At 39.2% G+C, this 72,089-nt stretch overlaps 2 protein-coding genes, 1 long non-coding RNA gene and 1 pseudogene across 10 annotated transcripts; 1 reads left to right on the top strand and 3 right to left on the bottom strand.

Annotated features, from left to right (window-relative positions):
* Nucleotides 1-30,002: 30,002 nt before the first annotated feature.
* On the bottom strand, nt 30,003-32,735 carry LOC149164558 (protein KINESIN LIGHT CHAIN-RELATED 2 pseudogene; annotated as a pseudogene). Its single transcript, XR_016260072.1, has 2 exons — nt 32,393-32,735; nt 30,003-30,372 (listed from the first exon to the last, which is right to left on the bottom strand). The product of XR_016260072.1 is annotated as a protein KINESIN LIGHT CHAIN-RELATED 2 pseudogene (transcript).
* Nucleotides 32,736-33,287: 552 nt separating this feature from the next.
* On the bottom strand, nt 33,288-48,365 carry LOC149164556 (uncharacterized). 6 transcript variants are annotated; one of them, XM_089432100.1, is made up of 6 exons: nt 48,191-48,365; nt 47,265-47,476; nt 46,601-46,830; nt 46,415-46,496; nt 46,158-46,249; nt 45,344-46,012 (listed from the first exon to the last, which is right to left on the bottom strand). In XM_089432100.1, the coding sequence occupies exons 2-6, from the start codon at nt 47,468-47,470 to the stop codon at nt 45,849-45,851; spliced, it is 774 nt and encodes a 257-aa protein (XP_089288226.1). In that variant the 5' UTR covers nt 47,471-47,476; nt 48,191-48,365; the 3' UTR covers nt 45,344-45,848. The 6 variants fall into 6 exon arrangements, 4 of the variants coding, with proteins under 4 accessions (XP_089288224.1, XP_089288225.1, XP_089288226.1 ...); XM_089432101.1 differs by having other exon boundaries at nt 46,158-46,234; XR_016260708.1 differs by lacking the exon at nt 45,344-46,012 and having other exon boundaries at nt 46,415-46,500; nt 46,600-46,830.
* LOC149164557 (SURP and G-patch domain-containing protein 1-like protein) lies at nt 39,958-42,528 on the bottom strand. The gene is made up of 2 exons (XM_089432102.1): nt 42,135-42,528; nt 39,958-40,125 (listed from the first exon to the last, which is right to left on the bottom strand). Exons 1-2 carry the CDS (start codon nt 42,526-42,528, stop codon nt 40,088-40,090), a joined length of 432 nt encoding a protein of 143 aa, XP_089288228.1. The 3' UTR covers nt 39,958-40,087.
* A 1,760-nt stretch (nt 48,366-50,125) lies between the features above and the next one.
* LOC149164555 (uncharacterized) lies at nt 50,126-51,289 on the top strand. Of its 2 annotated transcripts, none has more exons than XR_016260268.1 (3): nt 50,126-50,446; nt 50,577-50,706; nt 51,007-51,289. It is a non-coding gene; the product is annotated as an uncharacterized LOC149164555 (long non-coding RNA). The 2 variants fall into 2 exon arrangements; XR_016260267.1 differs by having other exon boundaries at nt 50,126-50,484.
* Nucleotides 51,290-72,089: the final 20,800 nt, after the last annotated feature.

The following is a 72,089-nucleotide window of genomic DNA, read 5'->3' as shown; positions in this document are numbered from 1 at the left end:
GTACCATAGGGCCACACCTGTGCCAAAATGCCAACATTTTGCGCTGGCCAAACTTGGGGACTGAATGTAATTCTACCCTTATTAGGCATCCCCTCATGCTATTTTGTTTAATGAATTTTTTTATATAAGTATGCAATTTCCAAATCAATCAGAAAATATATAAATATACTCTAGGAACCTTGAAAACCAGTAATGTCCAGTTAGATTAGTCTGTTACTAGACTCTTCATGGTCCTACAACAATCTGTCACAAAAGAACAATGCAGATATATCTTCTAATTTAATCAATTTCCATACAATAGATGATCTTATGGATTATCATCATATCCTTTGGTGTCTTACTTTTTCTTATTCTGGGAACTTGGTACGCTTTGAAGGGATTTTGCCTTCCAACTTTTAGCTTTGCCAGCGTCTTTCAAGAGCTTTCTCAGCGTCTGTTTCTCAACATCTACATCCACATCTGCGTTTTTTGTGTCAAGTTTCTTTTCTCTAATTCCTACCACATGCTCCATTACACCAATTGCATCATCCAAAATTTTGTATATAATGAAGTATGTAATTTCCAAATCAATCAGAAAATCTATAGATAGAATTTAGGAATCTTGAAAACCAACAGTGTCGAGTTAGATCAGTCATTTATTAGACTCTTCAAGGTCCTACAACAATCTGTCACAAAAGAACAATGCAAAGATATCTGATTTAATCAATTTCCATATAGTAGATGATCTTATGGATTATCATCATAGGTTTTATCCTCTGGTGTCTTACTTTTTCTTATTTTGGGAACTTGGTATGCTTTGAAGGGATTATGGCTTCTAACTTTTAGCTTTGCCATCTTCTTTGAAGAGCTCTATCAGCCTCTGTTTCTCAACATCCACATCTGCATTTTCCGTGTCAAGTTTCTTTTCTCTAATTCCTACAACATGCTCCAATATACCAATTGCTTCATCTAACCTGTACATGAGATAAAGTTATTCATTTTAGAAATAAATTTATAGAGGAATGAAATACCAAAGTATTATTTACTACAAAAATCTTATGAATTTTTTAAATGACAAATATATATAGCGAAACAACATAAATGTAAAATAGAATGGTGAATGTTCCACTGAAATTTTGTTAATTAGTACATGGACGAGTTTGTGAGTGTGAAGAACTGATTTCAAGTAAAGTGAAGACGGCCAGACTAGTTGAAAAGAAAGAGCACAGGGAAAATGCCTCAGTATAATGGATTCATTGAAAACTTGTCACCAACACAAGGAAATGCCAATATAAAGAGAAAAAATTGTAGTTTGCTTAACTTGCAGCTTCTGCACTTATATTTGGCAATGCACTTTTTTCTATTTATAATAGAGTAAATTTTCTATAGGTTAGCTATATTTCTTCTCAAGACTGCTTTCTGGTTGAAGATCTCAGAGGGTTTATTCCTTTTATGCAATGAGCCAAAGACAAAATTTCAGTTGTTGAGAACAAACAAGTGAAACTATATTGGTATGGTTTAATATATAATAACTAATAAACACCATGACAACAATGCACTTTAAAGCCAACGCCCAGATCACAGTGAAAATGGATTGCAATTGTACAATTTTTATAAAATTGTTACAATAATGACAACGTTTAGACAACGAAGAATCTAAACAAACCCAATCCTTGTTCAAAGAAATGTTGTTTAAAACCACATCATCAAAAATGATAGAATGGTAGCAACACTTGGCCTATCCTGAGGCCATTAGACACGGGTTCAAACTTCAAATAGACCACTTTTTCTAAGCACATTTTTTTAGGTTTCTCTCTATTTTACGCTGGCCAAACTTGGGGACTGAATGTAACTCTGTCCTTATTAGGCATCCTCATGCTATTTTGTTTAATGAAATTTTTTATATAATGAAGTATGCGATTTCCAGATCAATCAGAGAATCTATAAATATACTCTAGTAACCTTGAAAACCAACAATGTCCAGTTAGATTGGTCCTTTATTAGTTCATGGTCCTACTACAATCTGTCACAAAAGAGCAATGCAGATATATCTTCTAGTTTAATCAATTTCCATACAGTAGATGATCTTATGGATTATCATCATATGTTTTATCCTCTGGTGTCTTACTTTTTCTTATTCTGGGAACTTGGTACGCTTTGAAGGGATTTTCCCTTCCAACTTTTAGCTTTGCCAGCTTCTTTCAAGAGCTTTGTCAGCCTCTATTTCTCAACATCCACATCTGCGTTTTCTGTGTCAAGTTTCTTTTCTCTAATTCCTACCACATGCTCCATTACACCAATTGCATCATCCAACCTGTACATGAGATGAAGTTATTCATTTCAGAAAGAAATTTATAGAGGAATGCAATACCAAAGTATAATTTACTACAAAAATCTTATGAATTTGTTGAATGACAAATATATAGAGAGAAACAACATAAATGTAAAATATAATGGTGAATGTTCCACTGAAATTTTGCTAATTAGTACATGGAACAGTGTTCGAGTGTAAAGAACTGATTTGAGGTAAAGTGAAGATGGCTAGACTAGTTGAAAAGAAAAAGCACAGGGAAAATGCCTCAGTATAATGGATTCATTGAAAACTTGGAGGACTTCAGGCTATGCAAAGACAAACTAATGGACCTGTTATGTTGACCCACGAAAACATTTCTTGCACTTCAGCATAATGGGTTGACTAAGAATCTCGAGGGATGAAAAATAAATGCAGATACTAAAACAACCATCAACAAGTGTCTATGAGTGAAATCATCGAAAATGATTTAAAATTCCTAAAAAACTTGTGCAGACCTCCCAAGCCACCATGAGAATGTGAATGCCTAAAAATCTTGGATTTATGTTGAATAAATGAACTTAGAATTAAAATCAAACTACAATTACCACCATGGAGGCAATTCAATAAAAAGTTTAAATTCATTCACCTACCCATTATATCATACGTTCCAACTAGATTGCTATAGACCACAAGCGTATCACAATGATAGGGACAAGAAATCTCTTCCAAAATCAACCTTGATTCTTCAAAAAAAATCTACAGCTTCATTTATAGCATAGCACTGCACACAAGCCCTCAATTTTGAAATGGCATTCCTTAACAAATCTCGTGCCTCAGCATGCTTCCCCAAGGCAGATTATACAACACCTATCTGTGCTTCAATGCCTGCAACCACACTCTGTTGACCAAGAGCATCACGCAAGGCTTCCAACGCCTTATGAAGAAAACCTAAATCATATTCAGGCTCCGTTTAACCATGCCTTATAATATATCTAAAACAAGCCTTTTAGATATGATCACCAACAACAATGTAAACTTTGAAACGGTAACCCATACTATTACCCGTTTTGTAGAGATAGCAAAAAAGTGACCCGGTTTTGAAAAGGGTTGATGCAGAACACACGTGTTTTTTAGAGCTTAGTTTTTGGCACTATAAATTTTTTTATGTACATTGCATTTTATAACAGTAGTGTTTTTTACAATGATCCACCAAGGTTCCGGCACGAGGGGGCGAGGGAGCGAGGGGGCGCGGGAGCGGCCTATGCAAAATATCCCTACCATTTTTTAGGAAACGTGGGGGAGCGTCAGGGTCCTAAAAATTTATAAATATAAAATATAATTTATTAATTGAGTCCACTATGACAATTTGGTTTGAATTGAAAAGCTGCAAAGCACGATCATTGATATGAATTCCTGGAGCAAGAAAGTAATGAATTTGAAAATTTACACAATCATTCTTAGAAGAAAACTTAAACAAAGAGAGAATTGTCCTTCTTAGAAGAAAACTTAGACATAGAGAGAACTCATAACTATAGTGGATTATGTATAATGATTTTGAGAAACTGGACTTCTAAGTTCTTTACATATTAGTTAGGTAGGCCGTAGATTTTCAACTGATAATATTAATATATGAATAGCCTATTTGGCAATGCTTCCATAGGACTAGCCCATAGGTCTGATATACCTTCACAATTCTGTTTTAGATACTGCTAACCTAGAGAAAAAGTCTAAAAGAAATCATTTTTGGAACTTGGACTAAACGGAACCTGGATGCTTTTTCCACAGGTAAAGACCATAGGCCTAATATAGTAATAGGCTGATTGTCTATTGTTTATTCAGTTCCCAGGTAACCATTGCGACAGCCATAACCTTGTGCCATAGATTTTTCCATCGGCAATCTCATGCAAAAAATGATAGACACGTAAGTGGAAGTTACTTTCTTCTTTTTATGTTGTTAGACTGCTTAGTTAGTTTCCATTTTACAAATCCTGTTGGTTTCTTTCTTTGAGCGAATGTATATTTTGAACCCTTAAAGTTCTCATGGGATCAAAATTAGATGTCAGGGCAGAATTTTGAGAAATCATATAGGAAAGTAGTTGTGTGGCTGGTGGAATATTAACACTCTGTATTTTAATCAGGTCTTATTATATCAACAATATTATATTTCAGTCAGGTCTCATCAACACAACGCATGGTAGTCAAGGAGGCAGTCTTTTAAGTTTTTACAAGTCGGATTTTTCACCCATACTTGTGGTTAATTGGTTCCTGGAAACAAAATACTAAAATAGTCAGATCCACTTTTCAGAACATGTGACAGTAGGCTCTTTTCCTAAACCTACTATCACCATGAACGGGGAGAGCCCATATTGAACCGATTCAAGGTCTTGGTTTTCCTAGCTTGCACTTTCAACAAATTGTATTAATTCACTGAATTTTTTTAGGTAATTTACCTTTTGTATACAATTCCTAATACAATCAATAATGATATAGGCACTGTTTATTAAAATCCGAACAATGAAATCCAACGCTGTGAGTGGAGCGCTCAGCGAACTTGCAAAGGTTGTGAGTGTGTTGTTCATGGTTCAGGGTGCTGTTTTTATAACATGAAACAATGATTTTCCAAAACCCTAAACGTTAATTAACTCTTAATTAAATATTAAGTTCATCGTTTAGTTAATTAAAATGGTTTTTAATGCATTAAAGGTGTGCCACGTCCCCCCTCGTCCCCCCACGCCCCCCCACGTCCCCCTTTTCGGAAACGCCCCCTCAGGGAAGGGAAACGTTTCCCTGGCACGTCCCCCTGAGATTTCTCCATTTTGGGAGCATGGGGAAACGTCCCCTACTCATCCCCAAGTCCCCGGAGCGCGGGGGAGCGAGGAAACTAGACCCCTAGGGGGGAGGGGGCGAGTTCTCGTGGAACACTAGTTTTTTATGCTGATTTAAAAACGTGGTAATTCTACACCAGGCCCTTTTTTTAAAAGGTTTTTTTTTAATTTTGCTTATTTTCTAATGTATGAAATGTAAATAATTATTTTGTAAATTTAATCATTTTTGAAATGGTCTTTTTCTTCATATTTTCTTGTTTTTATTTTATTTTTATTTTTTTTGTAGTGAGGGTTTTATTATTTCGCATATTTAAAGAAGAATGTCGATATTTTGAATTTTCGATATTCTACATATTTATACATCATTCATTAATTTTTCAATCCACCAGAAATAATTGTTTCTAAAAAAACAATATTTTTTAACAATGGACATAAAAATAGCCATTTTTAACATAAATATAATTAAAAAACTACACGTTTGGATAATTTTTTGCTACAATTGACATGCGAAAATCACAATTTTTATACAAAAATTTTAACTAAAAATAGTTAAATAATAGTTTTTTTTTATGAATTTCATGTCAAAAAAATAATAATAATAACTTTTTTTCAAAAAATAATGATTAACTTAAAAATTAATGCGAAAATCACCTATTACAAATATTGAATGCATAACAACCTTAATTGAGTGTATATTCTTCTAATAAAATGTCAAAGTCAAAACATTGCAAGTATAATTACTTAATAGTTACAAAAAATGAGTTTGATTTCCAAGAATAACTTAAATTTAATCAACAATGTCACGTAATCCAAACTCTTCTAGAATTTCATCTTCTTCCACAATATTTTCTACTTCCTTTTGCTCATTTTCGTCTTCTAATGGATCTTTGATGTTTGCGAATCTCCCAATGTATGTCTTTCCAAACATCCCATGTAATGGTGGTTGAGGTTCCTTTGCCTTTTTTGCCACACGTGATTCAAGTCCCATTTTTTCAACCCAATTTCTTGCATTGCATCTCGAAGAAATTGAAGAGCATTAATTTTTTGCTAAATGAAATTGCACTATAATGGATCTTTTTCATTTGCAATGCAATTTCTTCCTTTTTGAAGGCAGCGTGCTAGTGTTGTACCTAATTATCAAGCGCAAAATAAATAATGAAGTAAATTAGTAAAATGACATATTAATTAAAAAAATAACATATTGAAATTCAATTCTATATAATAAAACTTACCTGAGCCAGAAAATAAATCCAGAACCCAGTCTCCTTCATTTGAACATATGTCTATGAGATAATTGTGGTTTTTGACAAATGTTACATATCTCTCATTTTGCTTCTTTGTCTTCATATGTTAGTTTTCTCACAACAACATCGTAAGTCAGTATTTGGCTATGACTCTTTCCGTCTACCCGATTAAAAATCATATACATATAGCTATCATCTTTTGTCCAACTATCAATATGAATGAACTCACAATCATTTATAAATACTTGATTGTCACAGTTAAGAATATTTGACTTTTTCCTGTAACATGAAATAGTAAAAGTTCAATCAACTTATACATAAATGAATTTTTCAACATTAATCAAATATACATTTTAAACCTCTTACCATGTAAGCAGAGTCCTTGAATTTGTTTTCCCTTTGAAGTTTGACAATATCATTGCCAATTATGTGTCTGAATGAAATGTCACAAATCTCCATAATAGTGATGACGTGATTTCTACAAATCCCACAAGCACTTTACTAAGAACTTAATAAGTATAAGAGTCACTATCATAGTCAATGTTTGGAATATTGAAACCATGGGGAATATCTACAATAACTAAGGCATACTCCCTTTTAGGTCTGAGTTTAGCAATGTCTTCACAGTCACCTTGTATTACTTGATATTGAACAATGTCTAGCCCGTTCCAAATGAAATGAGTAAGAGTTGGATCAAGTTCAACATTCTTAACACCTTGCTTCCTCAGTCTTTCAATCTTTATTTTTTCAATAAAAGTTCTGAAGCTAGTTGGCGCTCCATTATCATCTTTCTTCATCTTTTATAAAATAAACAAATATATGTGTAAGCTATAAATTAAAAATAGTACACAGATGAATAAAAATGAATGTGTAAATCAAGATACATTTTTAAATGCAAGATAAAAAGCTTTTAATGTTGATGTAGAACTTGAATCTATATAGTTGCGTACAACATCATCCCAACTATCTTCATTCAATAATCTAACCATTTGTTCTTGAATTTTCATGTAAACTTTGTGACTGCATAGATAAAGTAACAAAAAGTCAATATAATGATATGTATAACAAATACTACCAAGAACATGTTTTATTTAAAAGAAAATTATAATCTAGAAATAAATAAAAATAATTCAACAAACTTACTTTTGAAATTCCTCATACATTTCCTCCAATGATAATTCCCTTGACTTCACACGAGATAATATTGTTTTGATAATTTTTTCATCTTTCACTCATTGCATTGCTCTCCACGGTGTGATAGTCATATCTTCTGGACGTTGCTTCAATGCAGGACCTGATTTACTGCCGCCACATATCAATGGCTTAGACTTTTTGGTTTTTAATGCCAATGTTTTCCCACATGCTAAAAATCTCATCAATCAACTTCCAAACATCTCCAGTTCTAAATGCCAATTGGAAAATGTTATCAACACCTCTGAATATATCACTAGGAAGGTTGTGTTTTCCACCTTTTGAATTAGGTTTCTCTTCAATTTGATAGCCTATTTCCATACAACATTCCCTTCATAAATCTGCAGTAACATTTATCCTATCCCCACCACTTTTTTTTTGAAATTCACTATGAATAAATCTAACCCTTTTGATGAAAGTCATAGACATCCTATATTCATTATCTAAATTATGATCCCATGCCACTAACTTTGCTTTTGTATCCGATAAACTAGCATAAATGATACATTTCATTGTTTCAAAACATGGGTTATTAGGATATTCCTCCATCAATTGTCTTTGAGCTTCTACAGAATGGTTCCTCCCAAGCACATAATAATTGTATTCAAAACATTTTGCCTTATCAAATGCTTCTTTGTTTGGGAACTTGAACTGGATCAACAAGAAGCACATAATTAACTACATGAGCATATGGATTGTACCTCATCAGTGTTTTTAAGTTGTGAACATGCAGATAGTATGGTTTTTTGACTTGATATTGACATTGTCCTTCACTTGCCTTATAGATTTGTCTGACATTAAGCTAAAATGTACAACCACCATCAATTAAGTTTTTCTTTGCTCAAATTATGTCGAATGGAATTTTGTTTTGTTTTGATAATGCCATCCTCTAAATCAGCTCTTGGTGTAACGATTTCTCTGCTTTCTTTTGAAGTTTCACTAGATTTTTTACTGTTGGTAATGACTACTTCAAAATCTTCAACTTTATTTTTCTTCGTCATAACATTCTCAACAAATTTATTCTTGAGCATTGTCACTTTTGATCTTTTACAGCTCTTCTCATTTCCAATGTCATCTTCAGTGATGGCAACATATGCTTCACTGTCAGTTTCAACTTCATTACCCTCAAAAGTAAATTTTCTACCTTTGCTAGATTTATCCACTAGAGGCCTTTTTTTCTAATCTTTTGGATGTAGTTTTGTAGCATCATCAATTACTACATTTTGCTTGTTTCCCATATCTTCTTCTGACACTGAGTAAAAACTGTTGACAACTTTAATTATATCATGCTCTATGAAATGAATGCCTCCCAACCTAATTGAACAACTTTCAACAAAATTATGCCAAACAAAATATCATATGTCAATAAAAACAAAATTAAAAAAAAATAGCGAGACACTTTCAAAAAAGAAAAATACAAGTATAAATAACAATACTTACGGTGTTTTATTTCATCTCATTTACGATTTGTTTACACAACTTTGTAGATACCTCTCTCGTGTCATACAATGAATATGTTAGTCGATATTTAATCATTTCATGTGACTTGGGAGCTTTTGTAAGTATGCAAACAACTTCAGTGTCTAGTACCGAACACATATCTATGACTCTTCCCATCAGCTCAAAAATTCCATTTTCATTCGATATATCAATATATAGATATGTATTCACATACCAGATTCTTGATGGGAATCACCTCTTTTGAATTCTTCCAGTCTAAAATCATCTTCTTACCATTTGAGGCACTTGAAAGATTTGTAGCCATGAGCTCAGATGGAATTCGTTCACCAATGTTTTTTGAAGATGCATATTTAAGAATCTTTGGTCCAGACATATTCACAAAAATCTTCTTTGATGCCATTTTCCTGAAAAATAGAAACACATAAATCAGTGAATAACAAAAACATATTAACTTAAATCCACAACGAAAATATATCATAAATTTTTAATTTGTATAATAAGATAATTAAAATTAAAAAAATATTAACACTAAGAAATGGCAGAAGCCCACCAACACCACCCCGTCCATCCGCGGAGTGGCGGGCGATTTCCCGACCCCCTATCCCCCACGCCCCGCTACCCCTCTTCCCCCCAACCGACCCACGCCACGCCATGCCACCCCACCCCGCAATCAGACGACCATCCAACCCTACCCTTGCCACCCTTCCACCCCTCCCGCCTACCCCCACGCCACTCCACCCCCCAACCACTTCCCCCCCACGCCCCAACCCTCTAGAGCCTACCCCCCCATGCCCCCTTCACCCCCCTTCCCCCGCATGCCATACCCCCTCTATCCGCCTCCCTCCAACCCCCACGCCACTCCACCCCCTTCCCACCCCCCCAACCGAGCCACGCCATGCCACCCCACAATCGGACGGCCACCCCAGGGCACCCTTACCCCCTTCCACCCATTCCCCTCGCCTCTCACACTCACCCAACCAACCCAACCCTCCCCGCAATCGGACGACCACCGCACCCCACCCCACACTTACCCCCTTCCACCCCTTCCCTCTACCCCCAACCGCCCCTCAGCGCTCTCTCTTACCCGCCTCCCACACCCCCCTCCTCTTCCAACCCCACTATCCCTCCCCCTGTCCCCCCTCAACCCCCCTGCGTGTACCCCCTCTCCCTCGGCCTTCCGTCACACCCCCTTGGCTCACCCCCCTCTCCCTCGGCCCTCCCTCCTACCTCTCTTCTCTAACCCCCCCTCACTCCTCTATCCCCCCCAAACCCCCTACCCCTCGGCACCCCCACTCCACCCCGTTACCCAACCCCAACCCGCACCTCCTCCCTTCCCCACTACCCGTCCCACCCACCCCCCTCGGCACCTCATCGCACACCACCCCCACTACCCAACCCCCGTACCCTACCCGGGCCCCTAACCCCACTCCACCTCACCCCCTTACCCCCCTCAGCCCTCTCTCCCTACCCCGCTTCCGCCCTCCCCCTACCACCCCACCACACCCCCTTACCCCCCTCGGCACCCCCGCCACACCCCCTTCTCGGCCCTCACTCACCTCCCCTCTCTTCCCCCTCCCCCCTCCGCCCCCACCGCCTACCCCCCTACCCGGCCCCCACCTGCGCCCCCTCCCTTCCCCCGGCGCCCACTCCCCCCCCGGCTCCTCCGCCCTATCCCCTACCCGGCCCCCTTCCCTTCCCCCTCTCCCACACGACCCTACTCCCCCCTCGGCCCCCCCGCGCTACCCTCCTACCTGGCCCCTACGCACCCCCCTTCCCTTCCCGCTACCCCGTCCATCCTACCCCCCTACCCAGCCCTCACCCGCTCCGCCTCCCTTCCCCCTCCCCGCTCGGCCCCTCCGCACTACCCCCTTACTTGGCCCTTACTCGCACCCCCTCCCTTTGCCCTCACTCAGCCCCCAACCGCCCCACCTCCCTTCCCCTCAGCCCCCACGCCCTACCCCCCTACCCGGCCCCAACCTGCCAGTCGCCCCCCTCGGTCCCCCTGCCCTACCCCTTACCCAGCCTCCACCCGTCCATCCTCCCTTCCCCCTCCCCCATTAGCTCCTCCCATGCTACCCCTTTAGCCTCCCCCACGCACCCCACCCACCCTCCGCCCCCTCGAGCGGGCCGTCCGAGTGGCGCGAGGTGGGGCGACCCCACCCCGTGCCACCCCGGCAGCCTGCCCGCCCGCATAGGGTGGCCAGCCAATTCCCAGTGGCGTGGGGTGGGCGGCGGCACCCCACCCCGCGCCACCTCGACGGCCCACCGACCCACCCAAGGTGGTCGTCCGATTCCCGGAATTGGGCAGCCACACCGGGCCTGCCGGCAGGTCGCCGAGGTGGCGCGAGGTAACCGCAATCGGACGGCCACCCCGTGCGGGCCGGCGGGCCGCCGGGGTGGGGCGCCGCCGCCCACTCCGATGGCCTGCCGGCCCGCCCGGGTGGCCAAATCTTACGACCACCCTGGGCGGGGCGGCGCGCCGCCGGGGTGGGCGGTGGCGCCCAACCCCGTGCCACCCCGGCGGCCCACCTGCCAGCCCGCCCAGGTGGCCAACAGAGGGGGCAGAGGGCGGGAGGCGGGGTGCGGAGGGCATGTGGGGTGGCTGGCCGAGGCGGAAGGGAAGGGGGGCGGGTGGGGGAGCAGGAAGGGAGGAGGGTCAGGTTGCGGCCGAGTAGCGAGGTGGGGGGGGGTTGTGGGCGTGCGTCGAGGGGGGAGGAGGAAGGGAGAGGGGACGGGTGCGGGCCGAGTGTGGGGGTGCCAGGGGGGAGGAGCGGCGAAGTAGAAGTGGGGAGGGCGCGTCGAGGGGGGAGGGGGCGGCTGGGTAGTGGCATGGGGTGTGGGGGCCAGGTGGCAGGGCTGAGGGGGGGAGGGGAAGGGACGGGGGGCAAGTGGGGGCCGAGTAGGGGGGGTGGCGTGGGGAGGAGCGGGTACGGAGGGGGAAGGGAAGGGGGGCGAGAGGGGGAGGTGGAAGGGGGGCGGGCTGGATGTGGGCCAAGTAGGGGGTAGGGTGAGGGGGGCCAGGTAGGGGTGATGGGGCGAGGGGTAGGAGGTGGGGTGGTAGGGGCGGCAAGTGAGGGTGAGATAGGGGTTGAGGGGCGGCAGGGGAGGAGGGAGAGGAGGGTTAGGGGGGTGGAGTGGGATAGGGGTTGAGGGGCGGCACGTGAGGTGGGAGGAGGCCGTGGGTGGTAGGGGGGTAGTGGGGGCGGGCCGTGGGGGGTAAGGGGGTAGGAAGGTGGGGTGGCATGGGGGTTGAGGGGCATGAAGTGAGGGGTGGGAGGAGCGTAGAGGGGAAAAGGGTGAGGAAGGGGGGTAGGCGTGGGGTTGGGGGGCGGTTTTGGGGGGCAAGGGGAGTACAGGGAGGACGTGGGGGGCAGGGGGTACGGGGGAAACGATGGGGCAAGAAGGTGGAGGTGCGGTGGTCGAGATGACAGGGTGGATGAGTTTGGGGAGAGGGCTGATAGGGTGTGCAGAGAGAGTGGGTGGTCAGCCAATTGCAGGATGGGGTTGCCCCGGGCCCACCATGCTCACAGCGGAAATATTGGTTAATTTGACTGACAAAAAATCTGAAGTTTAAAAAAAAAAAATCTACTTCATTAAACTAATTTAATATGAGAATTTTCAAGGGAAAAAATTTAACTGACCTTTCAATTGCAAGAATTCTTCGTTGAATATGTTGTTAATACCAATGTAGTTGCTCCACATATTCGCTCCAAGTTTTTCAACAAACCTCAGAAAACCTTGATGTAATGTGAGTAATAGTGATAATGGAATATATAGATGAAATTACGGAGATGTTTTACCATACGATGAATGCAGAATTAATCAGTTTTAATAAATTTTAACATGTTAATTTTTTTATGGCGATGAAAGAAAATATGATAAAGCGAATATTATGGAATTGTTTTATAGCGGGGTGAATGTGTGATTAATTTGTTTCAGAATATATTATAAAAATTAAAAAAATCATTCAATTGTTCAGTAAATATTATATACTTTGACTATTAAAATAATTTAAATAGAGGTTGTAGTTTACATTTTTAACTTCAATGATTTATTTCATAAAAAAAATTAGTTTACATTTTTCATTAAATTATAGAATAAAATAATGAAGAGAAATAAATCTCACAAACTTTTAGGAAGGAAATATTTTCACAAAATTTTTTGGAAGGAAAATTTTTGGAGGGAAATATTTTTTCGAAATTTTCTTGTATCATTCAGCATCTTCTATTTGAAAAGGATTGATTGTCTTGATAGTGAAGTTTCGATTTATACAGCATCAACATCTTCATTGCGTAACAACTCTATTAATATGGATGAATATAGCGGGAATTCTTCCACTATGAATAAAAAATCAATTCTTCCACTTAGTCTTGATCCTAAGGACTATGAGAGCAACACTGATGAAAGAGGGGATGGAGAATTTCAATTAATAAAGAGTCAGATTCCACTTAGTCCGAATTCGAAGGACTATGAAAGCAGTAGTGATGATGAGTTTGATGACAAATTTCAAAAAAATGGAGTCTCACGATGTCCACTTAGTCCTAATTCTAAGGACTATGAAAGCAGCAGTGATGAAGAGCATGATGGTGAAGTTCAAAAGAATGGAGTGTCGCGATGCCCACTTAGTCCTAATTCTAAGGACTATGAAAGCAGTAGTGATGATGAGCTTGATGACAAATTTCAAAAAAATGGATTGTCACGGTGTCCACTTAGTCCTAATTCTAAGGACTCTGAGAGCAACAGTGATGAAGAGCGTGATAACGAATTTGAAAAGAATGGAGTGTCAAAGTGTCCACTTAGTCCTAATTCTAAAGACTATGAGAGCAGCAGTGATGAAGTGCATGATGATGAATTTCAAAAGTATGGAGTGTCACGGTGTCCAGTTAATCCTGATTTTATGGACTAAGAGAGCAGCTTTGATGAAGAGCGGGATGATGAATTTCAAAAGTATGGAGTGTCACAGTGTCCACTTAGTCCTAATTCTAAAGACTATGACAGCAACAGTGATGAAGAGCGTGGTGATGAATTTCAAAAGAATGGAGTGTCACAATGTCCTCTTAGTCCTAATTCTAAGGATTGTGAAAGCAACAGTGATGAAGGACGGGATGATACACGTAGTCCTAATTCTAATGAGTATAAAGGTAGCAGTGACAAAGGACAGGATGATGCACTTATTCCTAATTCTATGGACTGTGAGCGCAGCACTGAAAATGCACATGAGGAAGAATATCCAATAAACATCGAGTCAAATTTTCCATTGAGTCCGAATTCTAAGGACTATGACAGTAGCACTGAAAAAGGAGAAGATGAAGAATATCCTCAAAGTCAGTGTTTGAAAAGCACAGTTGATCATAGTGTGGATAACATTCCTCTTAATGATGATGAAAATCCTTATACAAATGATGATCCAATGATGGAGATGTTGCCAAGAAATATTGTATCAAGGAGTAGGAGCAGACCTTTTCGTATCAATGCAAGATGTTCTAGTTATACAAGGGGTAGAGCAAAATATCTGACGAGAAGAAGTTCTATCAGCACACTCATTTCAAGTGAATGTTGCCAAAAAGATTGCTTGAAACATATGGATTTCAAATTTGCATTAGAGAGCAGGAAGAGATATTTGTCAATGAATAAAAGCATGCAAAATTCATATTTAGTTGGGTGCATGCAATCTACATTGTCAGGTTATGATTATCATATTAGGACTTTATTAATATGTAGATAAGTTTTCAAAATGTTTCATTCGATTGGGAATTTTCGTCTCTCGAGAATTCAAAAAAATTTGGAAAATGATCTCACATTTTATTCTAAAGTACGTCATAAAAAACAGTGTTGGCCATTATCAAACACTGTAATGTCATGGATGAAAGATTTCTTTTCAAAGCATGGAGAGTGTATGCCAAAGAGAGAGACAATACATATTCCAGATAATTTCTCGAGACGATAAATCTACAACTTATACAAAGAATATGCAGAAGGTGCTGAGGGACATGGCCGATTTATTACATATCAATATTTTGTGAAGGTATGGAAGAAATAATTCAACAATGTCCGTATTCCTAAGAAGACAAAGATGGGGATTTGCAGTACATGTGCTTCTCTTAAATCAAAAAGAGACAAATGTGAATGGTCAGAAAGAGGTAGGCATTCATAACTTTAACTTTTAAAATTGTATATTCATCAAGTATGAAAACATATTTCTTAATGGCTTTCGTTTATGTTGTGTAGATTCAATTGTCAAAGAACTTCAGGAGCATCGCGAACAACAAACAAATGAAAGGAAAAAGTTGTACAAGCATCGAAAGAAGTGTTATAATAATCCGAATAAATATTTGACTTTCATAATTGATGGTATGGACCAGAAAAAAACACTTTTACCACATTTTGTTCGCACACCCAAAAATTTACAGGAGGAAAATTTTATTCAGTATCACTTGTTCGGTTGTATGGTCTTCAATGGGAAAATGTTGCCAAAGGTGTACTTCACAGCTCCAAATATTCATAATGATGCAAATCTGACCATAACCATAATTCATGATGTGCTTTCTCATTGGTCTAGTAATCTTCCTGAGGTTTTGTATCTACAATTGGACAACATTTGTCGTGAAAACAAAAATCAGGTTGTTTTTGGATATCTAAACATGCTTGTTGAATTAAGAATTTTTTAGATGGTGAAGGTTGGTTTCCTTCTTGTTGGGCACACTCATGACCATATTGATCAGATGTTCAGTGGTTTTTCAGTCACATTGAGGAGGAAGGAAGTTGGAAGTTTGTCATCATTAATTGAATGTATTAAGAAATTATACATGCCAGAGCCTACTTTTGATGTGTTGGAAAACTGTTGACATGCGAAGATTTATTATGGGATCATATGGTGAGGGGAAATGCATTGAACAACTTAATGACATTAGCTTCCAACACCAATTTTGTATTAAAAAAATTGATGGGAAAACACTAATATGGGGCAAGAAGTATTCAACTACTGCAGAACAGGCACCGTCATCAAATTTGCAATTTTTGAAGTTCATTCCAGATCATCCAATATTTGCATCAAAAATATTGTTATTACAATCAGTTGATGAAGTTCATAATGCACGCAAACAAAATAGAGATATAAATTACTCTGATTGCCTAGAGGAAATTAAAAAATGTATTAGATATACATGAATACTTTGACATCGCTGATTTAGTTCCGTGGGAGTCATTTTTCAATAATCAAAGTGATATCATTTCAACAACAACAAATGAAGATATACCTTTGAAAAATCCATTTATTTGGCCACAAAATGTAAATAAACATTGTTGAACAGCAACAATCTCAATGTATTATTAATTCTTCACAGGCAGAGGAAAGAGAGATGTATATTGGTTCCAGAAGATCTCGTGCACAACGTGAAGCCATGGAAGACCTTTACAGGGGTTCAGTACATGATATTAAGGAGGGTTGCATGATCGCAGTGCTAGCAGATGGGTTGCTAAAGTTATAGAAGTCTTTACAGAAAATGAAGATGTTACAAGTGTTGAAGTACATTGGTATGCCACAAATACACACCCATTCAATGGTGTGTATAAGCCAGAGATGGTAGTTGACAAAAAAAAATGGCGGAAAGAGAAAAAGAAAGAGTACGAATATAAATCGTCGCCGCACAAACATATTGAAATTGGAAGATGTTGACATACTTGTTTATGACTTCAATTTAACAAAGAGAGAAACTCTTCGCTTCAAGACGATAGAGATTCTGAAAAGGTTGTTACCAGAAGAAACAGTGTTGAGATGGAAGTCTGTTGAAACCAGTCGTAGATCTAGAAAATTTTTGAAACCTGAAATGATGGGCATGCATGTGGACTCAGATGGGGCACTAGTTGATGAAAGAGAAGAATATGGAACATCTTCATCAGCATCCAGTCACTCATCTGAAGATGTGAATTCTGATGGTGTGTAAGAAAATATGAGTGATTTTGAATACTTGTTTAACACAGTTTATCTAACTAATGTATGCATCGTATCATGAAATAAAATTTTTTATTTCCATATACTGTTAAATGAGAAGTTACGAGTCATTTTTATGCTGTTGGATCATTTTACTAGTATTTTTTTTAATTTTGAAGATTGACCCTAAAAAAAAATCATCATTCCAATATAATCACTTTTTCGTTTACAAGTTGTATTTTGCACGAAAATTTTGTTTTCACTGCCATTTTTAAAACATGTTCAAAATTGTTCCTAAAAAAAAACCATCGTTCCAGTATACACACTTTTCGTTTTTAGCACTGTTTTTAATGTTTTTTTGGCGTTTTTTTGCCAGAGTTCCCATTTTGAATTTATAGTTCCCGTTTCAAAGTTTACATTGTTCAACACAAAGCAATGCCAATATAAAGAGAAAAAATTGTACTTTGCTTAACTTGCAGCGTCTGCACTTAGATTTGGCAGTGCACTTTTTTCTATTTATAATAGTGTAAATTTTCTATAGGTTAGCTCTGTTTCTTCTTAACACTGCTTTCTGGTTGAAGATCTCAGAGGGTTTTTTCTTTTTATTCAATGAGCCAAAGACACAATTTCAGTTATTGAGAACAGATAAGTGAAACTATATTAGTATGCTTTAATATGACAACAGTACACTTTAAAGCCAACAGACCAAATCACAATGAAAATGGGTTGCAATTGTACAATTTTTGTAAAATCGTTACGATAATGACAATGTTTAGACAATGAAGAATCTCAACAAATCCAATCCTTGTTCAAAGAAATGTTGTTTAAAACCACATCATCAAAAGATAGAATAGTAGGAACACTTGGCCCATCCTGAGGCCATTAGATACAAGTTCAAACTTCAAATAGACCACTTTTTCTAAGAACATTTTTTTAGGTTTCTCTCTATTTTACGCTAGCCAAACTTGGGCACTGAATGTAACTCTGTCCTTATTAGGTATCCCCTCATGCTATTTTGTTTAATGAAATATTTTATATAATGAAGTATGCAATTTCCAAATCAATCAAAAAATTTATAAATATACTCTAGGAACCTTGAAAACCCGCAGTTTCCAGTTAGATTAGTCCTTTATTAGACTCTTCATGGTCCAACAACAATCTGTCACAAAAGAACAATGCAGATATATCTTCTAATTTAATCAATTTCCATACAGTAGATGATCTTATGGATTATCATCATACCCTTTAGTGTCTTACTTTTTCTTATTTTGGGAACTTGGTACGCTTTGAAGGGATTTTGTCTTCCAACTTTTAGCTTTGCCAGCTTCTTTCAAGAGCTTTCTCAGCCTCTGTTTCTCAACATCGACATCCACATCTGTGTTTTCTATGTCAAGTTTATTTTCTCTAATTCCTACCACATGCTCCATTACACCAATTGCATCATCCAACATGTCCATGAGATAAAGTTATTCATTTCAAAAAGAAATCTATAGAGGAATGCAATACCAAAGTATAATTTACTAAAAAAGTCTTGTGAATTTGTATAATGACAAATATATATAGAGAAACAACATAAATGTAAAATATAATGGTGAATTTTCCACTGAAATTTTGCTAATTAGTACCTGGAACATTTTGTGAGTGTGAAGAACTGATTTGAGGTAAAGTGAAGAGGAATCTAGGAATCTAGGAAAAATGTTAGCTGCCATAAATGAGGTGACCCACATGGAGTTTGGCCTTATTTGCCATTTTTAACACTCCCTCTCAACTAGGGAGAACTCCATCTGCAATTTGTTTGACCGTTGCTACTATCCCAGCCATAAAATGCATTGCCCTGCACAGCTTGGCCCTACTCTGCTCTACTCGAACTATGAAGAAAAAGAAATGATCGAGGATGTATCATACCATCCTCCACTGACCCGAAGTCGGTCTCAGAGTGTCTCATACCACTCTCACTGATCCCAGATCAATGGAGGCCATCCTAGCATAGGGAGTATGGTAGATACAACAATGTGTCCATCGATAGTACTACTAATGGTCCCTAACCCCATTTCCCTACTCATTGATCAGATGAGAGGTACTTCCCATGAGTCCCAAACTGCATGGGTAGGATGCCTCGACAGGAGAACTAATCATCCTGTCCACAGAAGAACGAATCATCTTGTACAATAGTCGCCACAAGAAAAATAATCATCCTGACCCACAGGAGAACTAATCATTTTGTCCTACAGTCGCCACGGAGAACTAATCATCCTAGCCCACAGGAAAACTAATCATCATGTCCTACAATCGCCACGGGGTGTCACAAGGGAAGGTTGAACCTTTCACCCTGTACATAGTGCACCACTAGGGGATGGTGAGTCACCCTATGGTCGCATGTCACTCCAAGAAGTACCCCACACCCCCCTAGAACTCCAAGAGCTCAATACATCATACTCGACCCTCATAAGAGGGTCTCTGAACGACAAGAAGTCGTTCTCAGAAAGTCAAGAATTTGACCTTTCCCAGGGGCTTCGTCAAAATGTTGGCGATATGTTCATCTGTACCGATATATTGGAGCCCTATTGCTCCCCGCTGCACCATATCCTGAATATAGTGGTACCTGATATCAATATGCTTGGAGCAATCATGAAATACGGGATTCTCTGAAAGATGAATCCCATTGTGGTTGTCACACAAGATCACGGTGGTATCCAATGTAAATCCAAACAGCTCACTAAAGAGATTTTGCAACCAGACCGCCTCACAAGAGGCCATGCTAGCAGCGATGTACTCTGCCTTGGCGATGCTCAAAGCCACTGACTTCTGCTTCCTGGTCATCCAGGATATTGAGGAAGATCCCAAAGAGAAACAACACTCGTAAGTGCTCTTTCGGTCCACCACACTGCCTACCCAATCAGCGTCCGATATATCCAAGTAGTCTCACATCTCCGGTAGTGTATCTCAACCCATGAGTGATTATGCCACAAAGATATCTCAACAAATTCTTGGCACCAATCCAATGCGTGTGGTGAGGCTCAACCATATGTTGACTGCAAAGCATATATCCAGACAGGAGTTCACCAAGAACATCAATGCTCCGACGAGTTGACGATACTTGGTAGCATTTCATAAAACAGGTTCGGCAGCACTACCACTTAACTTATTGAAGTCAAACTCCATCGAGGTAGTTACGGGCTTGCAATCCACCATACTGAATCTCTCCAAAATCTTCACCACATATTTTCCTTGAGATAGGAAAATCTCCCCTGGCTTTTGCCAAACTTCTAGTCCTAAGAAATAGTGCAGTAGTCCTAGGTCCTTCATCTCAAACTCAGAAGCCAACTCCCTCTTACATTTGTGAATGAGAGGGTCTGCCCCTGTTAGAAAGAGGTCGTCAACATATAGCACCAGTATGAGAGGATTGTCATCTTCAACCTTAAAGTAAAGATTAGGGTTGGCTTCACTCCCAGTGAATCCCAGCTTCATCAAGTAGCTATCAATCTTCTCATACCACGCTCGAGGTGCTTGCTTCAGCCCGTAAAGGGCCTTCTTCAACCTGCACACACATGAGATTCTCAATCATGAATCTCAAATTCTTCGGGTTGCTCCACATAGACCTCTTCTTTGATCGAACCATGCAAGAACACAATCTTGACATCCATCTGATGTAGGTTCCATCATTGCGAAGCAACAAGGGCTATGATCGAGTGGATGGTGGTATATCGGGCAACAGGTGCAAATATCTTGTCATAGTCTCTACCTTCTTTTGAAAGAAGCCACAAGCGACAAAACGAACCTTATACTTTTCTGCACTTCCATCAACTGCATACTTTATCTTGTAAAGCCATTTCGAAGTGACAACTACTTTGTCCTAGGGTCTGGGGACCACATCCCAGACATCGTTTTTCATGATGGACTCATATTCCTCAATCATAGCATCCTTCCATACTTGATGCTTGACAACTTCTGTGAATGACGAAGGCTCATTTTGGATGATCGTGCTCATGATGGTCAAGTATCCCTTAACCTGGTCAGCTTCTTACCTTCCCGGAACATTCCCCTGGGTGCAACGTGCCCTTCAGCGTCATCAAGTGTCCCCCTAAGCCATGAAGGCCTCTTCCTAGAAGAGGAGGGCTCTTACGAAGGGGGATTAATAAGACCATAGGTTCTTCCACATCGAGCATCATCTCATATTCCTTTTCCTTCGGTTCCCAGGTGTCAGCGTCTTTAGATTCCCTTAAAGTAGCAAGATTGTCAACTTTGCTAAGAGCCATATCTTCGTCAAAGGTGACATCATGGCTAATCTCGACTTCCCTTTGACCAGCCACATAGATTCTATAGCCCTTAATATTTTCGCTATAGCCCATGAAGATTCCTTTTTTTTCCAGATGCACCCAATTTATTCATTTTCTCCTTTGGCACATGAAAATATACAAGACTTCCAAAAATTCTAAAATGAGATACATCAAGTTTCTTACCAGTGAACATTTTTTCGGGAGTCTTGGAACACAATGCTTGATGGGGGCATCAATTTTGTACATATACGGCAATATTTGCAGCTCCAGCCCATAGAAACTTCGTAAGTCTTTGATCATGGAGAATAGCACGGACAGCTTCCACAATCGTACGATTCTTCCTTTCCGCCACACCATTTTACTCAGAAGTATATGGTGTAGTAGTCTCCCTCTTAATGCCAGCCTCTTTGCAAAAGTCATGAAACTCATTGGATCCATACTTAATCCCATTATCAGTCCTTAAGATCTTAATCTTTTTTTCGGTTTGATTCTCAATCAAGGCTTTGAAGTGACGAAACTAGGAGAACACTTCATCCTTCTTTTCAAGAAGTATATCCAAGTCTTGCGAGAATAATCATCTGTAAAAGTGAGGTAATATAAATATCCTCCCAAGGAGTTCACAGGCATCATACCAAATATGTCTGAGTGAACCAACTGCAATATATCGGAGGTCTTGCTTTGGCTTGAGGGGAATGGTCCCCTTTTGAGCTTTCCTTCAGCACATCCCAGACATACACCTTCTTGCTCTAATCTAAACTCCGGCATTTCGGTCACCATTTTTCTCACATCGGGTAGAGCTTTATAATGAAGGTGAGCAGACCTCCAATGCCATATTTCACACTGAAGAGATGTGTCACAAGACATGATACCCAGAGGACTTCCTCCGACCTGATATAATGAATCAACTCGAAATCTAAGAGTGAAAGCATCTTTAAAGTTCATTTTCCATACACGTACCTTGGCATCGATGAAGGCCACCTTGTAGCGTTTGTCTTCCATTGCCGAAATGGACACCAGGTTCTTTTTGAAATCAGGTACGTATTATACTTCTTGTAAATGAATTGTATTTCCCTTATTCAATTGAAGAGTGACATTCCCTATGCCTTTCATGGGATATTTTGAGTTGTCCCCAAGAACAATTTTCAGGTTGGTCTCCTTCTCTATCATATTAGAGAGAACTTCTTTGTAACCAGTGAGGCACCACTATCAATAAGCCATTTTCCCAGCAAGTCCTGGAGAGCAGTAGTAGAGAGGGCCGCTGGTAGATAATATTCATCTTGCTTATTGTTAACAACGTTAGATTCATACCTAGAGTTTCTTGCCTTCTTGAAGGGTTGTCCTCTTCCTTGATTTCTGACATTTCTTTTACCTCTGCCATCCTTGTTTCTTCTTGAATGCATCTTGCCATCAATTCCTCAAATCCAAGAATTGCATTATTGTTGAGAAGAGTAGTCCTGAATATATACCATTCAAATGGCAGTCCTCCAAGAGTTGTGAGTGTTATTCCCCTGTCAGGAACTACTTCCCCAATAGATAGGAGATCATTCTTGATCTTGGTGATCCTTAAGAAATATGCTTGCATACTCTCATCTTTGCCCTTCTTAATTTCCTTTAGCTTATTTCTAAGGAACAAAACTTGATTTGCATCATTAACTTTAAATAAACTCACCAGTCTATCGTAGATTTCCTTGGAGGTGGTCAGCTCGGAAACATAGGCCACCAGGCACTTGTCGATAGAGTCTCAGATGATCTTTCTTACTTTGACTTCTCCCTTGGTCCACTTGCTTCTAGCAATAGCGGATGCATTTGATGGAGGCTCAACGATTCTGCCTCTCACATGGTCCAACACTTCCTACTCTTCCAATGTTAGATCGAGAGACATCTTCCATCCGTGATAGTCAGACTTCTCACGCAGTTTGTCTTCAGCGGGGAAGTGTGCTGAGGACCCCATGACTTCCTTAAGATTGCTTCAACAGCCTTCGATGATTGCTCTTGCTCTTGCTCTTGTTGGGGCTTTGTCTTCACCTCAGCTCTGATACCATGTTAATTTATGGTATGTTCTATGCTTGGAGCAATTTATTTCTTTTATTCTTATTAGCCACAGATTAGAAATCATATATACATTAAGTAAAGTGTAAATAGAACAATAAATGATCAATAGAAAACAAGCCAAGACAAGAGACACAAAATATGGCGGCTAGCCAGGGACAAACCCCAATGCGGGGAAATCCTTTGATCAAATATTCTTTTATCTTCAATAGTTCAGCAGAGAGAAATAGTACAAAATCAGAATTCTGTAATTTTATATCAGCAGCAGCAAACCCTAGATCAGCAAAGTCAAACTTGGTCAAACAACCCCAGATTGACTTCTAGTCAAATTGAAGAACTCGGTCTTCAACAGCAATAAGTAGCAGCCCAAAACAGTCCTCAAAACATGGTCAAAACAACAGTCAATATATCAGCTCCTGCAGTCAGCCCTAACCAGTCAACGCTGCCCCAAAACAGTGGTCAAACAGAGGTCAACAAGGCTGATCTGAACTGCGGCTAGCAAGAGAGAGACTCCCCACACAAATCCGCAGTCAAGGGAGCCTATATGCTGGTCAACGCAGTCCTCTAGCACCCAAAACGTGTTGTTGTACCTTCCTGCGTCCTCCTTCCATGTCACAGCTTGCTGCCCTAACTGCGTCCTCTTTCTTCTTCCCACGTGAGAGAGTCTTCTTCCTCCTATGCATACCCAAGAGACTAGGAGAGAGAAGAGATGTGGAGATGAGATGATTAGAAAATGAATCAACCTCTCTTGTATTTATATGATTCACTGGGCATGTGTGCCACACATTTAACTACTAGCCGACCTTGACAATTTGTCAAGTAAATACAAATAAATTCATATCTCCATAAATACTTGTCGGGATCGGATGATCTTTAGATCAATCCTACACCTCTCAACAAGAGGAATCTAGGAAAAATATCTGTTGCCATAAATGAGGTGAACAACATGGAGTTTGGCCCTATTTGCCAATTTTAACAACCCGTCTATGAGTGAAATCATCGAAAATGATTTAAAATTCCTATCGAGGTACCACTATATTCAGGATATGGTGCAGCGGGGAGCAATAGGGCTGAAATACGGGATTCTCTGAAAGATGAATCCCATTGTGGTTGTCACACAAGATCACGGTGGTATCCAATGTAAATCCAAACAGCTCACTAAAGAGATTTTGCAACCAGACCGCCTCACAAGAGGCCATGCTAGCAGCGATGTACTCTGCCTTGGCGATGCTCAAAGCCACTGACTTCTGCTTCCTGGTCATCCAGGATATTGAGGAAGATCCCAAAGAGAAACAACACTCGTAAGTGCTCTTTCATTCCACCACACTGCCTACCCAATCAGCGTCCGATATATCCAAGTAGTCTGACATCTCCGGTAGTGTATCTCAACCCATGAGTCATTATGCCACAAAGATATATCAACAAATTCTTGGCACCAATCCAATGCGTGTGGTGAGGCTCAACCATATGTTGACTCAACATGTTGACTGCAAAGCATATATCCAGACATGAGTTCACCAAGAACATCAATGCTCCGACGAGTTGACGATACTTGGTAGCATTTCATAAAACAGGTTCGGCAGCACTACCACTTAACTTATTGAAGTCAAACTCCATCAAGGTAGTTACGGGCTTGCAATCCACAATACCGAATCTCTCCAAAATCTTCACCACATATTTTCCTTGAGATAGGAAAATCTCCCCTGGCTTTTGCCAAACTTCTAGTCCTAAGAAATAGTGCAGTAGTCCTAGGTCCATCTCAAACTCAGAAGCCAACTCCCTCTTACATTTGTGAATGAGAGGGTCTGCCCCTGTTAGAAAGAGGTCGTCAACATATAGCACCAGTATGAGAGGATTGTCATCTTCAACCTTAAAGTAAAGATTAGGGTTGGCTTCACTCCCAGTGAATCCCAGCTTCATCAAGTAGCTATCAATCTTCTCATACCACGCTCGAGGTGCTTGCTTCAGCCCGTAAAGGGCCTTCTTCAACCTGCACACACATGAGATTCTCAATCATGAATCTCAAATTCTTCGGGTTGCTCCACATAGACCTCTTCTTTGATCGAACCATGCAAGAACACAATCTTGACATCCATCTAATGTAGGTTCCATCATTGCGAAGCAGCAAGGGCTATGATCGAGTGGATGGTGGTATATCGGGCAACAGGTGCAAATATCTTGTCATAGTCTCTACCTTCTTTTGAGAGAAGCCACAAGCGACAAAACGAACCTTATACTTTTTTGCACTTCCATCAACTGCATACTTTATCTTGTAAAGCCATTTCGAAGTGACAACTACTTTGTCCTAGGGTCTGGGGACCACATCCCAGACATCGTTTTTCATGATGGACTCATATTCCTCAATCATAGCATCCTTCCATACTTGATGCTTGACAACTTCTGTGAATGACGAAGGCTCATTTTGGATGATCGTGCTCATGATGGTCAAGTATCCCTTAACCTGGTCGGCTTCTTACCTTCCTGGAACATTCCCCTGGGTGCAACGTGCCCTTCAGCGTCATCAAGTGTCCCCCTAAGCCATGAAGGCCTCTTCCTAGAAGAGGAGGGCTCTTACGAAGGGGGATTAATAAGACCATAGGTTCTTCCACATCGAGCATCATCTCATATTCCTTTTCCTTCGGTTCCCAGGTGTCAGCTTCTTTAGATTCCCTTAAAGTAGCAAGATTGTCAACTTTGCTAAGAGCCATATCTTCGTCAAAGGTGACATCATGGCTAATCTCGACTTCCCTTTGACCAGCCACATAGATTGTATAGCCCTTAATATTTTCGCTATAGCCCATGAAGATTCCTTTTTTTCCAGATGCACCCAATTTATTCATTTTCTCCTTTGGCACATGAAAATATACAAGACTTCCAAAAATTCTAAAATGAGATACATCAGGTTTCTTACCAGTGAACATTTTTTCGGGAGTCTTGGAACACAATGCTTGATGGGGGCATCAATTTTGTACATATACGGCAATATTTGCAGCTCTAACGCATAGAAACTTCGTAAGTCTTTGATCATGGAGAATAGCACGGACAGCTTCCACAATCGTACGATTCTTCCTTTCCGCCACACCATTTTACTCAGAAGTATATGGTGTAGTAGTCTCCCTCTTAATGCCAGCCTCTTTGCAAAATTCATGAAACTCATTGGATCCATACTTAATCCCATTATCAGTCCTTAAGATCTTAATCTTTTTTTCGGTTTGATTCTCGATCAAGGCTTTGAAGTGACGAAACTAGGAGAACACTTCATCCTTCTTTTCAAGAAGTATATCCAAGTCTTGCGAGAATAATCATCTGTAAAAGTGAGGTAATATAAATATCCTCCCAAGGAGTTCACAGGCATCATACCGAATATGTCTGAGTGAACCAACTGCAATATATCGGAGGTCTTGCTTTGGCTTGAGGGGAATGGTCCCCTTTTGAGCTTTCCTTCAACACATCCCAGACATACACCTCCTTGCTCTAATCTAAACTCCGGCATTTCGGTCACCATTTTTCTCACATCGGGTAGAGCTTTATAATGAAGGTGAGCAGACCTCCAATGCCATATTTCGCACTGAAGAGATGTGTCACAAGACATGATACCCAGAGGACTTCCTCCGACCTGATATAATGAATCAACTCGAAATCTAAGAGTGAAAGCATCTTTAAAGTTCATTTTCCATACACGTACCTTGGCATCGATGAAGGCCACCTTGTAGCGTTTGTCTTCCATTGCCGAAATGGACACCAGGTTCTTTTTGAAATCAGGTACGTATTATACTTCTTGTAAATGAATTGTATTTCCCTTATTCAATTGAAGAGTGACATTCCCTATGCCTTTCATGGGATATTTTGAGTTGTCCCCAAGAACAATTTCCAGGTTGGTCTCCTTCTCTATCATATTAGAGAGAACTTCTTTGTAACCAGTGAGGCACCACTATCAATAAGCCATTTTCCCAGCAAGTCCGGGGGAGCAATAGTAGAGAGGGCCGCTGGTAGATAATATTCATCTTGCTTATTGTTAACAACGTTAGATTCATACCTAGAGTTTCTTGCCTTCTTGAAGGGTTGTCCTCTTCCTTGATTTCCGACATTTCTTTTACCTCTGCCATCCTTGTTTCTTCTTGAATTCATCTTGCCATCAATTCCTCAAATCCAAGAATTGCATTATTGTTGAGAAGAGTAGTCCTGAATATATACCATTCAAATGGCAGTCCTCCAAGAGTTGTGAGTGTTATTTCCCTGTCAAGAACTACTTCCCCAATAGATAGGAGATCATTCTTGATCTTGGTGATCCTTAAGAAATATGCTTGCATACTCTCATCTTTGCCCTTCTTAATTTCCTTTAGCTTATTTCTAAGGAACAAAACTTGATTTGCATCATTAACTTTAAATAAACTCACAAGTCTATCGTAGATTTCCTTGGAGGTGGTCAGCTCGGAAACATAGGCCACCAGGCACTTGTCGATAGAGTCTCAGATGATCTTCCTTACTTTGACTTCTCCCTTGGTCCACTTGCTTCTAGCAATAGCGGATGCATTTGATGGAGGCTCAACGATTCTGCCTCTCACATGGTCCAACACTTCCTACTCTTCCAATGTTAGATCGAGAGACATCTTCCATCCGTGATAGTCAGACTTCTCAAGCAGTTTGTCTTCAGCGGGGAAGTGTGCTGAGGACCCCATGACTTCCTTAAGATTGCTTCAACAGCCTTCGATGATTGCTCTTGCTCTTGCTCTTGTTGGGGCTTTGTCTTCACCTCAGCTCTGATACCATGTTAATTTATGGTATGTTCTATGCTTGGAGCAATTTATTTCTTTTATTCTTATTAGCCACAGATTAGAAATCATATATACATTAAGTAAAGTGTAAATAGAACAATAAATGATCAATAGAAAACAAGCCAAGACAAGAGACACAAAATATGGCGGCTAGCCAGGGACAAACCCCAATGCGGGGAAATCGTTTGATCAAATATTCTTTTATCTTCAATAGTTCAACAGAGAGAAATAGTACAAAATCATAATTCTGTAATTTTATATTAGCAGCAGCAAACCCTAGATCAGCAAAGTCAAACTTAGTCAAACAACCCTAGATTGACTTCTAGTCAAATTGAAGAACTCGGTCTTCAACAGCAATAAGTAGCAGCCCAAAACAGTCCTCAAAACATGGTCAAAACAGCAGTCAATATATCAGCTCCTGCAGTCAGCCCTAACTAGTCAACGCTGCCCCAAAACAGTGGTCAAACAGAGGTCAACAAGGCTGATCTGAACTGCGGCTAGCAAGAGAGAGACTCCCCACACAAATCCGCAATCAAGGGAGCCTATATGCTGGTCAACGCAGTCCTCTAGCACCCAAAACGTGTTGTTGTACCTTCCTGCGTCCTCCTTCCATGTCACAGCTTGTTGTCCTAACTGCGTCCTCTTTCTTCTTCCCACGTGAGAGAGTCTTCTTCCTCCTATGCATACCCAAGAGACTAGGAGAGAGAAGAGATGTGGAGATGAGATGATTAGAAAATGAATCAAACTCTCTTGTATTTATATGATTCACTGGGCATGTGTGCCGCACATTTAACTACTGGCCGACCTTGACAATTTGTCAAGTAAATACAAATAAATTCATATCTCCATAAATACTTGTCGGGATCGGATGATCTTTAGATCAATCCTACACCTCTCAACAAGAGGAATCTAGGAAAAATATCTGTTGCCATAAATGAGGTGAACAACATGGAGTTTGGCCCTATTTGCCAATTTTAACAACCCGTCTATGAGTGAAATCATCGAAAATGATTTAAAATTCCTAGGAAACTTGGGTAGACCTTGTAAGCCACCATGAGAATGTGAATGCCTAAAAATCTTGGATTTATGTTGAATAATTGAACTCAGAATCAAAATCAAACTACAATTACCACCATGGAGGCAATTCAATAAAAAGTTTAAATTCATTCGCCTGCCCATTGCATCATACATTCCAGCCAGATTGCAATAGACCACAAGCGTATCAGCCTAATAGGGACAAGAAATCTCTTCCAAAATCAACCTTGATTCTTCAAAAAAAACTGCAGCTTCATTTATAGCATAGCATTGCACACAAGCCAGTCCCATTTGGTTCAAAAAAATGCCAAAGAAAACAGACCTCATCTCCCCACTAGCCCTCAATTTTGCAATGGCATTCCTTAATAAATCTCGTGCCTCAGCTTGCTTCCCCAACGCAGAGTATACAACACCCATTTGTGCTTCAATGCCTGCCATCACACTGTGTTGACCAGGAACATCGCGCAAGGCTTCCAACGCCTTATGAAGAAGACCCAAAGCATGTTGAGGCTTCGCTTAACCGTGCCTTATAATATATCGAAAAACATAGGGAAAATGCCTCAATATAATGGATTCATTGAAAAGTTGGAGGACTTGAGGCTATGCAGAGGCAAACTAATGGACCTGTTATGTTGACCCACGAAAAACATTCTTGCACTTCAGCATAATGGATTTCCTAAGAATCTCAAGGGATGAAAAAGACATGCAGATACTAAAACAACCATCAATAAGTTTTTATTTTCCAACCCGTCTATGAGTGAAATCATCGAAAATGATTTAAAATTCCTTAGAAACTTGTGCAGACCTCCCAAGCCACCATGAGAATGTGAATGCCTAAAAAGCTTGAATTTATGTTGAAAAAATGAACTTAGAAACAAAATCAAACTACAATTACCACCATGGAGGCAATTCAATAAAAAGTTTAAATTCATTCACCTGCCCATTACATCATATGTTCTAGCCAGGTTATGTTACTACAGACCACAAGCGTATCAGGATGATAGGGACAAGAAATCTCTTCCAAAATCAACTTTGATTCTTCAAAAAAATCTGCAGTTTCATTTATAGCATAGCACTGCACACAAGTCAATGCCATTTGGTTCAAAAAAATTCCAAAGAAGACAAATCTCATCTCCTCACTAGCCCTCAATTTTGCAATGGCATTCCTTAACAAATCTTGTGCCTCAACATGCTTCCCCAAGGCAAAGTACACAACACCCATCTGTGCTTCAATGCCTGCTATCACACTTTGTTCAAGTTTCTTTTCTCTAATTCCTACCACATGCTCCATTACACCAATTGCATCATACAACCTGTACATGAGATGAAGTTATTCATTTCAAAAAGAAATTTATAAAGGAATGCAATACCAAAGTATAATTTAGTAAAAAAAAATTATGAATTTGTAGAATGACAAATATATATAGAGAAACAACATAAATGTAAAATATAATGGTGAATGTTCCACTGAAATTTTGCTAATTAGTACATGGAACAATTTGTGAGCATGAAGAACTGATTTGAGGTGAAGTGAGGATGGCTAGACTAGTTGAAAAGAAAAAGCACAGGGAAAATGCTTCTGTATAATGGATTCATTGAAAACTTTAAGGACTTCATGCTATGCAGAGGCAAACTAATGGACCTGTTATGTTTACCCATGAAAAAATTTCTTGCACTTCAGCATAATTGGTTGACTTAGAATCTCAATGGATGGAAAAGACATGCAGATACTAAAACAACCATCAATAAGTTTTTATTTTTCAACCCATCTATGAGTGAAATCATCGAAAATGATTTAAAATTCCTAAGAAACTTGTTCAAACCTTGTAAGCCACCATGAGAATGTAAATGCCTAAAAAGCTTGGATTTATGTTGAATAAATGAACTCAGAATCAAAAGCAAACTACAATTACCACCATGGAGGCAATTCAATAAACAGTTCAAATTCATTCACCTACCCATTGCATCATAGGTTCTAGCCAGATTGCTACAGACCACAAGCTTATCAGGATGATAGGGACAAGAAATCTCTTCCAAAATCAACCTTCATTCTTCAAAAAAATCTGCAGTTTCATTTATAACATAGCACTGCACACAAGCTAGTCCCATCTGGTTCAAAAAAATGCGAAAGAAGACAGATCTCATCTCCCCACTGGCCCTCACTTTTGCAATGGCGTTCCTTAAAAAATCTCGTGCCTCAGCATGCTTCCTGAAGGCAGAGTATACAACACCCATATGTGCTTCAATGCCTGCTATCACACTTTATTGACCAAGAGCATCACGCAAGGCTTCCAATGCCTTATGAAGAAGACCCAAAGTCTGTTCAGGCAATGCCTGCTATCACACTCTGTTGACCAAGAGCATCACGCAAGGCTTCCAACGCCTTATGAAGAAGACCCAAAGTATGTTCAAGCTCTGCTTAACCATGCCTTATAATATATCTAGAACAAGCCTTTCAGATATGATCACCAACACAAAGCAATGCCAATATAAAGAGAAAAAATTGTAGTTTGTTTAACTTGCAGCTTTTGCACTTAGATTTGCCAATGCACTTTTCTATTTATAATATAGTAAATTTTCTATAGGTTAGCTCTATTTCTTCTGAAAACTGCTTTCTGGTTGAAGATCTCAGAGGGTTTATTCTTTTATGCAATGAGCCAAAGACAAAATTTCAGTGATTGAGAACGGATAAGTGAAACTATCTTGGTATGCTTTAATACATAAGAGCTAAGAAACCCCATGACTACAGTACACTTTAAAGCCAAAAAACCAGATCACAATGAAAATGGATTGCAATTGTACAGGTTTTAGCATAATGGGTTGAATGAGAATCTCAAGGGATTAAAAAGACATGCAAATACTAAAACAACCATCAATAAGTTTTTATTTTTCAACCAGTCTATGAGTGAAATCATCGAAAATGATTCAAAATTCCTAAGAAACTAGTGCATACCTCCCAAGCCACCATGAGAATGTGAATGCCTAAAAAGCTTGGATTTATGTTGAAGCAATGAACTCAGAATCAAAATCAAACTACAATTGCAATTGTACAGTTTTTAGCATAATTGGTTGAATGAGAATCTCAAGAGATTAAAAAGATATGCAGATACTAAAACAACCATCAATAAGTTTTTATTTTTCAACCAGTCTATGAGTGAAATCATTGAAAATGATTCAAAATTCCTAAGAAACTTGTGCAGACCTCCCAAGCCACCATGAGAATGTGAATGCCTAAAAATCTTGGATTTATGATGAAACAATGAGCTCATAACCAAAATCAAAATACATTTACCACCATGGAGGCAATTCAATAAAAAGTTTAAATTTATTTACCTGCCTATTGCATCATACATTCAACAAGATTGTTATAGACCGCAAGCATATCGGGATGATAGGGACCGCAAGTCTCTTCCAAAATCAACCTTGATTCTTCAAACAAATCTGCAGCTTCATTTATAACATAGCACTGAACACAAGCCAGTCCCATTTGGTTCAAAACAATGCCAAAGAAGACAGATCTCATCTCCCCACTAGCCCTCAATTTTGCGATAACATTCCTTAACAAATCTCGTGCCTCAGCATTCTTCCCCAAGACAGAGTATACAACACCCATTTGTGCTTCAATGCCTACTATCACACTCTGTTGACTAGGAGAATCACGCAAGGCTTCCAATGCCTTATGAAGAAAACCCAAAGCATGTTCAGGTTCCGCTTCCTCCACTCTGCTTCGAGTCTTCTCTAGGCTCCTCTACTAAACCCTAAAAATACCTTGATTCTTCAAACAAATCTGCAGCTTCATTTATAGCATAGCACTACAAACAAGCCAATACCATTGGGTTCAAAGCAATGCCAAAGAAGACAGATATGATCTCCCCGCCAGCCCTCAATTTTGAAATGGAATTTCTTAACAAATATCGTGCCTTAGTATGCTTCCCCATGACAAAGTATAAAACATCCATCTGTGCTTCAATGCTTGCTATCAAAGTATAAAACATCCATCTGTGCTTCAATGCTTGCTATCACATTCTGTTGACCAAGAGCATCACGCAAGACTTCCAACGCATTAAGAAGAAGACCCAAAGCATGTTCAGGCTCTGCTTCCAGGAGCATCACGCAAGTCTTCAAACGCCTTAATAAGAAGACCTAAAGCATGTTCAGGCTCCTCCACACTTTGAGTCTTCTGTCGACTCCTATACTAAACTCTACAGAGAAACATAATAGAGGGTGAGTTTCAGTTACAACTAGAGTTTTGATCTAACGGTGACAAATATTTTAAGGAGAAATCTCTTCGACCATTAACACAAAAACTAGCAATTGTCCCAAAAGGTACAAAGAGAGACCGATAGACTTATGAAGTTGGAATTGTTGAATTTTTTTACTCTGGGAGCGATGTCCATTTGCAAAACTATAATTTAGAAATCGCCATCAATGGTCAGGGTTTTATAATAATACAGGAAAGGTCAACTCTAAAATTCTAGAAACAACGAAAAATTGACTTTCCAACATATGTCCTACAATATGGAATTCACTAACTGTTATAATTGTTAGACAATAGCTAAGTACAACAACAGTTACATCTATAAGGTATCTGGCAAAGACATTTAGTAAAAAGTCTTGACTTCAAGATCCCGAGTTAGCAATTCAAAAAATCTTTAAAACACAAATTTCTTACATATAGGATGGGCATCTTTTCAAAGTCCATTGTCAAAGGTAGAAATAGTGAGTTACCATCAAACCTGTATGCCATATGTTATTATGCAATCCATGACACTACCACATTTATCCTCCTCGTATAGGTTATTTTCAATTCATCCTTGGATATCTTATGTGAATCTTACTTTGCAAAATGCTCTATGCAATGAAATGAATGCACATTTGCTATAACAAACAGGGAAATAGAGAAAAATAAGAAGTAGAAGTAGAGATACAATGCACCACAATTTATGCCCTTGCCTCATGGGCCACCCAATATCAGAAGAAACAGAGATGAAAGCTTGCTACATTCGTTCTTAGCAATCACAACATATAAACATAAAATCAAGACTTTGTGAACAATCTAAGGTGTCCAAACTTGCCCTAATTTATGCACTGTATAAGTTAGAGAAATAAAATGTGTCCTACCAATAAAATTGCAGAGAGAAAATAAAGCTTTCTTCATACCTTCAAAAGGAAAACAATGAAAATGCACCTTTATAACCTAGAATAATATTATACAATGAAAAACGGCTTAGCCTCTTCTCCCATCACCTTTGGTTATAATATCTTTAAAAGCTCCACCACTGGGTATCATAGGCAAGACATGCTCCTAGTGTGGCACAATGGCATCCAATAAATATGGCTCGGGGTATCGAGCATTTGTGAAATGGCCTCCCTAACATTTGTTTTCTTTGTTATCCTAGCTGCTGGTATATTGCATGCATCTGCCATCTTCAAAAGATTGAGGAAAATCTCAGATTCAGCAAATGGATCCCCGAGGTAAGTATGTGCTTTGTTTGCTTTGTAAAAGCGATCTTCCCATTGAACCACCATGCCCAAGTGCTGATTGTTCAATACCATCATCTTAACAGGCAGGTTTTCTACCATGATGGTGGCCAATTCTTGCACATCCATCAGAAAACTGACATCTCCATCTATATCAACAACAATAGCCCCTGGATTGGCCACGGCAGCTCCCAAGTGCTGCAGGCAAACCAAATCCCATAGCCCCGAGACCCCCTGATGTCAGCCACAGTCGAGGTCTCTCATATTGGAACCATTGGGCTGCCCACATCTGGTGTTGGCCCACTCCAGTACTGATTATAGCATTACCATCAGTTAATTCACATAGCAGTTGAATGGAAAACTGGGGAGGAATGGCATCCTCAAAATCTTGGAAACTCAAAGGCCATCTTCTTTTATGTTCTCGTAAGTCCCCATTCCACTCGGAAAACTCCAGTCTATCATATCATTCTTGCAATTGTTTCAAACGCCCATCAAACTCTGCCGGTGAATGGAACTCAAAATAGATTGCAATTCTATCATCTTTTTGCCATTTTTTTGGTTTAAACTTGATTGTGTACAAATAATAATGAAGATGTGGCCTCATTTTCTGTTGGTGACTCATCTTCTCAATGTGAAGAGCAGCTTTCATCCACCAATGTCATTCATCAGCATTAAGCATAAGCACACAGACACTGACTCAGGCAGGGAATGGACAAATATCATAAATACAGAATTTTGATTGCAAAACAACTTTCTGCCATGGATAGCCACCGACAACACCCTCTAAGAGAATTGAAAATAAAAAGAGAAGGGTGTTCGTTGCCGTCAGAAACCTTTGGTGATAAACTTAATTGTGTATGCTCAATTTCACTTGCTAGCTTCTAATCCGAAATGGAGAGCTTGAAAACATTTCATTCTGATGTGAAATTTCTGCCCTGGATGGCTACTGACAATGCCCTGTAGGAGAAGTCAGCAATTCCATAAAAAGAATTTATAAATTAACCGCTTTGCCTTAGTGGGCTACTAGTGAACCCCAACGTACTCCATGGACTCATCGAAGGGAGGGAATTCATTTAAATTTGGAGACTTGCCGCTCTCCACATATTAAAGAAGTACCCAATCCCAAAATGCGGGATTGTTCTCCGCCCAAATCTCTTGGTCGTCAATGCAGTGTTCCGCTTTCAAACCAGAAGATGGAACGCTGGTTCAGATGACAGCGACAATTCTTCTGTGGCGAACTTGGCGGCAGAGTCTTGAATTTCAGGTGGCGATAGCGACAATTCTTCTGTGGTGAACTTGGCGGAAGAGTCTTGAATTTCAGGTGGCGATAAAGAAGAGATGCAGGGGATTTCCAGTGGGGAAAGGGGAAAATTTAGCTTGCCTTTCGATCCTCTCAGGTAATATGCGGCAAAATCGTAGGCGCATGCAGCCTTTTCTAGTTTCGTATGATGCTCTGCTGCTCCTGCCCCAGATTCTGTTGATACCACACACAGAGCCTCACATAACCATTCAAAACCCTAACATGACCAAATCTGAAAGCGGTTGATATGATAACACATGTTGCGGAAGCCGGGCAGTTGAAATGATAATAATCCAATGGATAGTATTACTCTGATCGTCTAACAAAGTGATCTAAGAACTCACCATTGCACGCAGCGGCATAGAGAGGAGTTCTTTTTAAAGGGAAATGCTTTACCACGTAATTACTTTGAGTAGACAATTTATCAATTCATCTCAAATTAGCACAGTGGATCGCAGAGTGACTATGGTTAGTCTACCTAATCAATTTCCAATGTGACAATTACACCAGCATCTTTGTTAATTTGTGAAATCTTATAAAAAGAAGAGCAAAAACTTGAAAAAAAACGTAATATATTTTTCTGTGTAATCCCAACCTCAGTTTTTTTTAGGTTGTTCTGTAAATCACGAAAGAAAAAATGTAATATATTTTTCTGTGTAATCCCAACCTCAGTTTTTTTTTAGGTTGTTCTGTAAATCACGAAAGCTACGTCGGATGTTAAATTTAATGAAATTTGTAAATCACGAAAGCTGCGTCGGATATTAAATTTTATATACAATATATGAAAATTTAAAATACATACTTTACTGGGATGTTCATGAAAATGTAAGTTTGTTACATGTACATATTTCCACTGTAGCCCATCCTCAAGTAGAACAGAAGAAGATTTGCAATGCCATTCAATTCTAAAAACATCCATGAAACAAGGAAATTTACTCCGGATAAGATAATTATCACATTAAAAGCAATAATAATAAGGTTTATGATTATTCTACATTTGTGATGAGGAGTATGAGGGTTGTTGCAGTTTAGCTTACAGGTTGAATAATTGGTTAATGTGGTTGCTGCAGTTTAATCAAACCAAAATATGCACCGCCTTCGCCTTTGCTCAGTAGAGAAGCGTGATTTCCTTGTTCAACAAGCTTTCCATTCTCAATGACTGCTATATTATCAGCATCCTGAATTGTGCTCAAACAATGAGCTACAACTAGGCTGGTTCTTCCTACCATGACTCCATCCAGTGCTTCTTGAACAACTTTCTCCGAATGACTATCCAAAGCACTCGTTGCCTCGTCCAACAGCAAGATGCTTGGATTCTTTATAATTGCCCTTGCTATTGCTATTCTCTGTTTCTGCCCCCCAGACAACTGAGTTCCCTTGTTGCCGGTGTAGGTCTCATATCCATCCCTCATGCCACTGAAACATTAACAATGCATGGAATCTAACAAGAAGTCTGGCAATTTGTTCATATAGGGCTTATTTATTTATAAGTTAAAAGAAAAAGATAACCTGCATTGAATTCAGTAAGAATATTTATAATAACCACTAATTTTTAGGTTTAAAAAACTTGGTTAATAAAACATGAAGTTTAAGATAGGATTCAAGAAGTGTCCCATGGAAATTATGTTTTGTAAGTTCAGAGAAGTTTGTGAAACAACTTATACATCATGCAAAAATAAAAAATCGTGGTTGGAAAACAAATTTTGCAATGGCTGAAAAACAAATTGAACAGTGGTCTCAGCACAGTCTTCTTACAGTGAAAAGGAAACGAAATTGAAATAAGGCGGAGCAATTCTGGTCAAATTGTGGACGAAGCCTCTCTGCAGTCATCCAGCTGAGCTGAAATATCAGACACGGGGAAGGCCGCTTCGCAGATCCAAGGCTCTGTAGTAGTGCAGAAGTGAATTTTGTGAAGTCTGAGGCTTCTGGCTAACGCAGTTCAGAAACTGTGAGGCTCCGAGGCAAAGTGAGTAATGAGATGCCCACAACCACGTTCTGAATTTAATTGCATCTCAGAAGTTCTCACCAAAAGGCAAGGCTTTGTTCTGAGATTGACAGGGTCCCTCACTAATAAAATTAAGTAGGATAGTTTGGGTTCGTTGTGTAATTGTCTAGTTATATCTGTATCGGATGCTGACCGAATTAACATCATGTAGTAATTGTCAGATTTGTTGAATTCAGAATAGTGGGGCCTGTATTTGGAACTGATTTAACAGTGAAATTGGACCAATTGAACACTGTTGTGTTTTTTGCATGGTTGAAATCTAACAGTATTATTGTATTGTGGACTGTAAATATAGGAAGTTAAATTTTGCAAGGAATGACTTATTGGTTGTGAAATAAAGAAACTTTGTTGTACTGCTTAAAAAATCCCTAACCAGAACAAAACCATAGAAAATTGCCCTGGCCCATTACAGATATGATACATCATTCAAAAATCAGACATGTTTTGCTGATATATATATATATATATACTGTTATAACTGCTGTAAGAGTGACTTTTCAGATCTGATTTATGTGGTATAAGTTGCCCTAGAGGATTGAAATTTATCCAAGTTGTCGAGTATTAGAAAGTGAAATATTTTATTATTAATTTATTTCCACCTTGTTTATACTCTATTTCGTAACATTCCTAGGGCTGAAAATTCACACGGTTAAAATCTGGGAAACCTCTAGTCAAAGAAATGATGCTTCTATTTTGCATTAATATTCCAGAACATTGCATGGTATCAAAGCTTGTGGCTGAAATCACTCTAGAGTAAGAGGGATATTGTATTCAGCTGGAGATTACCTGGAAGAGGTACTTGACCTTGCTGAGTTTGTGGGGTTTGAAATAGTGTTCCACAGGGACGCATCCCCCAGGGTCGGGTGCACACACCCCTTGCACCCGGGATGGGGGGATGCCTGGGGAAATGTTGCAGGGGGGACGTTTCACCAGTGTGGGGGACGCGACTCCCCAAAAGGGGGATGCCTAGGTGTCCCCCCTCAAAATGGGCTATGCGTCCCCCCCTTAAATTTGCTCGTAAACAATGATTTATGACAGGGGAAACCTAGTATTTGACCATATTGCCCTACTAATGCTATGCAATTCATGGTAATGTTAAATTTTTCTCCTCTCCTTTATCTTTCTCCTTTTCATCTTTCATTTTCATCATTTTCTCCTTTATCTTTCATTCTTTCTCCTTTATCTTTCATTTTCATCCTTTTACTTGAAGGAGAATGCCACTTTTACTTAAATTTTTAACATTACCATGAAATGACTCAAGAATCAGGATGTTTGAGAGTGGTTTCGACCTCATTGGATTTCATATGGAGAAAGTGGAATTTTAGATCACTCAAAATCTAGCGGACTTTACAGTTTTTCAAGAATTCAGGATTCGATAAAGTCAGAATGCTCACTGACATAAGAAATTCACTCCCATTTTTTTAAAATCAATGGTTTACCAACAACTATTCATTTTAAGATTTTTGTTCAAAATAGCCATTTTCTTACTATGGTCCAGAGACAGACCATTCATATTATGTCCCCTGCCCCTAGATCAGTGCAAGCTTAGGGGACTATCACCACTTCTCAACAACCCTGGCAACATGCCCATTCCAGACCCCACACTAACAGCCTAAGTTACATGGTTCAGGTTCGAGTTCAAACTTTTTCATGAGGTTTGGGTGAGGTTAGCCATTAGGTTCGTCTATATCAATGTTGTTAAAAGCGCGATCGGGATTAAATCAGCGCGGGGAACGAATCGGAAAAAATCGGAAAAATCGGGAAAAAATCGGAAAAAAGCGGGAAAAAATCGTTTGGTACAAAAATATTCATTTTTTTTCATTTTTTTTCAATTTTTTTAATATCTAAACCATCTACAACATAAAATAAATACATTGACACATAAATATGATAAAAAAACTAATATATAAGATGTTTAATATCATTTCTAGCGCTAAAATCACACATAACATTGAATCATGTCCTGAATAGTAAGTCCTGACTCCTGAGTCCCAACTCAGCCTCAAAATATCAACAAAAAATATGATAATGTATCTCATCATGTCATAATGTCATATACAATAAAATGAAAGCCTAATCCTATTGATTTCCTCTGCCCCTCTTACGAGAAAATGCCACAGCTTTCCCTTTCCCTCTAGATGTAGATGCTGGTGCCCGTGCAGGTGGAAATGGCAGTGGAGTCTGATGTGCTCTAGACGTTGAAGAACTAGAAGTAGGAGCTATAGGAGGTAGACCACGTCCTCTACTGGTGGCAGGGGTAGCCCGGGCAGGTGGTGTCACCTGGAAACATTACAATCTCTCAATCCTGAAATCCTGAAAAACTGATAAGTCTACTGAATTTTAAATGAAATCTAAAATTCTACTTTCTCCATATGAAATCCAATGAGGCTGGAACCACTCTCAAACATCCTGAGTCATTTCATGGTAATGTTAAAAATTTAAGTAAAAGGATGAAAATGAAGATTAAGGAGAATGTCACTTTTACTTTAAGAATTTAACATTACCATGAATAGCATATCCATACTAGGGCCTAGACTTGATCATTAAGCTACCCCACTCAAAAATTATTTGTTTCTTTCAAAAAACATTGCATGAAAAAACCCAAAAAAAGTTATAAAACTATGCTGTCATGAGCCCCACGATTTTATCGTTAAAAATCGTGCTTTTTTCGAAAAAATCGCGATTTTTTGAAAAAAGCGCGATTTTTTCAGTAAAAATCGGCAAAAAAAAAGTAGGCGATTTTTTCGTATAAAAATCGCGATTTGATCGGCAAGGTGAAAAAATCGCGATTTTTTCAAAAAATCGCGATTTTATCGCGATTTTAACAACACTATTCTATATAGTAAGAAATCAACATCAATAAACATAAAAAAATGCTATCATGGAACTTGGAAATTGAAAAGACAGATTACAAACTTGGGTTGCGACATGAGGTTGTGAGTTTTGATCTACGAATTTGGTCAATGGCTATGAGGTTCAATGAGATTTGCCAAACCTCAAAAAATATTTTAGAGGTTGCCAAAATTTTGAACCTCAAGGTTGAAGTTCAACAAACCTTGTGACCTAGCTAACAGCCAGGGGAGTCCTCCCTGGCTTCCACGGTGGGAAAAATCATCCTGACAGCAGCACCATTTGCAGTCCAGATTATATAATAGTTCCTCTTCTAGACAGTTTTCTATCCAGAAATTCATTAGACCTTGGATGTTAGAAGAGTGGTTACTAGTAGAGTCTGATTTGCTCTCACTTTTTGTATTCCAGATTCTAGGCATATCTCCCCAATCTGTTTTTGGCTATCAGAGCCAGTTTATATCTTCGTTTAGGGCAGTATGTAATTTCGTCTCTTACTTTCTGCTTCTTGCTTGGTCTCCCACTCTGTATCGATACAGTGGTACAGAGCAGTCCCAATGACATACTTTTGTGGTCATTCGTTGGACATTAATAAAAGTATCTTATATTATCTCATCTTATCATCCATACCCCACTGCTACCTTTTTTATATTATCATGCGCCAACCTATGCCAAACTTCACATAAGTGTTATGCATAGACATCACACATCTCCCTCCCTCTGGGCTGTAAAATGCACCTTATTTCTCTTGGTGCAATCATAACTAGGATTCTCCAACTGATTTCAAATTGGCTTGGGATATGTTCACCTCCGACATTTTTTAAATTGTTACCCTAAACTGGTCTGAAATTAAATTCATTTCTTCTTAAGTTTAATTGTCTATTTAAGTACATTGAAACAGAATCAAGCAATTAACAGCTCTGATCAATTGCCAGAAGCATTGATTATCAGATAAAAGCGTATTAGAAACCAGAAAAAATGTCAGGACGTCAGCTACAAAAACATACACTCTAAGCCTCTTTTCATCAAAGAACAGGATTTGGATATGGGTGAGAGGTAAGTTCATGGTGTCAGATTGTAGAATCAACTAAACAGATCAAATAACTAACGAAATAAAACACCCTCTTTCATCTCTACCTACTGACAACCATGAAACAAAAATATGTACCCTCCCATGAACAAACGCAAATGTCTAATGATACTACTCTGTCAATTGCTTTAAGGTAGCTATCTCCTCATGAGAAAATTGATCCTTTGAGAATTCCCTTAGAATTGATATTTATTATGAGAACAATTTATTTCTGCATAGTCTGAAAATGGTACGCATTTAACAGTATTCTTAAGAAATTGAACAGAAAAGGAATGAGAAGGCATTCAGGTATGCATATTAACAGTTTTCTTTAAAAAATGAGCAGAAAAGGAATGAAAAGGTAATTAGTTACCATTTTGGGGGGCATCTTGCAAATCCTCAGCGGTATTTGATGCCTCCAACTTTAATCTCTTTGACTGTCTGTCCACGCCCCTTTTTCCATCTTCACTTTCATCTTCATCACCGCCCAGCTTCACAGGGGGAGCTGCAAGTTTTGACTTTTGTTTCAAACTGAACGCAAACTTCCCATTTGCAGGAGCGGGTGCAGGCTTAACTGTTGGTTTGAAACTAGTTGCCTTTTTAACAGTCAAGCTAGTCTTGAAGCTATTTGCAGATTCCAAAGAAACACCTGTCATAACGCCTTGTGTGGAAGCTTGTTCTTTCTGTTGTTGCTGCTGGAGTTGCTTAAACCTTTCTAAGAACGACCCATCATTTACAAACAAACCTGAATTACTTTCTCCCTCCATCACCTCCGAATACACAATATTGTCTGAATGCAGATGGGCAAGCTGTCCAACTACTTTCTCACAAAATCTCTTGCATGTAGAAAAAATTCCTCCCAACTGATCAAAGCATGTGTCATGTAATAACTGACTGCATTACTTAAAGTAAAAGTCAGACAAGATTACAAGGAAAAGAGAAAAACAGAAACCTCACATGAATGTAGCCAAAAAACAAGGGGTTAGCGTAATCACGAAAGTGGGTTCCCCAGCTGATATGTCAAAACAAATTTCAGTCTGAGAAATTTGATTCATACTACATTTTGCCAATGTTACCAAAAATATTAACAAGAAACACAATGAGAATCAGGAACAGATGAAGAGACAGGGCTCAAGGATTTTAGGTGATAAGAAATGGACTCCCATGTACAAATGTGGTGTCAACATGGTAACAGGGACAAAACAATACAAGAAATGGACAAAACAATACAAGAAATGGGTTTCCTGGACAGGCTTCTAGTAACAGTCCTTTTGCTACACCAATATTGAGAATCAACAATAGGAAGTAATTGAATTGAATTTTTCAACTGATTACAGGAAATAAACCTGTTTAAACTAACATTCAGTTTAAGGGTACATGGACAGCGGGACGAGAAATACGTCCCCTAGTCAGGCTTCTGGTACCACGGCGTTTTGTTACACCAATATCAAGATTCGACAACTTTATATAATTAAATTTTAAAAAAATAACAAAAGCACCTGCAAAAACTGAAATTTAGTTTCAACAAACCCGGCTAGGGAACCCACGCAAAAAAAATGTCCACATGAATTATAATCAGTAAAAATGTGAAAATAGAGACCCAAAGGCCTCTCTCTCCCCCTTACTTTCTCCTCTGCTTTATCCAGTGTATCGGTCTAATTGGGAAGACTGTAGATCCTCGATGAAAAGCATAAACTCAGAGATTCCGGATTCCCATCTTCCACCCTGCTCAGAGTTCAGGTCAGCGTCCTATAAAAACATCCCTAATTCTACACTATCCACAATGTTATCAGCAGAAGCCAACCTACCCAACAAATAAACCAAAAAAAAACTGTTTTGACCATATTGCACCCACACACAAAATAACATATAAGAAAAGAGAACCCAAAAAAATCAGCATATTTTCACCGAAAGCATTCCATTAACCCACAGGACAAACTCAATCAATCAAAAAAAAATCAACGACACTATATAAAGAGATGAATAGAAAAACAATCACCCAAACCCTAGAAATCAATGCTCTTTTGCTCAAAATCTACAACAAAATCCCATAAACCAATATCAGTATTCTTTATTCTTACATTTATCAAACTCTTGACACAATTCGTTATTCATTATCTCCTCATAAAGCAAATACTCGACTCTAGACCTTTATCAAAACCCTAATAAAAAAATTCGTAGTTTTGCTCTTCACATCCAGCCATGGACAACGAAGGAGATCTTTAGAACAGAAAGTCTTGATTTAACACTGCGACTTTGATAGTAACAATGTGATTAAAATGTAATTACAGACCCAATTAGAAAGTTCCACCTACTCTAGGCCTACGGTATTCATGAGATGAGAAAGCATGAAATTGGTTATAGATCGAGAATCCACGGCCATCACTCTGGGTTGGAGATACCATATCTATTCTATGTTTCTAAAGCAAAATTCCTACACATTCCAAACTATCAGTATAATTTATTATATCCACAATAGCCCCAAGCAACTTCTTAAAATCTCAATTCACAACTCCAGCAACATAATACTTTTCCTAAACATTTCCTTGAATGAAAAGATATATCCGCCCAAGGTATGTCCAAAGTATGACAAATGAAAAGCAATGAATAATTTCAAATATTTATCAAAGCAATACAAACATAGCAAGCCACTAAGCCCACTACTTCAACCATCTTTACAGTCAACTATGAGAACACTCACCTAACAATAGTTGATCATACAACTCAAAAAAAGGAAAATAATGTTCATGCTAAATTCTCATAATTTTGATCTTTTACTTTTCTTTTTCTCCCACCTTGACGTATAACACAATAACAATGACATAAAGCTCTCTCTGCAACTTAGTCATCCCCGATAATTAACTAATGGAAATTTTGAAAAAATAATTAGATAACTCACGTCATGCTTTGATCACTACTGGGAAAATATTGATAACTACTTTTCTAATCACGTTGAAGAAAATCAAATCATTCATCAACCATTGGAAGCACTACTGGGAAAATATTGATAACTACTTTTCTAATCACGTTGAAGAAAATCAAATCATTCATCAACCATTGGAAGCAAATTGACACAAAATATCTCAATATTGACTCAGAATCAAAGGTTTTCTTTTCACTTTTTTCTTATTTTCTTAATCTATCAACTCCAAAGAGAACCTGATAGGACAAAAGTTGATCCTACACTAGCCACAACTTGTTTTAATGTAGTGAAAATCCCTTGGAGAAAATACTCAAATGCTCTCAACAATTACTCAAAAACCAACGACTGCTTTCACAGTAATAGTAATTGCCACCACTGGGCACGCAGCTTTTCAGAAACCGCTCTAGACAATATCCATTGTCAGCCCATCATCACAAATCAGTGTTTTCATGTCAAAAGTTTGGATTTAAATTAAATATCTACTCAGGTAGTCTACATTGGATGATAGTCGTCTGCAACCACATCCAAGAACTTTCGTCCCAGAGAACAAGAGTACCTGAATTGAAATCAAAGGAAGAGAAAAAACTGCACGACTTAAAATTCAACCTGCAATGGTTTATGACATTCCCGTACTGACATAGAGTTTGGAATGCAGGACATTTCATCTCCTTCAGCATTTCCTCTTCCTCCTATTTCACAAATGGCAATTCTTTTTTTCTTTTCACTTTTTTTTCCATCAATTTTCTCTTACAGCAGACAAGCCAAAGGTTTACCCAAAAACCCGTTCTCTCTTAAATATACCCTTTTGGTAGGAGTTTTGACTTGCATTTTTTCATTTTCTATTGCAGAACTTTTTGAGAATGTTTATATTTTTATCTTTTGACTATATTGAGGAGATCATAGACGAAGATTTGTGAACAACCCTCAACTTGCTTGTTCACACACTCCACTGACTCCTGGTATTTGGCCTTACTAATGGCTATAATAAAAAAAAGCCATTCATAACCCAACTGATTCTTTCGTTTCAACAAAAACCCCATTGTTATGGATGTGTCTAGTTCATCCTCCATATGAAGAACCATGTGAAAGGAAAAAATCATAATCTGGATGTTTCACCTGATGTAATCTCAACCATTGATCAGCTGACTGAAACAAAGAGTTAGCCTACTGTCGTTCACAGCTGCCATTAGTACTCCACACTGTCCCCTTCAACTTGTAAGAAGGGGGACCAAATACTGGTAAAGCTAGCTTTGGAGAACCCCCAGAATTGCTTATCGGAGTGACAGGAACACTTTTCCCTCCAGTACTTACATGAATACTGCCACCATCTGCCAAAACATCAGTTAGAGATCAAATGCGGAGTGAGAAAATCAGAATTCAAAAAGCATCAACATGCTTTACTGATATGAAAACTATGTGAACAAACTAGCAACAAGATGGAGGGAACGAAAATAGAAAACAGATGAATCAAACCTTTTAGTGGAGTTGAAAGGGAATGAAAAGTTAGGAAGCAGGCAGCCAGGTCTCGCAAGGTTGGACCTGTTGGTATCCTGTATATCGTGTAACTGTAAGGAAATTCTTGCTTTAATTAGATAGCAGTAGATAATGAACATTCATCTAGACGTTACTGATCGCATTGAACAATATCCAATAGAACAGGAATGCTTAATAACTAACTGGCCTCCACACCAACTTAATCAAGGATTGCACAAGTATAATTGATGGCATACCACGCAACCGATAGCCAACTGGTTGGCAACAGATCAATGCTTCTTAAGGTTTTCAGCTGTGGAAAGTCCTTGGCAAGATCTCCAATCTGCAACATCCAGTTAACAGATATTAATTTTAACCTCGCAATTGAAACTACACCATGAAATAAAACATTCCTCAAAATAAATGCATAACCGGATCTTACCTTGTCGGCCAGAGGTTCACGACTATATGGAATTGCTCGCTCAAAATATTGAAATGAAGGGCAACTGCTTCCTTCACCATCATCACTAGAAAAGCCTTCTTGTGCAGCTTTAGAGTGACTTCTATTGCCCCGCCATATTTTGAGTCTCGCTCTGCTTCATCACTATTACTACTACCTTCACTACCTGTATCTCTATAATCATCACTTGCATCACTCTCCTCACCAGGGCGCCTGCAAAAAAAACAGAGCATGTTCAGGACTCAACTGAGCCAGCGTGAATCACGTGTCCAAATGTTATCAAGTTTTAAATGATATTGCTCCAATGAAAGACATGTGCATTAACACTGAATTGTGACAGGCAAAATCTTGTCTCAGATATGACACAACTGATATAGAGAGCCGCCGAAGCATGCAGTATTTTCATGGTCTGGAGCAGCATTAGAGCAGAATCGTTTGCAAAGATAGATTTCTCCAAAAAAAATTGTTAAACAACAGGAGCTAAATTGTTAAAGTTAAAACAACAGGAGCTACGGTGTATATTATGCCTTATTTACCATATTATTATTATACAAAAGCATTCAGCTGTGGTCAGATTTACAAAATATTAAGGAACCTCCCTTTGACATGACTTGCTATGAAAATAACTGGTGAATTGGATAATCTACCTGGTGCCAATATTAGGTCCAGAAGGGTGAGTGTAAAGCTGAATGGCAGAAAGAGACAGTACATAATACTGCATAACAGTGTCGCTTCCATTCAACACTATCGGTACTCCAGCACCATATGCACTCCACTCGTTGAACGACTCCCACAGATCACCAAGACTAAAGAAGGGCATGGATTTGGCTTCAGAATCCCTCCATCCTTTCATGAATGTCTGTGAAACCAAGAATTATTCCTATTATCGATGAAGAGCCAATGACAAAACAGCTAGAAAACATTGTGTTGTTAAAAATACAGGGTTCATAACAGAAGATATCAAAATCCTAAAATGTACATCTAGCTACAAGCCTAACATTGCTAAGGATAAAATAAATACACTTGGAATACTAGAAAATTATCGGAAATAGGCTGGAGGCTCATCACAATAGGGTTTCAAAGCAAGTAACTTGGGCAGATACTGAAGAGGAACTGTTGGAGTTGTAGATTCCAGAAAACGATCCAGATTACAACAACACGCCTTCCTTCCAGAAGCGGCAGAAACAGGGGAAGACACGGCCCTTGAACAAGCGTCTGAAACAATGTGGTCTTCATCCCTATGACAGGGCATCGGAGAGTAACCACAACACGGCCCATGCGATGCCACAGCCAAAATAATTGCCGCCAGTACTGCCAACCAACCCCACAACGAAGCAGCATGCAAAGCACGGCACAGGAGTGTAAGCACGAAAGGATATATATAGCCCACGTCTAGGGTTCTTATCCCTGGTTCTAACCCTAACTAATACCGCCCCCTCCAAATCTACGATATATTCGCTCACAAACTGTCAAACAGCAAATAAAGAAAACGGAGCAACGAGTTTTTCTCTTTCAAGCAGCTAAAAACTAAAACAGAACAACAGGTTAATGTTAAAATGATTCAAACACTTACAGGTGATTGCTGCCACAAATCATCAATGTCGTCGGTCGTGAGCAGAGCTCCTCCGGCTCGCAGAAGGCAAATGACGAGAGAATGCGGTTACGGGTAAGGTGGTTACGGCCATAACTAACCCACGCTGATGAAACCCGGAATAATGACACATGTGGAAACACATGTAAAGCGAAAAGAGGAAATTTTGTGAGAAATATTTTCTATTAACATAAAAATTATTAACTATTAAATCGACCATTAACATAAAAATTATTAATTATTAAATTAAACCCGGAATAATGATACATGTGGAAACACATGTAAAGCGAAAAGAGGAAAATTTGTGAGAAATATTTTCTATTAACATAAAAATTATTAACTATTAAATCGACCATTAACATAAAAATTATTAATTATTAAATTAAATTTGTGAAAATTTTATTTCAAAATAAATAAATTTATCAAAAAAAATTATTATATAAATAAAACTTAACCTATGTGATTCTAGTGATTCTCTATGGTTGTGCACTATGGGCTAGCAGTACCTCTGATATGCAGTGGAGACAAATCGAGAAAATTCAAAAACATTTGATTAAAAACAAATTTAACATTAAAAGTGCAGTTCTTTATGATATCTTGTTAAGTGAAACAGAACTGCTTCTATTGAAGCAATTGCTATGGTACAAGCTTTTGGAACCAACTAGTGTGGTTCATCGTCAACCAACTAGTGTGGTTCATCGTCAGGACAAGTTGAAGAACAAGATCCAGCTTTGCATGTTAAATAGCTTGAGCAGAGCCTCCAACAGCTAACTAGACCAACGGCTAAATTGGACTAACTAGGCCAACCGCTAAATTGGACTAGGGACCTTACCTCTAAATATATAAATAATTTAATTTAATTGAAAATTAGTTATAATAACCTTATCTCTAAATAAATATATAAAAAATTTAATTTAATTGGTTATTAACTATTTAATAAATACATAGAAAATATAAATAATAGAATAAAACATATAATTAACTATTTATAGAGTTATTAACTAATTTAATAAATACATAGAAAATATAAATAATGTAATAAAATGAATGATTAACTATTTATAGAGATTAAATTGGTTGTTAATTTAAAATAATAATTAATTAATTAATAATAATAATAATAAAATAATAAAAATATATATTAAAAAAAAAAGCCTCAACTCAACAAGTCATAAGGTATTTAAAAAAAATTGAGCAAATGGGAGTGGGTAGATGGCCTAAGGTTGTTTTTAATGATAGATGGTGCAAGAGAAAAAAAAAACTTGGATGGAGCAAAATAACAAATGGTTTACTAAATGGGGTATTTGTTTGAATAGGTGTCCCATAAACAATCTTTTGTTATGGAAAAGTTCCACAAATGTACTTGGGATAAAGAGCTAGGAAGAAAGAAAAATTACTATATTGAAGTGTTTAATCCCACTCATAATCATCAATCAAAAGCACATAGAGGCCAATATCTCTTGGAGAGCCAAAATTCTTATTGATTAGCTAAAGACTAATTCTCATCAACTCCGTTGTGAAACAGAGCGCTGGAAAAGGCCAAAGGAAGTGTGAGAGGAAAGGAGATGCATTTTTTGTTCTTTCCGAAAAGTGGAAACAAAAAACCATTTCATTTTAGAATGTGAAGCCTTCAAAAACAACAGGGAAAGTTATGTAGATATGTTGGCAGCTAGCTCTTGGGATAATCTATTTAGCAAGGGGTTTGTCTAGAAACTGGGAGCATTTATTGTGAAGCTTCACAAGAAAAAAACCAAATACATTAAACAGATGAAAAAACAATCTATCACATAAGCTATCTTTATTAAAATAATTTCTTTCTTTTTTTCTTTTTATAGAAAAAATAATATTAGTAAAAACAATACTTCACCATAAACACACCCATCAACATAAAAATATTAACCTAGTATATAAATAAAATAAAGTTAACCAGATGCATATCGAAGAAAACCATTCCAAATAGCAGGCGTGAACAACCTTTTATGTAAACCGCCGAATCCATTGAAATAGCCCAGGGAACTACTACCTCTGTTTACTCCCGCGTTTAGAGCATAAATATTCTAAGGTTCAGTTTGGTGGTGGTGCAGTAGAGGGAGGATAAGGGATCATAGGGGATCTGAGAATAGGGTTTTTCATTTGTAGCCCGCCCTTCCGAGCCTTCCTCTAAAGATTTTCAGTTCTCATACATCCCTAACCAAATTAAAAGGATAAGGGATCATACAAAGCACGCATTCATTCGAGGTGGATAAGGGATCATACAAAGCACGCATTCATTCGAGGTAAGTCGAATCCCGGTTTCATTCGTTCTTCTCCCTTTAAAATTTAAAGAGTTGCAATCCGCTCAAGGTTTTCGTTTGTGACCCCTGAACAGGGGATCTGAGAATAGGGTTTTTCATTTGTAGCCCGCCCTTCCGAGCCTTCCGCTAAAGATTTTCAGTTCTCATACATCCCTAACCAAATTAAAAGGATAAGGGATCATACAAAGCGCGCATTCATTCGAGGTAAGTCGAATCCCGGTTTTATTCATTCTTCTCCCTTTAAAATTTAAAGAGTTGCAATCCGCTCAAGGTTTTCGTTTGTGACCCCTGAACAGGGGATCTGAGAATAGGGTTTTTCATTTGTAGCCCGCCCTTCTGAGCCTTCCTCTAAAGATTTTCAGCTCTCATACATCCCTAACCAAATTAAATATATATTTTATAATTTTATACTGAACAAAAGCTATCGTATCTGTACTCTGAAACCAGGCCTTTGATTTTCCGATTAAAATATTTGCAATCTGAGAGATTTGGTTTTTTGAACAGGAGATCTGAAAAGAGGGCTTTTCATACATCATAAAACAGTAATTACAACAAACAATTTCCAGCTACAGAGAATCAAGAACAGGTTACCGAGTTGATATGTTGGAGCATCTCGGGATGTTTTTGCCTCTTGGGTTAATGTTCTACTGTTTGTAGCCAAAGCTTGTGTTAGACTTTATTTTATCAAAGGAATGGTAGCCAAGCCAAGGACAATTAGTAGCCATGGTCTTGATTCAAATTATATAACAGGGTATATTAAATAAATATATAAATGCGGTGTTAGATATTTGAAGAGTAAAGTTCAAATTATAGATTCTATTGTAATGGAAATGTTTTTTTTTCTATATTGGAGTAAGTTTGATTAAACATATTATTAGAGATTATAGTTTTTAAAAATGGGTTTTAAATTAAAATTGTGTATTACCTATCCATATTATTTACATTACTTCACTTTTACCACATATTTACCACATATTGTAAATTTATTTTTTTTAACCAGGCAAATAAAAATCTGGATGAAAATACAAGAATATGTCAATGAAATTGGCCTATAACCAAATATTTTTGTCATCAAAATTAACTCTGTAAAATAAAAATGGTAATTCTAATAAGGCTGATTTTTTATGAATTGTTCCAGACTCTCTCTCTCAATGTCCTTCTTCTGTACCCCCATCCGCCTTGATGTTAATTTCCCATAGGACTAGATTGGCCTCGAAAGTCAGTTTCCTTTTGGTTTTGGGTACTTTTCCGGATTTGGATCTGTCCAAATTGTCATCTTATCCGGATGACCTTATCAAAGCCACCGTGGACGCTGAGCAAGCATGGGGTGCTGCCTCATTGGCAGGGGATTGGCAATCAACTCTAAATGACTTGGTGGTCAAGCCATCCACTCAGAAATCTGATCCGTCCTCACATAAGGAAGCAGAGGCGTCACAGGAAGGTTGGTGCATTGGGCGAAAAAATTTCAGCTATAACAAGGCACGCAAGCCTGTTAAAACTTCTTCCCCCTCGTCGGCGATAAGAATCGATAGTGCGCATCTAGATGACAGGATTGAGAGCCTGCAGAACCTTGCTCTTATTGGTAAGTGGCATTTCCCCGAAATGTCTGATTCTGACATGAGGAAATGGCTTGCGAATTTCTGGAAACCTGTGATTGGCTATGTTCCGGTCATATCAAGCCTTATGAGAGAGTGGTATTGTTTCCACTTCCTAAGTGCTGCTGACGCCGAAGCCATTCAGAGTTGGCCATGGGTCTTCAAAAGGAGTTTTCTAGCCCTGTATAGATGGTATATCGGCTTTAATCCTCTGAAAAACACCCCCATGAATAATCTTATTTGGGTAAAATGCCCAAACCTTCCCCTAGAGCTCTGGTCCATTGAAACCCTGGAGGTGATTGGCAATGCTATAGGACGTTTTATCTACGTCGATCCTTGGTGTCTAGGTGAAAAGGATAAAAGAATCGCCTGGATTCTCATTCAAAAGCCGTTTAGGGGGGGTTACCCTGCCCATATCGAGATTGCTTGGAAAAACCAGACCATCAAACAGAGACTGGATTTCTGGGGTATACCTTTTAGGTGTGCCGCTTGTCGCAAAACGGGCCACTTAGTTAAAAATTGCCCCAATGTCAAATTGTTTGGCTTCAGGCGAGACAGGCAAAAGATGTTCTGCAACGACTTACCATCTTCTCCCTCTTCCCTGGGAATCCCGGTTCACAGTCCCAAATATCCTGCGTCCCCATGTGCTCAATCTTTGGATCCGCCTATGCCCCCCGATTCCATTCCTGACTGTCTGAATACTTCAAATAGCCCTGTCATTTGCAGCCTTTCTGGGATCCAAAGATCCCCCATTCCTAAGCCGAGAGAGGATAGGCCAATCCCATCGCCGCGTCCTATGAACCAGAAGGAGTTCTTATCTGACTCACATCATTTGCTTTCAAAGGGGGAAGATTTTTCCGTTGGATCTATCCCCATTCCTATCTCATCCTCATCTCCGCAACCCGATCAAGCTCGCCTGGACCACATAAAAGTAAAGGAGTCGTGTGTCTTGCTTACCCCCTTAAATTCCCCAGCCTCATCCCCTGTCAATCCCTATGACAGTGATCTGGATCACCTGCTTAACAGGAAATCCCTCGAATTGGAGCCTCTTACGATACACAAGCCCGGGAACATAGCAATGCCTGTCATCAGCCCGGACTCGGCAAGGAATATAACAGTCCGGAAGAAGAGTAGGGGCGGCAACAGACACTTTAGAGGGAGAACTACAGTTACAGATAGAGGAATCAGAAATTTGTCTTTGGTTGAGGTGCCCATCTATGATTTGCCAGATTCACAGCCTCTTAGAGCAAGCATGGCTGGCGAATCATCTAAATGATCCCTATTATTTCTCTGAATATTAGGGGTCTTGGCGTTGATCCCAAATTCTTAACGCTAAAAAATTTCTTTTTCTATTCCAGGGCTGGTATAATCCTCATCCAGGAAACCATGCACAATCGGGAGGACACTTTATCTTATTTCAGGAAAATGCTTCCTACATGGTATATGGTTGCAACAGAGGCTCGTGGTTTATCAGGGGGTCTTGCTACTCTCTGGGATCCAGTTCGAGTAAGAGCAAAGGCTTACAGGTGTTGTGCAGGGATTATCATTGCGGCTTCCATCAGGGGATGCGAATCTCCCATCAATATTCTTAATATATACGCGCCATACAAAAACCGAGTTCCTTTTTGGAAAAACATTTTTTCTACAGATCTGTTTGACATTGATCATCTCCTTATTGCTGGTGACCTGAACATTGCACTGAGCACTGAAGAGGTATGGGGCCAGGGGAAGATAAACAATGCGCATGCTGATTTCATCAAGTTAGAGATGCTTAACAGGAATATGGTGGATATTATGCCCACGGTGATGAAACCGACATGGTCAAATGGCAGAGTCAACAAGGCCTATATAGCTAAAAGAATGGACCGTTTTCTCGTACATATCAGTATCCTTACCAAAATGGGCATGCCCTACTCAACTGTGGAAAATATTTTGGTCTCGGATCACAGACCTATACTATTAACATGGCCTGGAAAACAATTCAGATTGGGATACTCTTTTCAAGTTTGATAGATCCCTCCTTCAGGACACAACTTTCAATGAATATATCAACAATGCGTGGAAAGAGATTAAGGAAAGGGACAAACCCCCCTTTTTCTCAACCTTCAAAGAAAAAATGGCAGAGATCAGGAAGATGGTCAAAAAATGGCAGATCCAAAAGCGACAGAAAGATAAAAGAGAATTACAGAGCGTTCAACAAGAGCTGGACTCTCTGCTGGGATCAACAGATTATGCCTCTTGCTCGTTCGAGATGAAGTGCCGCTTAAGGAAATTGGAAAAGGAAAAATTCAATTTGATGCAACAGGAGGAATCATTATGGAGGCTCAAAAGCAGAGCCTTATGGATTCAGGAAGGCGATAAAAATACCAATTTCTTTCATAATTATGCAAGTGAAAGAAGAGCCAAAAATTCCATTTGGAAAATAAAGGATGATAAGGGCGGGTATGCTGTCACAGACGATGATATTATTAAGCAGGCAGTCAGTTTTTTCAAGGAACAGTATTGCAGAAGAAAAGATATAGCTTTCAGGGATATTCTATGGGGCATTGACTTGATCCCGGAAATCTTTGACGATGAGAAGAATGAAGTTCTGTTTCAACCAATCACTGAAAATGAGCTTTTTGGAGTTATGAAGTCATTCAAGAAAGACAAATCCCCTGGCCCGACAGATGGACAATTGATTTCCTGATCCATTTCTTCAAACTTTTCAAATTGGATCTTCTCAGAATGGTGGAAGCATCCAGAATGTCGGGCAGCATTCACCACCACACTTCATCTACTCTGATTGCTCTCATCCCAAAGAAGGGAGAGCCTGAATCGTTCATTGATTTCAGACCGATCTCTTTATGCAACATAACATTCAAGATCATTACTAAGATTATAGCTGAAAGAATCAAAGAAACGTTGGCATCCTGTCTTACTCCAAATCAGCATGCTTTTCTAAAAGGACGCAATATACTAGATGCTATCGCCAGTACACAGGAGTGCCTACATTCTATGTTCTCCCAAAATTCAGAGGTTGCTATTATGAAAATCGACCTCCAGAAAGCTTATGATGTTTTGGACTGGGGGTTTATGCAAAGTCTCCTGGAAAAAATAGGTCTGAAACCCGGCCCTATCCAATGGATCATGGCATGTATTGAAAATGTTAACTATGCCGTTATAATAAATGGCTTTCCCTCTCCTTATTTTCGTGCGGAAAGGGGCTTGCGACAGGGCTGCCCATTGTCGCCTCTCCTTTTCATCTTGGCCATGAATTCCTTGAGTTTACACATCAACAGAGCAGTTGAGGAAAAAATGTATGTTCCGATAAAGATCTGCAAGCATATCTTCATTTCTCATAACCTGTTCGTTGATGACGTCCTATTATTTGCAATGCTGTCTAGAGCATCCTGGATCTGCCTTAAAAATATCCTTGACAGATTTCAAAAAGCGACTGGGCTTATTATTAATAAGGCAAAATCTTTCCTGTATCACAATGACTCCAACCGGGACATGATTATATGGATCTCACAGCTCTTCGAGATAGAATCCAGATCTTTGAAAGAAGGTATCAAATATTTGGGATTCCACCTCAAAGCGAAAGCTTATACAAAGAACGATTGGCGATGGCTAATTGACGGATTTTTTAACAAGATTTCGATGTGGGAACATAGATCCTTATCTTTGGGAGGCAGAGTTGTCCTCACCCAATCTGTCTTGATGCAACTGGCGGTTTACTGGGCCCATCTATTTATTCTCCCGGCTTGCATAATTCATTCCATGAACAGGATTTCCGCCAACTTTATATGGGGTGCTAAGGCTGACCGAGGCAAAATCCATCTGTCTAAAATGAATAGCTTAGCGATGCCCAAAAAGCTCTGGGGTTGGGGTCTTATGGATCAAAGGTTGTTCGGAAAGGCTCTGGTTTGCAAAACAATGTTGAGAGGCATCTTTGGCGCTAATCTTTGGAGTGCTATCATCCATTAGAAGTATCTAAAAGATAGAAGTTTGGAGTTTTGGTTCAAGTTCGGCTCTATTGGAATTAAACAGGGTTCTTCAATTTGGCACAGTTTCAGAAAAAATGAAAAATACTTCTTAAACAATCTGAAATGGAGGATGTTCTCTGGAAGAAATATCTTTATTGGTATCGACTCTTTTGCTGGCTATAGGGGGAGTCTTCATGTTCCAGACACTCTTCTTTTTGTCCTTCATAGAATGGGTATTTTTACATGGGACAAGATCATTGCGGATTGGAGGGGCCTTGTGCCTATTCTGAAGGACGCTGCCGAAATTGGCCTACCAGCTGCCTTGTTATCACCTTGGGAAAATGTCAAGAATGCTCTAGGGGAAGGAGGGATAAAGCGTGCCGAGCCAGAAGATCATTTAGTATGGTCTCTATCTCATTCTCATTCGACAGCAAATGTAAAAGATATCTACTATGATCTTGTTTCCAAAAAGATTATGCCTGCAAGACAGATTTTTCCGTTGGTATGGTGGAAACTCGGTTGTCCTCTCAAAGTGATTATCTTCTCATGGTTAGTTTTCTACAACAAAAACTTAACATGGGAAAACTTGAGGAAGAGATGGTGGCACGGCCCTAGCAGATGTGTGTTGTGCGAAGCTGAGGAGGAGACAAACTTTCACATGTTCTTCAAATGCGCGGCCTCCCAACAAATCTGGTATGATTTGGCTTTTTCTTTACATTTTCCTCACCTGGGTTTCATTTCTATTCATGCAGCTTTCGATTGGTGGGGAAGACAAGAGGAATCTAAGCGTCCAATCCTTCCCATTGTGTTATGGTGTGTCTGGAAATGGAGAAATCTAAAGATTTTTGAAGACACAAATCTCCCTTTCAAGTCTGTTTTGTTAAGCATCTCCACTCTCTATGAATCGATCCAAAGATAGGATTAAGATCCGAGCTGGTTCTTGGTTTGGAGCGGAGCGGAGCGCCTTCGACGAGGGTGAACAGGTGATCTACCGGCTTCCTTCACCTGGGGTATTCTGTTGCCTTGTTTCGACCTATCTGCATTGTCAAGTTTCCTCCGGCGGATGTGCGAATGGCAGCCGAATAAGTTCTGAGTGATATTTCGGGCACAACTCTTTCACTGTTTTTGGCTATGTTTGTCGTATTAGTCCATCTATCAGCATGTTTCGGCGTTTATATGTTTTATATGTTTTTTTTGTGCTCCGCTCATCTCAATATGCTCCTATATGGATGCCCAAGGTTTTATATGTGACTCTCATTTTCCATGTAAAATCTGTACAAATCTGTCTTTCTTGAGTCTGGTCACCATTTTTATGGGAACCACAAGCTACTCTGTACTCTACAGGTTATGTTGCATATATTGCCTCAATATAATATATATCGCTTTTTCTTCTGAAAAAAAAAAAAAAAAAAAAAAAAAAAAAAATAAATAAATAAAATAAAATTCTCATAACATCATTTATCAGTTAAAATTACAAAGCTGGGGTTAAAATTACCAACAACACCATTTTTAGAGATTATGATAGTTTTGATAATTAATAAAGTCAACTTTCCAAATCAAAATAAGACTCATTAGTAACACTTCTAACTTTTTTAACTTCCAATAAGTCCTAAACGGTCATTATTATTTCAGACAAAATCCACTCAAAAACTAAACAAATTAAAAAAATAAATTGGTGAAGAAAAGTTTTAAAATTAAAAAATAAAAACAGACCAAGAAAATAAAAATAAATAAAAAATCTAACCATCTTATTGTTCCAAACAAAATCTCACTGACTCAAAATTTTTAAAAAATATAGAAAAAATAAAAATAAAAATACATATAAAAAATCAATTAAAAAAAATGAAAATACATTAGAAAAATATAAAAAATAAATTATAATAAAAGTTAAGAAAAATATTTAAAATATAACAAGTGTAATATAGAACGTTGTTCCTTAGTACCTGTTTCTTATGCAAAAAAGTATTTGATAGCAATATAATTTTCGTGAGAATAATTATAGAGTGGTATAATGTAGAGTTGTTATACTTAAAAAGCACGGAACATTCAATTAATTAAAATGGTCACCTACATGATCATGGGTATAGAATAGACAGTGACAGGGTGTTATGTTAAGGCATTCAATGATGAAAATGTTATCGGTTCAAAACCTTGTGGGTAAAAAGCCAATCATGTTAAGGGTTGGTGTGGCCGAGGCTAGTTGTAATCCCAAGTGATTTTGAAGGCCTAGAAGCACTTGGATCCTAGTTACTCAAGTTACAAGATATTTTTGTCAATCATCTCAAGACTCACAATACCTACGAAAATGTAATGTAACAACTTCGTTGGGGTACTCACCATGCTCGCTGGAAGTGGAGCAATGCTTGTGATTTCTTGAAGTGACTCGACCAGGGTACTGTCCAAGCCTGCTGGCAGTGGAGCAACACCAGAAACCTATTTTAAAACTCTGGATACAATAAGCCCTTTGTTTTATTCTCTACATCATCACTAACTACTAGCATGCATGAACTTCTAATTGGGTGTTTACTGACTAGCAGGACCTAACTCAGATAGAAAGGGAAGGCATATCTGTAAAGGTCAAGGTAACACAAGAGGTACCCATAGTAACTATTCAATATTCTCTTGCATCATTATCTAGAATTGATCTATTATAGGGATGTTGGCAGAGATGATGGATTCTACTAGTGGTTCACTAATTATTGTAGCCGCTACAACAACAAACAAAATTTTTGGCCATATCAAAAATTTTGGGACCCCCATTCCTCGCCCCAAGCTATTAGGGTTTTGATCAGGCCTTCAATTGGTTACTCTCCTCGCGACCCTTATCAAACCATGTTGATGTACCGATTCACGCTTCACATATTGAATTCACACATAATGTGTTGTCTCAGATAATGACCTTATGATTGCATTAGGGTTTTGAAGGTTTGTTTCTTCATTGATGCGTTAAGAGTCTCCCATGATTTTGAAACTTATATTTCCATAATATGCATCGCGATCAGTGGGGGCCCTATATTTGGAAGAGCATGAATTCAATTTGGCTTTCCTCATGATTGACCATATTAGGGTTTGGGAGAAACCCTAGATTGTCAAAAGAGTGATCCCCTTCATGTTTTAACGTAATTCACATGCCTCTAGGGGTTCATTCTCATTAGCATCGCATGAAATCATGGTGAGAGTCAATGTAGAAAATATTCCCCTAGGTTCTTGATTGGTCCTACACCTTAGCATGGGCATTAGGATTTGCGGGAATTGCATGCTCCCTTTGCATCCTTGTAACCCTAAACATATGTGATTGAAGGTCCATCCCTACTTTGAATTAATCCACACTTCCTAGGGTGCTTATCATCTTCACCTTCTCTTGTTATCTCGAAGCATGATCACAATAGTAGCATTAGGATTTATGGGATTACCTTTTGGTGATGACTTCGTCTCACCATCATCCTCATCTCTTCCAAATTCATTAGGGTTTATGCATTTTTATCCTCATCATTGTTGGGTTGTGTTATATTCTTTCCACGACTAACCTACGTAGTGAACCGGGGGGTTAGAGGGGAGGAGGAGCCCCCCCTTCGTTGCGTCAGTTGCGCAGCAGGGGGGTCACAGGGGGGGCGGCAGCCCCCCCTATCCGGGGGGTTTGAGGGGGGCGGGTAGCCCCCCTCTACGGGGTCCGAGGCAGCGCCACGGGGAAAAAAAATTGGACCCTATATTAGGTTGGGCGAACCTACCTATGGTTTTCGATCCATGGTTTTGGACGTGATGGTTTTTCTGTCCATGGTATTAGATGCTTCGGCATGTATAAATATGTATTGTAACATTAAAAGGAACATAATGAAAAATCAAGCTGGTAGTCCTGGTTTTGGGATCCAGTGAGAAATCTCTGTGTATATGTATTTTATGTGTTATGCTCTCGCATTGTTTATTTTTTGTGTTTTAGAATTCGTATGCAGGTAATTTCTGTACAGGGTTAAAACTTACATTTGGCATCAGAGTTGTTTTGGCTTCAAGGGGACGTCTTTGTTGTTTAGGGGTTTCGCTCGGGCCTGTGGTAGACCGTGTTTAGTGGGAGATCTGTGGGATCGATTCTGGTGGTGAAAAAAGATGACGAGCAGTGGAAAGATAGACATCGAGAAATTTAATGGTCAGAGTTTTGAGTTGTGGAAACTCAAGATGGAGGATCTGTTGGTGGATAAAGATCAGTGGATCGCGGTAGATCCAGGTACTAAACCAACGAGAGTGTCCGATGAAGAATGGAAGAAGTTGGAGCGAAAGGCAAAGAGAACAATACGATTGTGTGTCTCAGATTCAGTATTGTTGAATGTATCAGGGGAAGCTACGGCGAAGGCTTTGTGGGACAATTTAGGGACTTTGTACCAATCTAAGTCTCTGGTGAATAAACTGTTCCTGCGGAAAGCGTTGTATAACCTGAGGATGAAAGATGGAGACTCGATGACAGAGCATCTGAACGCATTTAATACTGTGCTAAGTTAGTTAGCGTCTATTGATATTAAAATTTCAGATGAAGATAAGTGCATCAGTTTGTTGTGTTCTCTACCAGATTCGTGAGATAGTCTAGTTATTGCAATAGATAGCAATGCAACTACCTTGCAATTTGATGAAATAGTCTCACATCGCTGACAGAGGAGATGAGACGAAAAAATATGGAGAGCCAGAATGGTGATGCCTTGTCTGTATGAGGACGGTCCCAGAACAAAAACAAAAATAAGTCATCGAGTGGGAGATCTAAATCTAGAGGGAGATCTAAATCTCCAGGAAAACCTGTAAAGGTGGTGTGCCGGAAATGCGGAAAAGAAGGGCACTACAAAAGGGACTGTAAATCTAAAGCTCCTGATAAAGGAAAGTGATCTGATGATGCTCCTTCTACAGAGACGAAAACCACCTCAGATGAAGGTGGGGATGTGTACTTGGCTTCTTCAAATACACATGTAAATCACGAGGCATGGTTGATTGACTCAGGTGCATCCTTTCACTTCACTCCCCATAGAGAGTGGTTTTGCGAGTATGAGAAATATGATGGTGGTGATGTCTTCTTAGGGGATGATAGGAAGGCTAGAATCGTTGGTTGCGGAAAAGTAAAGTTGAAGTTGCAAGGTGGAAAGGTTAGAACACTTTCGGGTGTTCTGCATATTCCTACATTGGCCAGAAATCTGATTTCTGTAAGCAAGCTAGATGATGCAAGTGTAAAAACAGTGTTCGAGAAGGATACCTGCAAGATGGTTCGGGGAGCACTGGTATTGATGCGGGGAGTTTGGATTGGAACTCTGTACAAGCTGCAAGGTAGCACTATTGTTGATGGGTGTAACAGTTCTGTGGTTCCTGAAAGTGGAGCAGAAAATCTAGTGGTCTCTAGAGAGAAGACCATGTTGTGGCATCAAAGGCTTGGACATAGTGGAGAGAAGGGCCTTCGAATACTTCATGGTAAAAGTATGGTAGAAGGTATGAGTAATAGCTCTTTGGATTTTGATTTCTGTGAAAATTATATATATGGGAAGCAGAATCGGGTGAGTTTCCCCTCTGGTGGTAAGAGGGCGAAACAGATATTAAAGCTTGTGCACAGTGATGTGTTTGGACCAATGAAGGTTCTATCACTGCGTAAGTTTGTGTACTATGTATCATTTATAGATGACTTCTCAAGGAATACATGGATATATTTCCTTAAGAAGAAATCTGAAGTCTTTGACAGGTTTAAAGAATTTAAAGAATTTAAGGCTGAGGACAAATAACGGTGGAGAGTTTTGCAGTAAGGAATTTGAAGCATTCTGTAAAAAGTGTGATATAGCACGGCAGAAGACTACTCCATATACACCTCAGCAAAATGGAGTTGCAGAAAGAATGAACAAGACGTTGATGGAAAGAGTAAGAAGCATGCTCAGTGGTGCCGGGTTGGGACAAGAATTCTGGGCAGAGGCGATGGAGACAGCATGTTACCTAGTCAACAAATCACCTTCATTAGCATTGGAGGATAAGACTCCACAAGAGGTATGGACTGGTAAGAAACCCTCTCTTTCACATCTGAGGGTATTTGAATGTGATGCATATGTACATGTTCCAAAGGAGAAACGAACCAAGTTGGATAGTAAATCTAAAAAGTGCATCATTATTGGGTATAAGGATGGTTTAAAGGGTTATAAACTTTGGAACCCAGAAACAAGGAAGGTTGTGTACAACTGAGATGTGGTGTTCAGAGAGGTGAAAGATGTTATTAAACATGAAGTCGAAGCAAAGGAACCTGAGAAGATAGAGTTTGAGCTAAAGGAAGAAGAATCAGACTCTACAGCAGAGAAGGAATTAGAAGATGAAGAGCCACAAACTCCGGGTGTAAGAAGATCAGTTCGAGAAAGAAGGCAACCAGAAAGGTATAGTCCATCTGCTTTCTGTTCAAATTTTGCTTTATCTACTACTGATGATGATCCCAAAACTATGAAGGAAGCAGTAGATTCAGAGGATGGAAAACTTTGGAAAGAGGCCATGGTTGATGAAATGGCATCTTTGCACAAAAATGAGGCTTGGGATTTGGTAGAGTTGCCGGCTGGGATGAAACCCATTAGCAACAAATGGGTGTTCAAGAAGAAAACAAATGCAAAAGGAAAAGTGGAGAAATACAAAGCTCGTTTGGTAGCAAAAGGTTATTCCTAGGTGTCGGGAATTGATTTTGGTGATATTTTTTCTCATGTTGCCAAGGTAACTTCTATTAGATTACTTTTATCTGTTGTTGTTGCTTTTGATTTTGAGGTAGAACAGATGGATGTGAAGACAACATTTCTTCGCGGGGATCTGGAAGAGGAGATCTACATGAAACAACCTGAAGGCTTTGCGGTGAAGGGTAAGAAAGAACTGGTATGCAAGTTAAAGAAGTCTCTGTATGGGTTAAAACAGTCACCAAGGATGTGGTATCAGGAATTTGATACATTTATATGGGGATTTGGCTTCACCAAAAGCAAAGCAGATCATTGTGTGTATTTTAAATTAACTGGTGACCGTGTTATTATTTGGTCTTGTATGTGGATGATATGTTGCTGGTTGGAAATGACAAAGAAATTATCCAAGATTTGAAGACCCAATTGTCCTCCAAATTCGACATGAAAGATCTTGGTGCTACAAACTATATTTTGGACATAGAAATTAAAAGAGATAGGGCAAAGAGGAAGCTCTAGTTAAACCAGAGGAAGTATGTCGAGACAATACTACATAGGTTTAATATGCAGGATAGTAAACTGGTGAAGGTTCCTATTCCTGTAGGTGTAAAGTTATCTGTTGAACAGTGTCCCAAAACACAAGAAGGGGAAGAGGACATGTCTTGTGTTCCATATGCAAGTGCAGTCGGTAACTTGATGTATGCGATGGTCTGTACTAGACCAGAGATTGCACATGTTGTGGGAGTATTGAGCAGGGTTATGTCAAAACCAGGGAAGGAACACTGGACGGCAGTGAAGCGGGTTTTTAAGTATTTGCGTGGCACCAGTGATTATGGTTTGTGCTACCAAGTAAGACCATGATTGAACAGAGTGTTGGATATTCGTGGCTTTGTTGATGTGGACTGGGCTGGAGATCTGGATCAGAGAAGATCTACAAGTGGGTATGTTTTTAACCTATTTGGAGGTGCAGTCAGTTAGATGAGTAAGAAACAATCTGTAATGGCACTATCAACTACAGAGGCAGAATACATGGCAACCACTCATGCAAGCAAGAAAGCAGTTTGGTTGCAGAGATTGTGTTCAAGTATGGGGTTAGTACAGGGAGCTATAAGGATAGACTGTGATAGCCAAAGTGCAATTTTCTTGGCAAAGAACCCTGCTTATCATTCAAAGACAAAGCACATTGATGTTCAGTATCACTTTGTGAGGGATATGATAGAAGACAAAAAGGTGTTGCTGGTAAAGGTGGACACTTTGAAGAATACTGCAGTTGCATTAGCAAAATCTGTGAGCTCTGAGAAGTTCTCCTGGTGTAGAGAAACAATGGGCGTTTTAGGGTTGGAAAAATGACTAAGCTCTCTTGTGGCCCCCTGTGGAAAGAAAACAACAAGTGGGAGAATGTTGGGTTGTGTTATATTCTTTCCACGACTAACCTACATAGTGAACCGGGGGGTTAGAGGGGGGAAAGAGACCCCCTTCATTGCGCTGATTGCGCAGCGGGGAGGTCACAGGGGGGTTTGAGGGGGGTGAGTAGGCCCCCTCTGCAGGGTCTGGCGCAGCGCCCAGGGAAAATACTTTTGGACCCTATATTAGGTTGGGCGAACCTACCTATGGTTTTCGGTCCATGGTTTTGGACGCGATGGTTTTTCAGTCCATGGTATTAGATGCTTCGGCATGTATAAATATGTATTGTAACATTGAAAGGAACATAATGAAAAATCAAGTTGGTAGTCCCGGTTTTGGGATCCAGTGGGAAATTTCTGTGTATATGTGTTTTATGTGTTATGCTCTCGCATTGTTTATTTTTTGTGTTTTAGAATTCATATGCAGGTAATTTCTGTACAGGGTTAAAACCGACAATCATGCACACCTGAAACCCTGGATGGTTGAATAAAGCCCCAACGTTGTTTAGCATTATCTTACCCTCTAGATACATTGCCACAAACATGTTGCGGAATTGATAACACACCATAAGATCATTTTGACATTATTGGGTCATATTTATTTGACTGCACTAGGTTTGGAGGGATTTCCGTGATTTCCATAGCATAATGTTGATCTCTTCTCTCTCTAAGATGCAATCATAATTTCGGTTCTAGGCATGACAACTGCATAGTCATTATGAAATAGAGGCAATTCGCATGCTAAGGGTTTAAATACATTCGAGAAAGTGTCATTCACATACCCAAGATTAAAGTCTTGGAAGTTACTCATGCATGTAATGGATCACGCTTCTGAGAAGTTCATTTACCTTAGTGGTATTTATATCATCATTCAGAATGCCTTTGACATTTTTTTAACAAGTATTTTAAGGCATGGCCCATTCTCATTACACTTTTAGGTCTTAACATTGGAGTGTGCAAAGGTTTTTGTTTGTGACATATAATATTATCAACACCTAATATTACCTCTATGTTGGCTCGACCATAAAGGAGGTTATGTCCCATGTCACAAAGATCATGATGGCACCTCTAGGATACAAAGACCAAAGTTTCTAGGTCATGAGTAATGACCAACACCCACGGGGTCTCTATGTTGAAAAACCACTTGTATGAACACGTTGAAGGTGAATGGTTGACCAAGTGTTAGATAAGCTATGAGGAGGTCATTAAAAGGTTCGACGAATTTGGATTGAATATCAGCTCTGCTCTACTTCAATTCATCAAGACATTGGTGTTTATCACAAAATGAATGTACTCTACTGAATGAATAAAATGATTGGGACTTTAAAGATAATAAACATGAGCCTAGAAAAAGGTGGATTGAAGCTACAATCTCATTTTAAAACAATTACTTTGAATAATATGAATGGACGAAGTATTACATGTATATCATCTACCGTGTGTTCATGAATTGTTGGTCCATAAATTATGCTGGACAAGGGATGATTGCAAAGGAGTTGTTTCTCTGCTTGGGCATTTCATTCTTGTCTCCACTCTGACGCCTTCTCTTTTGATAGCCAAGAGGAGAAATATTCATGGTCGCAGTTGGGCCCACATATCGGATGGGGCTCCTATCCAAAATGACACGAGTTCTAATTGGGAATTCACACTGGGGAGACCCCGTAATTGTTGGCGGTATATTTCAGCCCGTCAACAAACCCCTAAGCCCTGTTCTCTACCTAAGAAGAACCTCTAATCAAATTTTCATGCTACTCATGTTGATTTTACCATAGAAAGACACGTGAGTCATGCGCCTATGCAACACATAACCCATATGATACATAGAAATCTCAAAATTCATTGCAATTTCTCTTTCCTGAGTGTTAGGCAACCTTTAGTGAACTTCCTACACTTCTGCAAATTTTACAGTTTAGATAGGCTACTTAATTGCTTTACTAACCACTATTAGTAGGGAAATTGCCTATTGTTTACTTTCAAAATTTGCATCACACATAGCTTAACTGGGGGAAAGTAAGTGGCCCAAATCCACAAATCCTTTCTATCTTGTTTTTCTCGATTACAATTGTTAAACACATACATGGCAGAAATAGAAGATGAATGACAAGCATGAGTGTGTATCTATTATTGACAAGAATATACATTTATAGTACATTCATATGACCTTTGGTTTCGTATTCCAAGGTCTCTTGGACTTCCTTAGACTATTCAACTTCCACACCAACCCTTAGAGGATTAGGTGTCCAACATTCCCCCCCTTAATCTGAAGGGTTATGTATGAGTCCAAGAAGAGAGCTGTAATACAAAACGTGCAAAAATGCATGGCAGCACTAGGCTGAATGTGCTCTCTGAAATGTTGGTATAAGGGAGGTGGTTTAAGGATGACCACCAACACTAGAATGCTTAGTGTAGTTCCCAGAACTCTTCCAAGTCTGGCATGAAGCTCAGGTCTTCTGCTAGAGGAAGTGCTCCTGATGTTTTGAAGAGGGAAACCTTCAACCAATAAAGGGAGGTCTCACTCTGCATAAAAGGGAGAACCTCAACCTAAAAAGGGAAGTCTCAACTTGCGATGGTTTAAGGATGACCAACAACTCTGGAATGCTTAATGCAATTCCTAGAACTCTTCCAAAACTGGCAAGAAGCTGAAGTCTTCTGCTAGAGGAAGTGTCCTCAATTCTTTGATGAGGTATCACTGACTGAAGGCATGCTCAGGGGCATCTTTGTCTCTGCCCACAACTCTGAATCTGGTATGGCAGGTTGTGGCTCGGGCTCGCTTGATGTGGCTTTGAAGCTTGTAGATGACCATCACTTCCCCCCTGTCAGATACAAGGTGAGATGATGGAGAAAACTCAACTGCAAGACTGTTCAATACTCTAGAACAAGTTCGGACATATGATTGAAATATCTTCTTGGTTGTTGGTGCCCATTGCCAAGATGCGATCCATCCAAGATGAATCTTTGTTCTTGTAGGAGGTTTGTTTCTGAAGCATATGTTTGAAGAATGACTGGTTTTATGACAGTGCTTACATGGATGAAGATCAAAACAGTGATCTTTCATATGGCCAACTCGGTCACAGTGTTGGCATTTAACAACTTGTTGTGGCTGATCTGGAAGAGGAGCAAAATCTGGAACAGTTGAAGGTGGACTATCATGAAGGAATCCCGCACTCTGAAGCTGAATGGGCTTTGAGTAATTTGGAATATCAAAGGAAACCTCCTTGTCATATCCAAGACCTATTATGTTCTTGTTATGAACAAGCTCTTGCGAAGGTCTGATGATGGGCTTGGTAAGTGCAAACTAAACTTCTACATCTGCGTGTACAACTATTGCTTCATTGGGTACTAAATTTGAATGAACTTCAACAATATTGACTTGTTGTTGATGGGTGGCTGTCTCAATGTTCTGAACAAAAACAGGTTCAAAATGATGTCTATTTTGATGTAGCTCTTCTTGCTGGAATTGAGATTCGAGCTGCAAAAAATCAATTTTCTCATGTGCATTTTGCAGACAAATTTTAATATTAGAAAGTGTATCAGACCTAATTTTTACCATTCCATCAACAGTAGAATGAATTAGGATATTTAACAACTCTAATGTATCATCAATTCTAGCCATTGTCTCAGCAAAGAAATGAAGGCTCAACAATCCTAGTGGAGACTGTAGCAAGGCTAGACAAACCGCAGTGGGGCGCTTCTCAGGTACAAAGTCTAAGACTAGAATGAGAAAATCAGCAAAATCATTTGCATCTTGTTCAGGAAAATTATATTTTTCTTCAAGCACTTTGTTCAATGGCCAAAACCGTAGTCGCCAAATATGTCTTAGATCACTATGCCTATTGAAAAAGTCACGAGAATATTGTCCACCTGTTCAGGGAGTGCATGCCGTAGCCTTTATGGTGGAGTTGTAAAATGGATGATGGGAAAGGAAACCGATGGAAGTGACAACATTGTTGTTCAGCTTGCAACTGAGAAACATTGGGAGGATCTTGTCATTTTGATTGCTGTGGTAAGCTCACGTGAGAAGGAAACAAGCAGCACAACTGGCATGAGTCAAAGTGTTGAAACTAGTGAGCTTCTTCGCCACAGATCACAAGAAGTGGTTCCAAAGTGAATTTTTCAAATGGAAGAAGCAATTGCAAATCATGATTTTGGATCCTTTGTGAAGATTACTTGTGCAGACAGTAACCAGTTCCATGCAGTTTGCCTTGACACATCTCCTCCAATTTTCTAATAGGAAAGTTGCAGGCCAATTCCAACAGCGGGGACACTCACTCTTCCCTGGCCGTGGAGACTCCAGCTGCATCCTCTACGAATTAAACTACCAACGTCACAAGATCATCTCCCTAGCTCTTATTCGAGTGCAATCATGGCTAAATTCTCACAAGCAAGGAGAACTACGGAGACTGGGCATGCACAAGGGTGCAAAGGCATATAATTTATCAACGGAAGTTCAACGCTTCATTCCAAGAATTAATCAATGCGTGGAGACCTTTTATTTCAACCCACGAACATGGACTTCAACGCATAGTGAATCACATACTATGAATTGAACATGCATACTATGAACTAAATCGCAACTTTCTACTGCCTGTCAATCATTCCATTCTGTTCCAGAATGTACCAATGCCTCAAACCAATGCCATTCTGTTGATACAAGGAATCATTTTTTTTTTAACCTCTGATATTGTTGCAATTCTCTTGGAATGGATTCTTTCAAGGCTAATTCTTCATCCCAACATACAGGCCAAGATTCACGAGGACATGGAATCTGTGGTTGGAAACTCTCAGCAATTAACAAAGTTTGACATTCCCAAGCTCCACTATCTGGGAAACAAGGGAATTGATCAACAACCCATGGATACAAGTTTTGATGCCCGACATAGAGTTATTGAGCATTGCAGAACACCAGAGGGAGCGAAGTAGTTCATTCTTGAAAAGGGATGTGAGGGCACTCTTCAACTACACTTTATCCTCGACACTATCTAGTCTTCTTTGCCAAAGTTGTAAGTTGTTATTCAAGAGCTCTACTTCGGAATTTTACATGAGATGGACATGTGTCCAGACTGTCAGGATGGCTCCAAATCCAACATCTGTATGGGTAATTTTACATGAGATGGACATGTGTCCAAACTGTCGGGATGGCTCCAAATCCAACATCTGTATGGGTTTATCAGACCTTGGATTTAAGGTTTGAACGTCGATTTCTTCAAAGCTAAAGGATGTTGTCTTTATAACACATAATATTTTTTTTTATTATTCTTAAAATGCTTGGTCTTCTTGCATGCCGACTCCTATTTGTTATAGTTTTCTCTAAGAGCGGAGAAGCTATGCATCTGAAATTCCCTTTTTTCTGACTCTTTATTTCAACCTCAAATATTGACAGAGTGTGGCTTCTTCACGACCTACTAGGCTCTCAATCTCAATATATGAATGACGCTTCACTTCTTCACTGGAGATAACCTACTTTTGGGGGACAACACTCCATCGACATTCTAAATGTATCATATCTTCCTCAACTCTCTATGAACGCAGTTGAGCCTTTCTTCATGCATTTTTTATTCTACAAAAGAGATTTAGGTGAAGAGCACACGAGCAATAGTAAAAGGAAATACAATTTTCGACTATAGATGTCGAGTTATGCAAACTTGTCTAGTTCGCAGAAGTCATACCAACATTATTGAAGATAGGAGCGTTGGTCTACAGAGCAGCGCATTTCATGCCAAGCAGTAGATATTTTGTAGAGAGGACAATCATACCAGGCCTTATTTGAGCGTAGAGCTACCACAATGAGCGTTGAGCATTCAAAGAATCAACAGAGGCGTTTTTGTCAGGCCAACACGCAAATGGTCAGATAGATCGCTCTTCAAGGCAGAATCTAAAAGAGAAATGGTTGCTGATAATAATTCTGAGTAGCAGAGAGGGTATGGCATCAATTCTGATGAGTAGAGGGCAGAAGTGACACACAGAGAAATGACACAAAACCAGTGGCTCAAATTGAAGCAGGGTAGGAGTACGTATGCTCTGATACCATGTTAAACACATACATGGCAGAAACAGAAGATGAATGATAAGCATAAGTGTATATCTATTATTGACAAGAATATACATTTATAGTACATTCATATGACCTTTGGTTTCGTATTCCAAGGTCTCTTGGACTTCCTTAGACTATTCAGCTTCCACACCAACCCTTAGAGGATTAGGTGTCCAACAACAATTATCACACATAGCTTAATTATGAGGAAAGTAAGTGGCCATAATCCACATATCGTTTCAACTTATTTTTCTCATTCCAACATAGCTTAATTAGGAGGAAAGTAAGTAGCCCTAATCCACATATATTTTCAACTTTTTTTTCTCATTTAACAACTCACATCACATAGCTTAATTAGGAGGAAAGTAAGTGGCATTAAATCCACATATCTTTTTACTAACCAAATATTTTACTTCATTTCAAATTAGTATTGAGACTAGGACCAAGTGTTATTAAAGAAAGGGAGTAGCCCCTGCTTCCTTTTCATCCTTGTGATGATCCAGGGCTTGCATCTAAAATATTTCTCAAAGAAATAGGTTTCCATCTCCCTTTAGGCCCACATAGTGTAATTAGGAAGGAAGTAAGTGGCCCATCATCAACACATTATTTCTTTTCTTGCAAGGAACAAGCATAACATAGTGTAATTAGGGGAGTTTGTAAATGATCATTGCATATCCATATCGCTCCACACTTTGTATTCTCACTATTTCATTTGCACACACTTTACACTACACACACTAATCTATTTTAATTGTACAAAAGGTATCCATTTTCTGGAGCTTTTGTCCTTAGTTTATTCTAGCTTACATTTTCACACCCTAAGTGAATTAAGACTCTCTAAAAGAAACCGTAACGTGAACACATTAAATTCCCCACAGAGACCCCAAAAGAATGAATAGTTCAGGTTAGTACCATTGGGGGTAGGCATTCCATAAGCCATCATGGTAATTTTACATCTTTGAAACATAGAAGTTGTATTTTAGGGTGCTTAATATACTTCATAATCCCACGAAAAATAATATCTGGGCACGCCAGAACCCCGGTTCAGAGGGGGTTAAGCTAAGGTCTCAATGTGTGTGGTTCCAAATGAGGCTACTCGACTCGTCTAGGGCTCCACATTATTGATTGACTGCCAAGAAGCTCAAGACTCAACTACCCCCATGGGATGAATGTAACCTTAGTGGCCAAAATTTTAGGGCATTTTTTCCTAATAGGTTAAGGTGTGGGAAGCACTAAAACCTCTCGATACCTTGGTTTCTTCTTTGCTATTGGAAGCATCGCCAGTACTTTTAATATGTAGCACCAGTACCTGTCCAAAATATATCATCACAAAGCTTAGTTACTTTTGAGTGGAAAGGACACATAGGTCTCTTATGATTTTTTATCATACACAAACAAACAAAAACCTTTTTCTTGTTTGATTGATCACATAACATAAAGTTAAAGGGAGAATTAACCATTTATTTTGGATTTATTTTATGTATGTGATTTACTTGATTTCGTAAAAAATCCCCTCTCACCATATTAGTGTCACACACTCCATCAGACACCAGAGGGTACCCCACAATACCCCATCACTCTAACCATTTTCAAAACCTCTCCCCATTGTAGAGAGTTGTGCCAGTTCTCTCACCATTTTGGAAGAGAAGACATCATTTAGCCACTATGATTGGTTCATATTTCTTGGAGAAACCTTGATTTGGACTTCTACCCCCCAAGGTACCCCCTTTACTACCCCTAAGGGGAGTCCACACACTACCCTCCTGGGTATTCCCATGCATACTTCCCCACAATGGACCCCTTTCACACCGCATTTCAATTTTTTTTACCATGGTGAATAAAAATTAAATCTCATTTATTTCTTCCTTGAATATCCCATATTTAAGCAAACTTACAAACAATCCCATTGTACGTAATCTGCAATGGCCCCCTAT

This window comes from Pinus tabuliformis, chromosome 5_1 (assembly GCF_031772625.1).
Source record: "Pinus tabuliformis cultivar Carrire ecotype Pingquan chromosome 5_1, CPIR1, whole genome shotgun sequence".
Lineage (NCBI taxonomy): Eukaryota > Viridiplantae > Streptophyta > Pinopsida > Pinales > Pinaceae > Pinus > Pinus tabuliformis.
The sequence above is the reverse complement of the archived record's forward strand: the minus strand, read 5'-3'. Positions and strand labels throughout refer to the sequence as shown.

What these genes read in the sequence shown, in the direction of transcription:
- LOC149164557 (XM_089432102.1), bottom strand. Translation starts at nt 42,528, where the DNA reads ATGGAGGGAGAAAGTAATTCAGGTTTGTTTGTAAATGATGGGTCGTTC. An exon ending in GCAAGATGCCCCCCAAAATG is followed by an intron (nt 40,126 to 42,134) that starts GTAACTAATTAC and finishes TAATGTTTCCAG; the next exon opens with GTGACACCACCTGCCCGGGC.
- LOC149164556 (XM_089432098.1), bottom strand. Translation starts at nt 47,470, where the DNA reads ATGAAAGGATGGAGGGATTCTGAAGCCAAATCCATGCCCTTCTTTAGT. An exon ending in GGACCTAATATTGGCACCAG is followed by an intron (nt 46,831 to 47,264) that starts GTAGATTATCCA and finishes TTTTTTTTGCAG; the next exon opens with GCGCCCTGGTGAGGAGAGTG. An exon ending in GTGAACCTCTGGCCGACAAG is followed by an intron (nt 37,257 to 46,599) that starts GTAAGATCCGGT and finishes TTAATGTTTCAG; the next exon opens with TGGCATGAGGGATGGATATG.